Source organism: Antedon mediterranea, chromosome 3 (assembly GCF_964355755.1).
Source record: "Antedon mediterranea chromosome 3, ecAntMedi1.1, whole genome shotgun sequence".
Taxonomy (NCBI): Eukaryota; Metazoa; Echinodermata; class Crinoidea; order Comatulida; family Antedonidae; genus Antedon; species Antedon mediterranea.
Window position 1 is genome coordinate 23,174,566 of NC_092672.1, and position 62,045 is coordinate 23,236,610.

Below are 62,045 nucleotides of genomic sequence, written 5' to 3' on the forward strand. Positions count from 1 at the left end.
AGTAGATGGTCTTGGAATTTGCTCAGATACATATCTGGCATGAAACATGATGCGGGTATCTGCCTCTAAATGATCACAGGCAAGCTCCTGTACCAAATTTCGATGCATTTTTCCGTCAAAAACTTGATATCTGTAGCAATTCTTTCCAATAGCAAAGTAGAATATGTGATTATTCAGTACTTTAGCATAACTGTCATGTTGCCATTCATCTTTTAGAAATTCCAGTAAAGCATTCTTGAAATTGGATGACAGTAGAGAGTTCATGAAGTCAGTGGGTCGCTTTTGTTCGCCACCTTTAATGATAAATGCTCCTTCATTATCCCCACGTGAGGCCCTTTCCAGATCTTTAATACTTGGACTGATATCATATCGATCGCATATCAGATGTATTACAGGACATTTGAATGTACATGCTTTTTCCATAATCACTCTAGCTATTCCAGCGAATGAGAAAGGCAATGTTGGAAGTGTTCTAAAGAAGAACATGGCATCAATAAGGTATACATCAGCGCTCACCTGACCAATATATGGTTCAGATATTTTCTCCAATTTATCTATTAAGGCTGATTTCTTGGTTTTGTTCATTTTACCATCATAATGACACAGTGAAATTGGAACTGCTAGTAACGGATATTCAAGGAGAATTTGAAGATCAATATTTTGCTTTGTTGCCAAAAACAACAACCGTCCAAACAGATCTCTTGTACATCGTACTTCCTTAACTTTCAGATCTTTTGTTTTAACTTTCATTTTAACACTGTCATAGGCAAAGTTTTTGACTTTGTTTCGTTTGATAGGTTTCTGAAACCTTTCAGGACTTGTCTTACATTCACTGATGAAACTGTCACTCCGTTCATTGCCTATTTTGTAAAATTTCAACATATCATTTGCTACAGTCGACGATGACGCTCTTCCAGTTTCAACACTGTACAGATTGTTGTTGTTGCAACTCGGATCAAACGGGTTTAAGGTTACTTTAAAGCATTCTACAATCTTGTTTAGATCCGAATTGTCCCTTTTAATACGGTTAGTATTCAATTCTTGTGATACTTCATCTCTGTTTTTTAAACCAGCATACTCCATCAGACTACCAACTATGTTGGCACGAATCGGTCTTGTTAACATCCATCTTCGTCGTGTTGCCTCATTATTTGTAAAAGCTGCAATTCCAGTATGTCTGGAAGCAGCATCTTTGTTGACTGTTTGCTCTAGTGTTAAGTCAACTGGACTTCTGGAAAAGTGTTTTGAAGTTCGTCTAATAGAAATCGCCCCATTTTCCAGCATTTGTCTGACTTCCTCTGACATGTTGAGGAGGTTCATATGATAACGGACCATCCATTTAGCATAATTAGGTCTATGGACAGCAAAAAAGACTGGATATATTATTCCTAGAGCATAAACAAACAATGAAACATCATTGGTTCTGATGGCTCTATCAAACATAAGATAATTCTTAACAAGATCAACGTATCCTATCCAGTATTGGGCAGTGGCACCATGTCTTCCGTTTCTGGAATCCTCAGTATACTGCTCATATTTGTTCAGAATTCTGGTAAATTCTTGTGACTGTTCAATGTTTTCTAATGTATCAGTATTATCTTGTAGCTTTGCCAATTGTCTAGTTATTTTGTCGTGGATTTCGACATCCTCACTTTGAATGACAAACTGTCTTATGTGTAAAATCTCAACAGCAGCAGCAAACATTGGATGTATTCTCTTACATCTGTTAAAACATTTCCCAGACAAAAAACCGTTCAGTGAACCTTCTGCTAGAACCTCACATGTAGACAGAATATGAGGACCACCGGATCCATCAAGGTAGTAGCCTAAACAAGCAAAGTAGGTCATTTCAATATGAAATGGTCCAAAGCACACAAATAAGTTATCAAATCTAGGAGCTTCAGTTGCTTGTATCTGCAGGGCTGGCTTAGCAATGGCAAGGTCATAATGTACTACTATAATGTCTTGATTGCATTCTTTCGCAACCTGTTGAGATCGTTTCATAGTCTCCTTGACAACATCTAACCGAGTTGGTGGTAATGGTATGTTTTCCATGTAGTGGATCATTTGTGCTGGTAGATTATCTTCAGTAGTTAGGGAATTCCATCCTCGCCACATTGGTGTGTCTCTCAGAAATGCACATGACAATATCCAAATTGTGTCTCTTCTACCACATGCCTTGACATTCCTTGGAGTATCCATTGATGTGTTGCTATATGAGAACTGTTTTACACTTGGTTTTACTCGCATTGGCTCAATATGTAGAGTTATTTCATCCAACTTCCTTTTCTTACTATGACCTGATGCTTGATCCAGTTTTCTTTTAGTTGAAGTTTTCTCTACAATAGTTGCACATTTATTTTGGTAGCAAATACCAACAGTGTCATGTAATGTCCCTTTTCCTGAGAGTGTCTGAACCAGTTCATCGTAATTATCCCAAGCTATGCCCGTTGCTGCCGTGTTGGTCAGTATAGCACCATCTGGTGTAGTACGTTGTGTATCAATAACCTGATTTGCAAAGTCTGTTTCCATTTTTTCTGCGACATGATATCCAATTGAATGGCCAAAACGATTTAATATCTCAATAATCTTCCTACTACCAGTCATGCTTTTAATTCCAATCCCCATATACACTTGCTTCCAAGGTTTTACTACTCCTTTTGTTACAATATATATTACGTCATCACATGACGATTTCACACGTCGACTGATATCCTCAGAAACCTCCTTCTGCTTACCAGAGTAAAGTATTTCAAAGAATGTTTTAAGGATTTGTGGTGTCTCCACCTGATTATCACTAACACTGTCTATGGTTTCATTTGTAGACATATTTTTTAGGTTCATAACTGCAGCACGAAGCTGAAGTGCAGTCCCTATGAGATGAAATTCATCCTTGGAGGAATCAAAGAATATTGCTCTTTGTAGTGCCACATCTCTACTTATTCCCGATTTATAAACAACCAATCCTCTCGTTTTTTTAATTTCTTCGACGAGAATCTCCTGTCCAAACATAGATCCAACCTTATCCTTAAACCTAAAGGTGGAGCTATAAGGCATTTCCGCCATACTAATAGATTTAAAAAAACGTTTGTACTTTTCCCGTATTGATGTCAAGAACTCTGGTTGCTCAGAGTCCAGCACTAACGTCTGTATGTATTTCTTGATGTACTCTAATGCTTCTTGTGTCTTTTCTGAATCCATTTTCTTTCCTTCTTCGTTTTTAACTTTATTTGCCTGATTTATATATTGTCTTCTGCATGTGTTATGATATTTTACTTCCTTTGAATGGAATCCAATGTTTCCTATTTTGGCTTGCATAACAGAGTCACCTAATATAACGGCAGCTTCTTTGATATTCTGCTCTGCTGTATCTAATTCACAGCTGGTAAGTCGGGTTTCTTTTCTTTTTTCTGTCTTTCTTTCATGGTCACAAAATATACATACATTTCCAAAAACACCTGTTGGTTTAGAAGAATGATGGGATACATTTTTACGAAGGGTTTTTTCATGCCTTGTATTATCTGTCGAACTAGGTGTTTTACATTTTGATTTTGGTAAAGCGGTAAATGATTTATAGCACTTTATGTGGTAGCCATCTTTTTCGGTGTAAATGTCTGGAAGCTTTTTGCAGATTTCGATATATTTTGATAAATGGGCTTTTGGCTTTGACATGCGTTCAATTGACGCCTCTTTAATTTTCTTCCATGCACTATTATTCAATTTATGTACACCTTCAGACGTCGATGGGCCTGCATCTTCGGTTCTGGTACCAATGTGTATTACACATCGCAAATCGTCCATTGTTGATCGTCATACCTTTAATTGCAACAACAGATTCTAATTAAATGCTATTAACTAAAATATGCTGCCAATGAGAGTTACCCCTTACTATAAGATCACTTATGCTACACTAGATGAGTATGCCTATCATTGTGGAACATTTATAGTTAGCTAGGCCTTCATAGGCAGGCTTAGCTTGCCTTAGGACTAGGAGACCTATCCCTAGGCCTAGCCTAGTAACTTGAAAGTAACTACTCCGTATAGCTGTATTAATAATATTAAAGGTATTCTAAAATTGCATGGTAAGTACCTATGGATAAAGTATGTTTATAATGAATATATAAAGCAAACAAAATGTAAACTTACACTTCAATTCAATTTACAGAAGTTTAATGAACTACAAATACATGACATGCATGACAGAATAAAAACTTTCAACCAGTAAAAAAACTTACAAGGTCAAAGGGTTATTCCATTATTTTGTAATGAGTATAGATCAATATTTACATTTCTATTAATTTTTTAATCTTATAGTAGATTAATGATAAAAGTTTCTATTACAATGAATATAAATATCACCATTGGCTTTCAATTAATGCAAAATTTATCGTTGTACGACAAGTAGTTCACGAGATAGCATTTTTTTGCAATTTTTATCAAAAAATGAGTGAAAATTGTTATTTTACGTATACACGGTCACAATGTAACACAAATTTTAAAAAAAATTTTGACATTCACTCCTATATGACTGGAGCAGTTTTTAAAAGTTGCTCGAAAAATATTGAAGAATATATTATTTAGCTATTGATATTAAAAAAAAATAAAAATATCAAATTTTACCCAAAAAATGAAAAAAAATTGTTTATTTTACAAATATTTTGTAAAATAATTACTGAAATGACTTTTAATGAAAATCAATGTTTAGTATAATTCATCAGCTTTAATTTGAGCCTAATTTCAAAGAAATTGATGTACGTTAACACGTCCTGTGCCATAAAATAAAAATATTGGTAAAATGTGGGTCAAAAAGTATGTCATTGACCTCTGACCCCAAGACCCAGCACTCACAACACTTAAGAATCGGGTTTTCAGATGTACCAAAGTATGTCACACACAAAAATCATATTAAGACCAATGGTAAAATATGTGCACTATATTGATCCATCTCTCAGACTAACAGATAAAATGTTATTTTAAAGCTTTAAGGCCACATTTATATTTGTACCTAATACATTCTTATTCAAAATACTCAAGTTTAAGATATAAACTAATTGTATATAGTGTAATAAATTGACCTTTGACCTAGACTCGAAAGGCAAAGTTAAATTAGTTATTCTGAATTTTAAGAATAATGTTTGTATGTGTTTCTTTCATTCTTTACAAAAACTTGGTGGTTAAAGAGAAAATTAGGAAATAGTTTTCAAATGGCAGCCATTTTGAATTTATGGAAAACAAGTAATTACTAATACACAACCCAGGGTATAGATACTAATATCTATATAGGCCTATATTAACACAAGTAATTACTAATACACAACCCAGGGTATAGATACTAATATCTATATAGGCCTATATTAAAACAAGTAATTACTAATACACAACCCAAGGTATAGATACTAATATCTATATAGGCCTATATTAAAACAAGTAATTACTAATACACAACCCAGGGTATAGATACTAATATCTATATAGGCCTATATTAAAACAAGTAATTACTAATACACAACCCAGGGTATAGATACTAATATCTATATAGGCCTATATTAAAACAAGTAATTACTAATACACAACCCAGGGTATAGATACTAATATCTATATAGGCCTATATTAAAACAAGTAATTACTAATACACAACCCAGGGTATAGATACTAATATCTATATAGGCCTATATTAAAACAAGTAATTACTAATACACAACCCAGGGTATAGATACTAATATCTATATAGGCCTATATTAAAACAAGTAATTACTAATACACAACCCAGGGTATAGATACTAATATCTATATAGGCCTATATTAAAACAAGTAATTACTAATACACAACCCAGGGTATAGATACTAATATCTATATAGGCCTATATTAAAACAAGTAATTACTAATACACAACCCAGGGTATAGATACTAATATCTATATAGGCCTATATTAAAACAAGTAATTACTAATACACAACCCAGGGTATAGATACTAATATCTATATAGGCCTATATTAAAACAAGTAATTACTAATACACAACCCAGGGTATAGATACTAATATCTATATAGGCCTATATTAAAACAAGTAATTACTAATACACAACCCAGGGTATAGATACTAATATCTATATAGGCCTATATTAAAACAAGTAATTACTAATACACAACCCAGGGTATAGATACTAATATCTATATAGGCCTATATTAACACAAGTAATTACTAATACACAACCCAGGGTATAGATACTAATATCTATATAGGCCTATATTAAAACAAGTAATTACTAATACACAACCCAGGGTATAGATACTAATATCTATATAGGCCTATATTAAAACAAGTAATTACTAATACACAACCCAGGGTATAGATACTAATATCTATATAGGCCTATATTAACACAAGTAATTACTAATACACAACCCAGGGTATAGATACTAATATCTATATAGGCCTATATTAACACAAGTAATTACTAATACACAACCCAGGGTATAGATACTAATATCTATATAGGCCTATATTAAAACAAGTAATTACTAATACACAACCCAGGGTATAGATACTAATATCTATATAGGCCTATATTAACACAAGTAATTACTAATACACAACCCAGGGTATAGATACTAATATCTATATAGGCCTATATTAACACAAGTAATTACTAATACACAACCCAGGGTATAGATACTAATATCTATATAGGCCTATATTAACACAAGTAATTACTAATACACAACCCAGGGTATAGATACTAATATCTATATAGGCCTATATTAAAACAAGTAATTACTAATACACAACCCAGGGTATAGATACTAATATCTATATAGGCCTATATTAACACAAGTAATTACTAATACACAACCCAGGGTATAGATACTAATATCTATATAGGCCTATATTAAAACAAGTAATTACTAATACACAACCCAAGGTATAGATACTAATATCTATATAGGCCTATATTAACACAAGTAATTACTAATACACAACCCAGGGTATAGATACTAATATCTATATAGGCCTATATTAACACAAGTAATTACTAATACACAACCCAGGGTATAGATACTAATATCTATATAGGCCTATATTAACACAAGTAATTACTAATACACAACCCAGGGTATAGATACTAATATCTATATAGGCCTATATTAAAACAAGTAATTACTAATACACAACCCAGGGTATAGATACTAATATCTATATAGGCCTATATTGAAACAAGTAATTACTAATACACAACCCAGGGTATAGATACTAATATCTATATAGGCCTATATTAACACAAGTAATTACTAATACACAACCCAAGGTATAGATACTAATATCTATATAGGCCTATATTAACACAAGTAATTACTAATACACAACCCAGGGTATAGATACTAATATCTATATAGGCCTATATTAACACAAGTAATTACTAATACACAACCCAGGGTATAGATACTAATATCTATATAGGCCTATATTAAAACAAGTAATTACTAATACACAACCCAGGGTATAGATACTAATATCTATATAGGCCTATATTAAAACAAGTAATTACTACTACACAACCCAGGGTAGATACTAATATCTATATAGGCCTATATTAACACAAGTAATTACTAATACACAACCCAGGGTATAGATACTAATATCTATATAGGCCTATATTAAAACAAGTAATTACTAATACACAACCCAAGGTATAGATACTAATATCTATATAGGCCTATATTAAAACAAGTAATTACTAATACACAACCCAAGGTATAGATACTAATATCTATATAGGCCTATATTAACACAAGTAATTACTAATACACAACCCAAGGTATAGATACTAATATCTATATAGGCCTATATTAAAACAAGTAATTACTAATACACAACCCAGGGTATAGATACTAATATCTATATAGGCCTATATTAACACAAGTAATTACTAATACACAACCCAAGGTATAGATACTAATATCTATATAGGCCTATATTAAAACAAGTAATTACTAATACACAACCCAGGGTATAGATACTAATATCTATATAGGCCTATATTAAAACAAGTAATTACTAATACACAACCCAAGGTATAGATACTAATATCTATATAGGCCTATATTAAAACAAGTAATTACTAATACACAACCCAGGGTATAGATACTAATATCTATATAGGCCTATATTAAAACAAGTAATTACTAATACACAACCCAGGGTATAGATACTAATATCTATATAGGCCTATATTAAAACAAGTAATTACTAATACACAACCCAGGCTAGATACTAATATCTATATAGGCCTATATTAAAACAAGTAATTACTAATACACAACCCAGGCTAGATACTAATATCTATATAGGCCTATATTAACACAAGTAATTACTAATACACAACCCAGGGTATAGATACTAATATCTATATAGGCCTATATTAAAACAAGTAATTACTAATACACAACCCAAGGTATAGATACTAATATCTATATAGGCCTATATTAAAACAAGTAATTACTAATACACAACCCAAGGTATAGATACTAATATCTATATAGGCCTATATTAACACAAGTAATTACTAATACACAACCCAAGGTATAGATACTAATATCTATATAGGCCTATATTAAAACAAGTAATTACTAATACACAACCCAGGGTATAGATACTAATATCTATATAGGCCTATATTAAAACAAGTAATTACTAATACACAACACAAGGTATAGATACTAATATCTATATAGGCCTATATTAAAACAAGTAATTACTAATACACAACCCAAGGTATAGATACTAATATCTATATAGGCCTATATTAAAACAAGTAATTACTAATACACTACCCAGGGTATAGATACTAATATCTATATAGGCCTATATTAACACAAGTAATTACTAATACACAACCCAGGGTATAGATACTAATATCTATATAGGCCTATATTAACACAAGTAATTACTAATACACAACCCAGGGTAGATACTAATATCTATATAGGCCTATATTAACACAAGTAATTACTAATACACAACCCAGGGTATAGATACTAATATCTATATAGGCCTATATTAAAACAAGTAATTACTAATACACAACCCAAGGTATAGATACTAATATCTATATAGGACTATATTAAAACAAGTAATTACTAATACACAACCCAGGGTATAGATACTAATATCTATATAGGCCTATATTAAAACAAGTAATTACTAATACACAACCCAGGGTATAGATACTAATATCTATATAGGCCTATATTAACACAAGTAATTACTAATACACAACCCAGGGTATAGATACTAATATCTATATAGGCCTATATTAACACAAGTAATTACTAATACACAACCCAGGGTATAGATACTAATATCTATATAGGCCTATATTAACACAAGTAATTACTAATACACAACCCAGGGTATAGATACTAATATCTATATAGGCCTATATTAACACAAGTAATTACTAATACACAACCCAGGGTATAGATACTAATATCTATATAGGCCTATATTAACACAAGTAATTACTAATACACAACCCAGGGTATAGATACTAATATCTATATAGGCCTATATTAAAACAAGTAATTACTAATACACAACCCAGGGTATAGATACTAATATCTATATAGGCCTATATTAACACAAGTAATTACTAATACACAACCCAGGGTATAGATACTAATATCTATATAGGCCTATATTAACACAAGTAATTACTAATACACAACCCAGGGTATAGATACTAATATCTATATAGGCCTATATTAAAACAAGTAATTACTAATACACAACCCAGGGTATAGATACTAATATCTATATAGGCCTATATTAACACAAGTAATTACTAATACACAACCCAGGGTATAGATACTAATATCTATATAGGCCTATATTAAAACAAGTAATTACTAATACACAACCCAGGGTATAGATACTAATATCTATATAGGCCTATATTAAAACAAGTAATTACTAATACACAACCCAGGGTATAGATACTAATATCTATATAGGCCTATATTAACACAAGTAATTACTAATACACAACCCAGGGTATAGTATACAAATAATGAATGTTTATGAGTGCAATGGTACAAATAATGGCACGAGGTGAATGATGAAATGTTATATCAACGAGGCAAAGCCGAGTTGATATAACCTTTCATCATTCACCAAGTGCCATTATTTGTACCATTACACGAATACAAAACATTCATTATTTGTTTTATATAACATCTAAATAACAAACAAAAATGTTTCAAAAAGTACTATTTAACGATCGTTGAATAGTGCGTACTATTGCACGCCATGTGACCCACATTCGTCCAATCAAATGACAGGAATTTATATAGGTGTTATATAAATACTAATATCTATATAGGCCTATATTAAAACAAGTAATTACTAATACACAACCCAGGGTATAGATACTAATATCTATATAGGCCTATATTAACACAAGTAATTACTAATACACAACCCAGGGTATAGATACTAATATCTATATAGGCCTATATTAAAACAAGTAATTACTAATACACAACCCAAGGTATAGATACTAATATCTATATAGGCCTATATTAACACAAGTAATTACTAATACACAACCCAGGGTATAGATACTAATATCTATATAGGCCTATATTAACACAAGTAATTACTAATACACAACCCAGGGTATAGATACTAATATCTATATAGGCCTATATTAACACAAGTAATTACTAATACACAACCCAAGGTATAGATACTAATATCTATATAGGCCTATATTAAAACAAGTAATTACTAATACACAACCCAGGGTATAGATACTAATATCTATATAGGCCTATATTAAAACAAGTAATTACTAATACACAACCCAGGGTATAGATACTAATATCTATATAGGCCTATATTAAAACAAGTAATTACTAATACACAACCCAGGGTATAGATACTAATATCTATATAGGCCTATATTAACACAAGTAATTACTAATACACAACCCAGGGTATAGATACTAATATCTATATAGGCCTATATTAACACAAGTAATTACTAATACACAACCCAGGGTATAGATACTAATATCTATATAGGCCTATATTAAAACAAGTAATTACTAATACACAACCCAGGGTATAGATACTAATATCTATATAGGCCTATATTAACACAAGTAATTACTAATACACAACCCAGGGTATAGATACTAATATCTATATAGCCCTATATTAAAACAAGTAATTACTAATAAACAACCCAGGGTATAGATACTAATAGGCCTATCTATATAGGCATATATTAAAACAAGTAATTACTAATACACAACCCAAGGTATAGATACTAATATCTATATAGGCCTATATTAAAACAAGTAATTACTAATACACAACCCAGGGTATAGATACTAATATCTATATAGGCCTATATTAAAACAAGTAATTACTAATACACAACCCAGGGTATAGATACTAATATCTATATAGGCCTATATTAACACAAGTAATTACTAATACACAACCCAGGGTATAGATACTAATATCTATATAGGCCTATATTAACACAAGTAATTACTAATACACAACCCAGGGTATAGATACTAATATCTATATAGGCCTATATTAAAACAAGTAATTACTAATACACAACCCAGGGTATAGATACTAATATCTATATAGGCCTATATTAAAACAAGTAATTACTAATACACAACCCAGGGTATAGATACTAATATCTATATAGGCCTATATTAACACAAGTAATTACTAATACACAACCCAGGGTATAGATACTAATATCTATATAGGCCTATATTAAAACAAGTAATTACTAATACACAACCCAGGGTATAGATACTAATATCTATATAGGCCTATATTAAAACAAGTAATTACTAATACACAACCCAGGGTATAGATACTAATATCTATATAGGCCTATATTAACACAAGTAATTACTAATACACAACCCAGGGTATAGATACTAATATCTATATAGGCCTATATTAAAACAAGTAATTACTAATACACAACCCAAGGTATAGATACTAATATCTATATAGGCCTATATTAACACAAGTAATTACTAATACACAACCCAGGGTATAGATACTAATATCTATATAGGCCTATATTAACACAAGTAATTACTAATACACAACCCAGGGTATAGATACTAATATCTATATAGGCCTATATTAACACAAGTAATTACTAATACACAACCCAGGGTATAGATACTAATATCTATATAGGCCTATATTAAAACAAGTAATTACTAATACACAACCCAGGGTATAGATACTAATATCTATATAGGCCTATATAAAAACAAGTAATTACTAATACACAACCCAGGGTATAGATACTAATATCTATATAGGCCTATATTAAAACAAGTAATTACTAATACACAACCCAGGGTATAGATACTAATATCTATATAGCCCTATATTAAAACAAGTAATTACTAATACACAACCCAGGGTATAGATACTAATATCTATATAGGCCTATATTAAAACAAGTAATTACTAATACACAACCCAGGGTATAGATACTAATATCTATATAGGCCTATATTAAAACAAGTAATTACTAATACACAACCCAGGGTATAGATACTAATATCTATATAGGCCTATATAAAAACAAGTAATTACTAATACACAACCCAGGGTATAGATACTAATATCTATATAGGCCTATATTAAAACAAGTAATTACTAATACACAACCCAGGGTATAGATACTAATATCTATATAGCCCTATATTAAAACAAGTAATTACTAATACACAACCCAGGGTATAGATACTAATATCTATATAGGCCTATATTAAAACAAGTAATTACTAATACACAACCCAGGGTATAGATACTAATATCTATATAGGCCTATATTAAAACAAGTAATTACTAATACACAACCCAGGGTATAGATACTAATATCTATATAGCCCTATATTAAAACAAGTAATTACTAATACACAACCCAGGGTATAGATACTAATATCTATATAGGCCTATATTAACACAAGTAATTACTAATACACAACCCAGGGTATAGATACTAATATCTATATAGGCCTATATTAAAACAAGTAATTACTAATACACAACCCAGGGTATAGATACTAATATCTATATAGGCCTATATTAAAACAAGTAATTACTAATACACAACCCAGGGTATAGATACTAATAATAATATCTATATAGCCCTATATTAAAACAAGTAATTATTAATACACAACCCAGGGTATAGATACTAATATCTATATAGCCCTATATTAAAACAAGTAATTACTAATACACAACCCAAGGTATAGATACTAATATCTATATAGGCCTATATTAAAACAAGTAATTACTAATACACAACCCAGGGTATAGATACTAATATCTATATAGGCCTATATTAAAACAAGTAATTACTAATACACAACCCAGGGTATAGATTCTAATATCTATATAGGCCTATATTAAAACAAGTAATTACTAATACACAACCCAGGGTATAGATACTAATATCTATATAGGCCTATATTAACACAAGTAATTACTAATACACAACCCAGGCTAGATACTAATATCTATATAGGCCTATATTAAAACAAGTAATTACTAATACACAACCCAGGGTATAGATACTAATATCTATATAGGCCTATATTAAAACAAGTAATTACTAATACACAACCCAGGGTATAGATACTAATATCTATATAGCCCTATATTAAAACAAGTAATTACTAATACACAACCCAAGGTATAGATACTAATATCTATATAGGCCTATATTAAAACAAGTAATTACTAATACACAACCCAGGGTATAGATACTAATATCTATATAGGCCTATATTAAAACAAGTAATTACTAATACACAACCCAGGGTATAGATACTAATATCTATATAGCCCTATATTAAAACAAGTAATTACTAATACACAACCCAAGGTATAGATACTAATATCTATATAGGCCTATATTAAAACAAGTAATTACTAATACACAACCCAGGGTATAGATACTAATATCTATATAGGCCTATATTAAAACAAGTAATTACTAATACACAACCCAGGGTATAGATTCTAATATCTATATAGGCCTATATTAAAACAAGTAATTACTAATACACAACCCAGGGTATAGATACTAATATCTATATAGGCCTATATTAACACAAGTAATTACTAATACACAACCCAGGGTATAGATACTAATATCTATATAGGCCTATATTAAAACAAATAATTACTAATACACAACCCAGGGTATAGATACTAATATCTATATAGGCCTATATTAAAACAAGTAATTACTAATACACAACCCAAGGTATAGATACTAATATCTATATAGGCCTATATTAAAACAAGTAATTACTAATACACAACCCAAGGTATAGATACTAATATCTATATAGGCCTATATTAACACAAGTAATTACTAATACACAACCCAGGGTCTAGATACTAATATCTATATAGGCCTATATTAAAACAAGTAATTACTAATACACAACCCAGGGTATAGATACTAATATCTATATAGGCCTATATTATGATTTACGTAAATTTTCATTCAATTTCATATTCATTGACATGAAACTTACTCATGCGTGAAAACCAAATCAAAGCTGAAAGAGCTCCACAAAGACCCTGAATTCTTACAGTGTAATGGATCTTAAGTATTATTGTACAACATTTGTATTATTGTTTGTATTGTGAATACAAATTGCTACGACAGCACACGCATGTAAAAATGGAATTTAGTCAATATTCATTATTCTTTCAACATATACAGTAGACAATTTGCGGCATTTGACACAACCTTGATACTGGTGGTAGTTCCTGGATTAACATACTTAATCCTGACATGAACTGTATTATAGCCTAACTGGACCATGATACAGCAAACCAAGTAACGCAATACCAAAAGCTATATCAACTGCAGGAGTTGTTGCAACTTGCACAAACTTGTTATTGATGGTAGTAGATCCTTGATTTACAGGCGCCTCTTCAACACGTCTACCATTCTGGTGCTCACTAACTTTTGGTTTATGTGTAGCACATTGTTCATCTGAGCTCTTCTTTTGAGATATTTCATTCCCATCTTTCTTTTGTTCAATGTTTACTATGCCTATTGTATTTCCCTCACTTCTACCACTATTACAGTTCAGGTTACCATTTTCATGAAATTGTATTCTAGAATCGGTAAACTTATCTCTCTTGTCGTGATCTTCAACTTCTTTACTGGTAAACTTATCTCTCTTGTCGTGATCTTCAACTTCTTTACTGGTAAACTTATCTCTCTTGTCTTGATCTTCAACTTCTTTGGTGCCATTGCTTGAACTAATCACTGACAGGTTACTGTCATGAGGTTCATTATCCAATGATACTGCTGACAGTATACCTTCTGTTAATATGCTATTGTTTTGTTGCGATTGTTCATCATTGCATTCTTGCACATCAGAATCAGCAAACTGGTAAAAATAAATGTTAAATTGTATTAAATTGTATCAAGAAAAAAAAATATTAGATTAAAAATCATAAACTGAATGTTTATGATGTGAATATGGAGAATATTTCACAAAAATTAACTGATTGACCATTTAATGAAGCGGAACCAAGCACAGGCAATCTCTCAGTAAATGAAATATACTTTATTCAACATTATTAGTTTTATAACACAGTACATATGATGATGTGTTAATTTAACATCATTAAAGTAAGTACATGTAAATGAGGATGTGTTAGTGATGAAGGAACATACTTCACATTGTAAAGTTTGTTGGTGCAGCGAAGATTGAAAATTGTGAGTTTTAAGTAAAAGGCCTACCTCGTCTGAATTCAATTCATTTAATTGTTCATCTAACTTGCGTTGGTGTAAACGAATTGAATATCCAATCATAGCATACTGTATGACACGTGCTGCCTCATGTCGTCTCTTTACATCTTCTCTCGCCTTCCAGCCTCTCAAACCTACAACATATCAATTCTAATTAGTGACTCAGCATCATAGCATACTGTATGACACGTGCTGCCTCATGTCGTCTCTTTACATCTTCTCCTGCCTTCCAGCCTCTCAAACCTACAACATATCAATTCTAATTAGTGACTCGGCATCATAGCATACTGTATGACACGTGCTGCCTCATGTCATCTCTTTACATCTTCTCTCACCTTCCAGCCTCTAAAACCTACAACACATCAATCCGTGACTTACAGTATATAAACACATTTAGTTTAATTTTAAAGTGGAGCTACACTCAGACTTTCTCAGCTTATATCATGTTTAAGTATGTTTAATTGAAAGTGATTGCATAAAAAAAACCAGGAAAATACGGAAATATTTTCCAAAAACTCATTTCTAAAAAATCGGTCAGGAAATAGTGTTTTTTAACACATTACAGTTTTTCAGTAACTTAGGGGTTATTAGTTTACAATACGTCGCAAAACGCGTTACACTTAGCGACTGACGCGTTTTAGTCGCCGGTCAACGCATTGACGAAATGTCTCCCCTTTGGTAAATTATGTGTCGAAAAATGGGGAATAAATTTTATACACACAATTAATACGATTTGTTTAGGCCTAAGTAATATTTCCGATAAGAATGTCAGTATAATTTACATGTAACCTCATGATTTTCACTGTACAACAACAGCATAATAATCTTATCAGATTGCTTTTAACTTTAAGCTAGGGCTAGGCCTAGCTAGCTCAGCCGTCTGCTCAGCCTAGCTAGCCTTGAATTTTTGTCTAGAGCCTAGAGGCCTATGTATTCATAGGCATGGTCGTTTAGCCCCATTTATCGTTCCTGGGTTTTCTCGCACATTAAGAATTGTGAAACACAAAATCCTATAGTATACAGAACAAGAGTAGTAAAGAGTAGTAAAGCGATGTGCAAGCTTAGACCTGACTGAAAAGCAACTATTCAGGCACCCTATCATGGCCCATGGGTAGGCCAAGGTCGGGTGCCAGCAAAACAAACTTCACTGCTGTCAGCCTACTAGCCTATCTAGAGGCCAAGCAGCATCGGTACATACCTACACTCTAGTAGGCCTAGGCCTAGCTTTATTGAATATATAGCCACGTCTTTCTCAAATCTCGTTAAATTTGACATTTTAGTAATAGTCTCATAATCACATTATTACACTGTGAAACATAATAGGGTCACATTCAGAATGTTTTAATATATACTTTTCGCCCGTCAAAAATAACATCGCGACAAAATAACAGATCGCCAGCTGCAGTAGTGTGATTGTGAAAAATGTCACGTGATCGTACTCCCTAGCAAAATAAAAAACCCAATTGGACCCGAACGGGGGAAAGTGTCTATTTACGCAAAATTGCGCAATGTATATGTGATAAAAATACCAGAAATAGAAAGATCTGGAAAAATTACATCAATATACATTTTTTTTTTGGTGAAGAAATGAATTTTTTAGGATTATTCAAATATACCCCCCTTTTGCATGTAAAATAATAGGAAATTACAAGGTATCCCCCCAAAACGCAAAAAGGCGTGATTTTCAAGAAAATCGTACTCGTTGAAAAAAAATTCAAAAAAATATGAAGTATAAGGGATGATATTTTTAAATAATAGTTGAAATATATGAAAAATAGTAATTTTCTGGGTGGAGCTCCACTTTAAAAATGTTAAAATGAATAAAAGTCAAGAATGTAATTGGTAACAGCATAATGCCTGCAAGATATTTGGCAAAACACTATTACAATCAATACCTGCTTGAATGATGACCACAGCTGCCTCTTGTTTACTTTTGGTTGCCAGGATCTTCCTCCACCATATCTGTATTACACCAGCACTTAAATTGAATTCCTTCAATCTTGCAACTTCAAGTTTATCCAACTAAATAAAAAATAACGGAATATAATAAATATACAATGATGCAGATTCTTACTTACTTTTTTACACTGACAAGCTAAAAACAAAGTACAGTATTATAATTTGGTGCTACAACTTTTTCATGTTATAAGATAGCAATTTTACTGATTTTCATTGACTTACACACATTAATGGGTAATAATTTTTAATAAAATGGTATTTTTAAATTGTGTCAAATTAATTGTTCTTTTCTTTTTTTATATTTATATACTTTTTTAAAAAACAAAAATGCCTCAATTTTACATAATTATTTAGTCAATTTTGGTGAATTTCATATCTTATACTACAAAAATATTCTTGTAGCACTACTTTAAAAAATAAATGTTTATTTCACGACACTCATTCAGCTCTACTGACAAGGTTTATATTATACAGATATTGCCTGCTTAGAGGTGAAATATAACAATTGACATCACAGAGGGAATGATATTTTTCTCGAGGAACTAAATAATAAGATTGCCTAGTTCACCTTACCTTGCCTAAGTAATAAGACTGCCTAGTTCACCTTACCTTGCCTAAGTAATAAGACTGCCTAGTTCACCTTACCTTGCCTAAGTAATAAGACTGCCTAGTTCACCTTACCTTGGCGAAAAATGACCGTATAAAGTCAAATAATTGCTAATGATTCCTTTGCCATAAAATATTCACTTAAACTAATTAAAATTTAATTTATTCTACTGCAAATATAAAATAATTAAATTATTATTAAACTACTTTTAAGTACCTGTCCCTCTCTTAGGAATATCTTTGTTTTTCCAAACAAAAAGCTTTTCATTTTATTTTCTTTGTCTGCTTCAGCTAAAACCAGATTCGTAATAACAGCACATTTACTTTTTGTATCCAAATCTTTTACATCTTCTGAGTTTGACCTTATTAATAATTCATACCTCTTAAGAAAATCACTGTACAACATTCTATAAGAAAATTGTCATTATCGTTGAGAATCAAGTATAACAAACAACACACTGGCAAGTATGTTAGTAGGTGTTCAACATGTACAGTATGTACAGGGATATATATAGTATATATTATAAACATCACAGGCACAGAATAAATTCTATACCGCCCAGTGATATACTGAAATTTAATTAATTAATTTGAAACGATAAAGATGAGGAAATCTGTGAGAATGAGAAAAAGTTGCCCCCACTGAGATTCAAACCCAGAACCTTCTGCTTGATATGCAGATATCCTAACCATTAGACCACTGGGGCTTTCATGGTATTGTTCAAACTAGATTGGATAGCAATATCACTCTCGGTGTGGTACGGTGGAACAGCACTAGTCCCTCAGTTGTACGCACGCGCACTAGAGATCAAATTGATACGCCCTCATCTTTTAGTATTAAGTCCTAGAGCAAGCTATTTGATTGGTAATAGTAAAAAATACAATAAAAATACAAATTACGACGCACGATTTTGGTTTTTGCTTAATTATTCAATATCGAAAATGTTTAGCCAGCGTATCAAAAACAAAAACAAATAGCTGTAAGCTGACCTGGTAGGGAAGCCAATGTACTGATCTGAATTGTTTCAAGTGAACTTAACTAACTAGGGTATCAACCAGTCATAGATGGGTGCATTGTTAGTATAAAAAGAACACAAAACAATAGCTGTAAGCTGACCTGGTAAGGAAGCCTGTTGCACTAATCTCAATTGTTTCAAGAACACCGCAAGCACGTAGTTGATTTATAACATGAGCGTTATCAAAGCTGTCTGGTTGACACTCAAGACTTGGTTTGATACAGCGGATGTAGTGAGGTGTTGTTTCATGTAAAGTAGCCATAAGACTGTCCAATGAATTCTAAGATATAAGATACAATTGTTAGATTGTTACCCCGAAGATTACATGTAAAAACTAAATGGTATCAACCAAAATAAGTATAAGTAAATACAAAATGGATTGAGGAAATATGTCTGATAATCAAAAAAAAAAATATCTTGCATATATTTATTATTATAAGTTACATTTTCAACAGAAGTTAAAAAAAAATTGGGAAGAAATAATTTGAGTGATCCTGCAGATGTTTATTTGATTTATTTCAGCATCATAAAAAACAATTTACAGATAAATTACAATTAATATAATATACAGGAAACAAAATATGAAACATCAACAATATACAAAAACAGGGATGCTGAGGATAACCCATAAAAGGCCTTGTTTCCCTGTTTCTCCTTTTTTCAAGAAAAAGCAAAAACAACAACAAAGCAAAAAAACCTATCTAAATTCTAAAGCAAGAGCTCAGTCTTGAAGCTATTTTTCCATACTAAATTCATCAAGAGTCTAAATTAAGTTTTGAATGAGTTTCAACTTTCAGGATTCTGTACCTTAAATTTTGATACCACTGTAGTAGTCTTTTTGCCTTTTGTTTTACTTGGACTCTGAAAAAAATTCATAAAATTAACCTATTTTAGGTTAACACGTTCACTGCCAAGGCATTTTCCGTAATTTCTGTCCCAGTGCCAAGTCCCGTTTACATATTAAATTACAGTTTGAAAGTGTAACATCTGGTCACAGACTATCATGATGTCATTCAAAATACGATGGCGGGAAAAACCGTTGAGACGTATAAATACGTCACTGGCAATGGTCCAACAATTTTATTGACTTTGCCAGGAACGTAAATATACGTCGGGGATTTTCCGCGCTAAAATCGGTCAAACCTATCATCGAGAGATAAAAACAGTAAACCACACTGAATCATTTCATCCTTTATTATTTTTATTTACTATTAGCGCAATTTATGACATGTTTGAGATGATTATATTGAGTGTGAGGGCGCCATCGTATCAACCATATTCAATGCATGAGGGAATAAACACAAACAAACATATGACATTTATTTTTAGATTATCGTTTACGTACATCATTCATAAACTGCCATGCGATAATTCCTGTTCCAATCACCACTGCCAGCGATTCTACATACAATACAAAAGTGCTACGATTTTGACGTAGTATTACGTCTTGGCAAGTAGCGACACGCAATTTTTGACGTATAAATACGCCGTGGCAGTGAACGTGTTAAACAGAACTATTAACATAACTGATGCAAAGGCATTATAAATATCACACATTTATTCTTTGTTTAAAAGTTTCATGATGTAACATTGATGAAGACAGAACTTTAAAAGCAATGGTATAGTGTTAGTACAGTGTTAGTATGGTGTTACTAGAGTGTTAGTATGGTGTTACTAGAGTTTAGTATGGTGTTACTACAGTGTTAGTATGGTGTTACTACATTGTTAGTATGGTGTTACTACATTGTTAGTATGGTGTTACTACATTGTTAGTATGGTGTTACTACATTGTTAGTATGGTGTTACTACATTGTTAGTATGGTGTTACTACATTGTTAGTATGGTGTTACTACATTGTTAGTATGGTGTTACTACATTGTTAGTATGGTGTTACTACATTGTTAGTATGGTGTTACTACATTGTTAGTATGGTGTTACTACAGTGTTAGTATGGTGTTACTACATTGTTAGTATGGTATTACTACATTGTTAGTATGGTGTTACTACATTGTTAGTATGGTGTTACTACAGTGTTAGTATGGTGTTACTACAGTGTTAGTATGGTGTTACTACATTGTTAGTATGGTGTTACTACATTGTTAGTATGGTGTTACTACAGTGTTAGTTTGATGTTACTATGGTGTTACTACATTGTTAGTATGGTGTTAGTATAGTGTTACTATGGTGTTTAAAAACAAATGATAAGATCAATCACCTGTAAACTGGTAACATTAGCATCAACTAATTGTTGCACAAACTTCTTGCTGCTAATTTTAAGCAAATCTACAAGTTCTGCTGGAATACCATCCTAAAAACATCAAATGATACACAATAGATTAATTAGTAAATGAACATTCACCTGTGTACACTGCACATCAAATCTAAACAAATAATAATCTAATATAATACATTCACATATTCTTGTCAAAGAACAGTGAAGATTTATAAATCGCAATGGAATGAATAAATTCTAGGTAATCTAGCATTTTTGTATTTGAGGATCATATAGAATGCGTTCACGGTTATACGCTTAACACGCTGCATTGTGTATTGTTCTCACGCAGATAGGCTCAAAACAGGCATATAGCAGTGCGTACTGCGTAGGGCATATCTGATTGGTCGATTGAAAGTCGCTATTTTGTTGGTTCCCTCTCCATAGAGAATCACCTTTTGAACTGCGATAACAGAGCATAATAATAGATAGAGCATTACCTATAGCTACAAACAGCCATTCATACATTTTACTGTGGTATTTATTTTCAGTTATAAGATTATGAGAAATGAGTTTAAACGAAGCAGATGCACTATTCCATAATTGTAATGCTTTGAGAAACTATTTATGAACTTCTAACCCCCTTTTTTTGTGAATATACTGTAAAACTGGCTTTCAGTTGTAAGTATATTACCTTATTCTTTTCAATTAGACCATCCACTTGGTACGTAACTTTCTCTGCATAGTGATGCACAACAAAAGCTGGTGATGTCACTGATATATGTGCACGAGATAAGCTTGCACTGCTGATGGTGTCATAAAGAAACTCACAAAATGAACTTGGATCTGAATGTCTGTTTAACTTGCATTGCTATAAACAAGATAAACTTGCAATTAGAAAGTAAATGACATAATAACATGATTGTGATCTTAGATGGACAGTCTAAGCACAACAACTTGTAGTTTCAATTCAATTTCAATTCATCGACATTTTTATTCCATAATCAAAATAAAAACATATACAAATACAATACAAATAATAAGATAATGGAATGGGATACAAAATAAGCACAAGTGCTTTAAGCATGTAACCCTAACAAAAAGATCAAACAATTAGTACAAACAAAAAGAACAAACCAAAATAACATAATGTGATTTACTTAACTTAAATATTTCTATTGTTATAATATTTCTTTAATCTCTGTTTAAACAAACTTAAAGTGGGGGATTGTTTTATATAGTCTGTTAAATTGTTCCAAATATGTGTTCCTTGGTAGGAAATACATTGCTGTCCGACTTTGGTGCGTTTTAGTTGTGGACAGTAGTTTGACCTGTTTCTAGTTGAGTAATTATGGAATGAGGCAGATGTACTAAATAAGTTATTAAATGATTCAGGTAATAGATTATGTTTATATTGATACATAAATATAGCAGTGTGTTTCGTATAAAGGTCAAAAATATTTAATGTTTGGGTTGAAATAAAAAGTGGATGAGAAGGATGCATAAAATGAACATGACAAATATTTCTAAGTGCTTTTTTCTGGAGAATATGTATACGGTTTAAGTTTGTAGCAGAAGTAGCACCCCATACTGTGATAGCATACGTTATTCTAGGTAATATAAGTGCATTGTATACCGTTAACAAGATTTTACTTGATAACATAGACTTCACTTTGTTTAAGACACCAATTATTCTAGAAATACTGTTTGCTACCTCATTTACATGATAATTAAACGATAAAGTTTCATCCAGAAATAAGCCTAGAAATTTAACTTCAGTAGCTTTTACTATACATTCATTTCCCATCCTCAATTCTAGTGAGGTAGTGTCAGCTGACTTATTTCTAGCCTTAAATATAACATATTTTGATTTGTTTACATTTAGCGTTAATTTGTTAGCAATAAACCAGTCCGAAAGTATAGATAACTCCTGGTTCATTGTATCAAAAGCTTGAGTAATATCATTGTGACTATAAAACACATTTGTGTCATCTGCATACATAATCATCAGTTTGCAACTGGTTGTGGTGTTACTGTACTTTTGCACCTAACTCACTGGGCATAAGGTCACTCACCATCACTGATGTGCAGCAGGTGAATATTAGGGTTAAGCTTGAGGTGCAAAAGTACATCAGCAGCAGGTTTTCTAGTGTAAACTAGGCTCAAAAGTCCATTATTTATCTTCTTACAAACTACAGTTTATTTCTTGATTTGGGCAATCAAGACAAACTATGGTTTTAAAGACAAACTATGCCTGTCGGGTAAAAACCACTTTTTTTTCAAAATGTAAAATTCAAAATAGGAAGGAGTTATTATTTTACGACATACTGTACTACGATTGAGAAAGGCGAATTCTTAATACAGCACTGGGACAACTCATCTTTTTGTTGTCATACATGCAGCATGGTTTCATGGTACAGCAGTTTATCTTTCAATAATAAGTACAAACTACAGAATACAGGTTGTCTTTTTCAACCATTATTTTTTGTCTTGCGAAAAACTATGACTTAGAAACTTATTGTTTGTATTTTAATCGAAAGACAAACTACGACACCCCAATATTCAACATCAAAACATGTTTTATTGTGAGTGGAATAGCAACACTTACTTGATTCATGAGAGCAAATATACTGATGTTGCCTTCAATAACATCAAAACATGTTTTATTGTCAGTGGAATAGGAACACTTACTTGATTCATGAGAGCAAATATACTGATGTTGCCTTCAATAACATCAAAACATGTTTTATTGTCAGTGGAATAGGAACACTTACTTGATTCATGAGAGCAAATATACTGATGTTGCCTTCAATAACATCAAAACATGTTTTATTGTCAGTGGAATAGGAACACTTACTTGATTCATGAGAGCAAATATACTGATGTTGCCTTCAATAACATCAAAACATGTTTTATTGTCAGTGGAATAGGAACACTTACTTGATTCATGAGAGCAAATATACTGATGTTGCCTTCAATAACATCAAAACATGTTTTATTGTCAGTGGAATAGCAACACTTACTTGATTCATGAGAGCAAATATACTGATGTTGCCTTCAATAACATCAAAACATGTTTTATTGTCAGTGGAATAGCAACACTTACTTGATTCATGAGAGCAAATATACTGATGTTGCCTTCAATAACATCAAGACATGTTTTATTGTCAGTGGAATAGCAACACTTACTTGATTCATGAGAGCAAATATACTGATGTTGCCTTCAATAACATCAAGACATGTTTTATTGTCAGTAAAGTCTTCAAATTGCCATGGAATTCCCTCAGATTGACAGTCATCCTAAAATAATATAAAGATGACTATTTAATCAGCAGTATGATTATGTTTATAAAGGTTCATCATTATCACTATTAGATAAAAAAAGTGAAAGATAATTCTCATAAACTTTAATTATTATTGTTATCTTATTATCATTTTATATTGTATTATAATTATACTAGTACTTTGATATTATTAATTGTTTACAAGATTCATTTGATATCAACTAAAAGAAGTGCCATATTATTTTTCTCCATTTTTTTTAATGAATAAAAGAACTGTTGTTATTATCACTCTTATATGGTGCTAATAAAACACTGTTGCACCAACTGTATATTAGCATACTCTATATATAGAAAATAAGTTTGTTGGAATACCTGTTCTGCTTTGAGGAAGTTGTGCACAAAATGTTGCTGAAGCTTCTCATTTGCATAATTTATGCATAATTGCTCCAAACTGTTAAATGAAAAACTTTCAAATCCGTAGACATCCAGTAGACCAATGTAAGACTGCCAACTCCTGGCCATGGTACTGTCATTGATGAATCCAACGAGCCAATCAAAAACTCTGAAACATTAAAACATAATTTAGTCAGTCTTCAAAGCTAGTTTTTTTGGTAAAACCAAAGCAGGGTTGAAAACGTTTGCATGAAAATATTTTCTCCTGTTACATACTAACTACATGACAAAGAAAGAAATTAGGCAGAAAGAAAAAAGTCAGACCATGACAGCAAGAGAGATTAGGCAGAATAAAAATGAAATTAAAGTGACTATGTATTAGAGTTTGCATGTAATGTATGTTTATTTAATTTTTGTGAATGTTTAAAGGTGTATGTACGATTTGTTGTGGACAATCCGCCTCGGTGCAGACCAGCATGCATATGGGGAAGCAAATACAAGTTATTGGATTTGTACAACATCTTCTGTGGGTTTGTTTTGAATGTATAACAGGTCAGTAAAAAGGCAAATACTGCACAAGATCATTTTCAAAAGAGTAAATAGGTTTCTTTCACTACAAACAAATATAGCTTTAATGTTTGTAAAATACCTGGCAAGCATAGAGTAACTTTGCAAGACAATCTCTCCTTGTATGACATTCATCTTTTAAGCAAGGTTTCATAAAGACACTCTTTCTACGCTTGTGAGATGCAGTGATTTGTCGGAATGCAAGACATCTAGTTAAGGCATCAACATCAAGACCAAGTAACTGTGCAGCAGCATTAACAGATGTGTCAACTCCTGATGAAGCAACATCAATAGTATTAGTACTATTAGTACAACAATATGATATAAAAAAATATATATATACACACCATCTAATAGGATTAATTTACTTTTGTCAATACTAAAGTTTTATATATATATAACTAAGTTTTTGGGCCTCCTCTCATCCACCGGCCTCATAAGCTTTGTAAAATATTACTTTACAATTAAAAAGTTTAGATGTTTGATTAATAATAGAGCCGAAGAATGGGAAGAGTGGAGAGCCTGCGATAATCTTCTGTAACATAGATTTGTATCACTCTATATTGTGCCTTGACGTGCACAACTGTATTTCCATAAGTTTATAAGAGGGTGTTTATATAGGTGAATTGATTATGTATAATTTTTCTATTTTTACTCTGTGTGATGTAATGTCTGCTTTTTTTTGTATTCCAATGTATTAAAGAAAGATTGAAAAAAATTAATAAATAAAAATATGATATATTGAATAATTAGTAAATTATAAAATCTCTGTTTGGCTGAAATATTTTATCAAAAGAAAGATTTTAAAATGACATAATTAATAACGATATTTTTTTACCAACCTACAATAATATTAAGCTATTCCTTATGTCTGTTTTTAGTTATTTCTCATATATTATATTATGATAGAAATAAAAACAAATTAAAAAATACTAAAAAGATATATAAACTGTTGATAGAATTTTTTGAATAATAAATAAATGCCAATTTAATATAGATTAAAAATTCTAATAAAACCAAAAAAGAATGAAAACTAAACTAGATTTGAACTCGTCACTTTGACGAGCTCGGGTTATCCGCGCAAACGCAACTTGCACATATTATGTTTAAACTATATGAACGCCAACAATTATTATGCCATCCTATGACATGAATTAAATATGTTTACAGTGCTGAATTGTACCTATTTTGTGTCATACAGCATATTACAGTATTTACAGAAAACAATGTATATGTTATATACAGTGTAACATACTGTAGACGAAATTACGAGACCCATCTTTTAAATCCAATTATAAACACAATGACGTCATCAAATTGACATACAGTATAAAGATAACTATTTTAGAAGATAATTATCTAAATAATTACTTTAAGACAAATTTGAAGAATTTTGGGCACGTAAAAGTGAGATGCGCTCTCATTTAAACGCGATGAACTTTTACGCAAGAGATGAAAATATGACTTTTTGAATTCAACTGGCCATATAATAACGTCATGACATCAGATAGACACAATATGTATATGAATTCAAATCTACAATTCAACAACTTTCATAATAAGTTTTAATCATATGGGTCACTTTTCATTACGATGAGCTATAACAGATTAAAATATACTAGGTAAAGATGCAATTAAGTAACTTATGTTATATTTTTGTATGATGACGCAATAAAAATTAAATTTGTTGTAACTCATGTGAAAAAGAATTGATTGCGAAAGAACTTATTAAAATCTAGGAGAAAATGGGGTACGCATTAGCGCGATGCGCTCTACTAAATTGGATTAACTAGAACAAAAGAGAAAAAAAATCTATTTTAAAAATTTGAGTGGCCATATGGTGACGTCAGAACATCCTGTAGGTACAAATTGTACATGAATTGATATCTACAACTCATTAGCTTCCATAATACATTTAAAAAAACGGGGGTAACCAGCCACTCTGAGGAGCTATAACGATTCAAAATAGGTATATTTTTGCACAAATTTGCATTAAATTACCTATTCTTCAGCACATGATTATTAAAGTTTAACGTGCACATGCGTCGTTATTTTGCAATTAAAGTTCATCAAAATGAATGAAATCTGATACAGAAGGTACAGTATGAAAAGCGAAGATCAATTTCAAAAACCATTTTCCTACTCTTTGTACGAGCTGTGCGCACAAGTGCGTGCGCAAAACGCAAAAAAATTTGAAAATTTTGAAATGCTTAAAATTGCCAGAAATGTATGCAAAATTAATTAGAAATTGCGCAATTTAAAATTTCAAATATGTGTACTCACTTAATATTTTGCATAGCTTGCCATTTTTATCATGTTAAACATTGTTCCATATTATTAAATACACTTTTGTAAAGTTTCATTGAAAAATAAATTTTTGTTCAGAATTTATTATCAACCATACAATTTCATAAAATCGCGCGTAACTTACGCTGTGCGACTGTAAAGTCATGTAACAAATTTTCTTGCACATATACAGCTACAGGTCAATCATATGACAAAGTTATACAATCTTATGTTGACCAGAATTAGAGATACGCTGCGAGCAAAATTTGTGTAAAGAAGAATTACATAGAAAAAAAAAAGATCCAGAATATAAAAAAAAGCAACCAATTAAAACTTAAAGGTCGCAACTACTTTAAATTAAACTATAAATACTGTATGCAATCTTAAAGGTCGCAACTACTTTAAGCTAAACTATAAATACTGTATGCAATCTTAAAGGTCGCAACTACTTTAAGCTAAACTATAAATACTGTATGAAAGGTCGCAACTACTTTAAGCTAAACTATAAATACTGTATGCAATCTTAAAGGTCGCAACTACTTTAAGCTAAACTATAAATACTGTATGCAATCTTAAAGGTTGCAACTACTTTAAGCTAAACTATAAATACTGTATGCAATCTTAAAGCTTGCAACTACTTTAAGCTAAACTATAAATACTGTATGCAATCTTTTTATTGGTATAATACAGAAAATAATTAAACAGCATAACCTTGATATCATTTACCTTGTTTTTCAGAATCAATTTCACATGGTCCAGTGACATCATCACTAATAAACTCTATATTTCCAAGATGAAGTATACCACTTAGAACCTACAAATAAACACATTTTCAAATTCAATTCAATAATTCAAAAAATAGAATTATAACATTACTATTAGATTTATGTATAAAAAACATCAAAGTCTATTATCACTTATTTATATACTGTACTACCATATGGTTTTCATTACCATAAATTTGTAAAAGTTGTTTTGAATCAATATACTATCATAATTGTAAAAACTAGGTAAAAGTTCACTGATGTTTACTGTCCACATGTGCTGGATTAGTTCAACCAAGGCATCTAAACACATTGCTTTGGTTCAGTTACTAATAATATCACCACTAAGTTTAACCATGTTTTACCAGTGAATTCACTCTTCCCTGGTAAAACATGTTTGTTAAGTAACCAGTTATAATTAAGTAAAAGTTTCTTACTTTAAATAATTCTTGTTGCTGTGACCTGCTAAGTCCAACATTAGACATCGCTTACTAACTAATGAAGTAAAAGTTTCTTACTTTAAATAATTCTTGTTGCTTTGACCTGCTAAGTCCAACATTAGACATCGCTTACTAACTAATGAAGTAAAAGTTTCTTACTTTAAATAATTCTTGTTGCTGTGACCTGCTAAGTCCAACATTAGAAATTTCTTACTAACTAATTAAGTAAAAGTTTCTTACTTTAAATAATTCTTGTTGCTGTGACCTGCTAAGTCCAACATTACACATTGCTTGCTTTGTAACTATAAAATCTTGTTTATCCTTTTGATTACATGCATCTTCTGAACGGTTTAGTTTCACATAGTTTAAGTTGTCTGAACTCAATACATTTGGTAGTAACCAGTTCCTCATTTCCCTTTCATTTGCGCCAAACAGCATCTATGATAATTTGAAAGAAGAAATGTTAATGATATTATTAAAAAGACTAATAATGAGAATAATATAAACTAATAATATATTTCATGCTTTGATAACATTAGTAGAGTGAGTGCTTTCTTGCGCTATATTACAAAATATTACAAAGTGACAATTTTGTTTCAAGATGTTTAATATCAGTACCAGAAAGATCCTTTTCACATCTGCCTACATTGATCTCCAGACTTATTACATGTTTTCATATTTACTCACGAACCTTGTGAAATCACGGGAAAAGTATTGTCATTGTATAGTTGACGGTGCTATCATTAGTACAATCTCAAGTTTGTGAGAAAAAAAAAGTCACGCTTCGATACTTTCAAACAGGTGTACGGTCAGTTAAATACCAGGACAAAGCACAAATGCGCAGAACAAACAAAAAAACAGGCCCCTGTGAATATCAGTAGAATTTTAACAACCTGATTAAAACCAAAGGGTATATGTTTGCTATTAGCCTACTCACTTTAGAAACATGGCAACAGAAATATGCAAATGTATCACAGTTTCCAGCAGTTAAGTTAAACAGTTGGTTATCCGGTTTAAAGGTACACAAAAATGAAACATAACTAATACTAACTTGGTAAAAGATGTGAAAATTCCTGGCACCATCACATTGATAAACAACTCTAGTTTTCTCAAGAAGATATGTCTGAATAGAAGCACCAACAACATGATTTCCACTGAAAACAAAATTGTAAAGTTAAAATAAGAATTCCTCTTGTGTGTAATTTCATTCTTCCCTGCTATGACACACAAAATGGCATATGTAGAAACTCAAAATGCATGGCCTGTATACAGTATGTTGGTTGAACATTGACAAATAAAAATAATGTATGAAACTTACCGACTGAATTGTAGCTGAATGTACTTTCCAAAGCGGCTACTATTGTGATTCCTGGTTGTGCTAGCATTGCCTACGAAAATGAAATAATAGTTGTCTAACAGAGATGGAGTTGTAGGGAGGTGTAGGGTACTGGGTGGCAAAAGATTAATATTACTGTATATATATATACTGGTGCAGGCCATCAAATATTGCCATCAATTGCAATTAATTCTACTAGTCTTAATGATACCAAATCTGCCAAAAATTTAATTTGAGCATAAAATCTCACCAAATTCATATTTAGAACATACTGTAAGTTGGCCACTGCTGATCAACAGTTTTAGCCTATATATTATATTAGGAGTTTAAAGGATTTTGGCACCATGACTGAAGGTTAAAGATTATGCAGGAATTACAAAATGTAAAATCAGTACACAAACTGCTTTAAATTATCATTTTAAATTTCATTTTACATAAAGCGTTAATCAATTTTAGGTTAGGTGTAGCTTTATTTATTTATTTTTAAATCAGTATGATATTTATTGACTTTTATATTTCAGTTTTCTCAGGGAAGAGTTAAATTACAATTTAATTTAACTCTTCCCTGGTTTTCTTGTAATTTTAATGGTACACTATCATTATGCTCATTTTTATTTGGTTCTCATCTCTTTATCGACTGTTCTTATTCTATTTTTTCTTTATCTGTTGATGATAATGATGATGAATATAGAAAATTTGATATATTGATATGATTTAAAAATTCTGATTTTGTATATTTAACAAAAATAAAGGTCCAACTTCTAGCGATCTTTATTAGGACCATAACAGTACATAGATGTTTTTACATTTGAGAATGACATGTGTATCTTACTGTACTTTATTAAAGATAAACATAATAATTACCAAATGCTTCAAGAATAGGATTTGAGTCTAATATTCTACGTTCAATGCAATCTGCTGGTGATGGTGTAAAACCACTATGAACAAAAAAGACAACAAGTTATCACAAATAAGTAACAAAACAGAGACAAATCTATAATTATGATGAAATAAAAACTGTAATTTTACATACATGAGATTGTTTAATGATATTAATGTGTTTATTTTTATTACCCAGGGTTACATACTGCCACCATTGTCAGATATTTTAGTAAACATCTTGCATTCCATGTCTGTAATAAAACAATAATAAATGACAGAGAATAACAAACGTTTTTGTATGCTCACAAAAAATATTGACTAAACTGCATTTGTGAAAATGGGTTGCCAACATTCCCTCTTTGCACGTCTGGCAAGCATTTATGTGACATTCAATAAATGCTGATTTTGTAACAGTGTCCTTTGAAACAGTAAAAACAAATTATAGCACTCTCTATTACTTGTCCATGCTTTTAGCCTCTCTATTTTTATTTAAGTTTGGGCCTCTCCATTATTTCAAAATAAACAAGAAATGGTTTTAAAGGTAAAAAATTGACTCTGATTGCATTGGTGAAAACAAACGTAAAACTGAAATTGTTGAATTACCTTTCCAGAACCACTTTCACCGCTGACAATTATTGACTGATTAATCTTGTCTAGTCTTCTAGTAAGATTACACAAAGCTGTTTCTGCAATTCCAAATACATGTGGTGGGTGTGCCTGAAAAAAAATAAAATAAAAAGATGTATATTCCCCAAAAAACATGAAAATGAGGATTAATAAAATCAAGCCATTTTGCTGTTTTAAAAAAGTTATTCATTTTAAAGAAATAAAAACAAACAAATATAGTGTTTTTACTTTAAAAAAAGACAAAATTAATGGTTAAACTTAACCAAATGTTAAAAAATTACAGTTTTTCAGGTAAATAATGTTTTTTTTCCAATTTTTGGTCAAAGTGAATAACTACAGTATTATGTGACATAAAATAGCATATTCAGCAAAACAATTATCTTTTCAGAGGAGCTCTGCATATATCTCTAAGTTCTCACTTCTAAGTGCAACTGAGGACATTTTAATATTTTTGCCCAATATTGAAGATAAAGTGAAGTCAAGATTTTAATAGTGATGTCACCAACATATAAATTTTCCTAAAAATCAATAGTATACTAGCGAATCATTGTTTACCTTTTGATCACTATGGTAACGATGAATCATATGAACATCAAAATGTCCAGTTTCTTTGAAAGGATTTAAAGTAACAAGGGTGTTGCCAGTCTGAGTGTGGTATCTACCAGCTAAGTAGCGCTCACGTAAACAGTTCAGCACTATGAACAGAAAAACTTAGGTTAAGAACAAGTGTGTTGCCAGTTTGAGTGTGGTATCTACCAGCTAAGTACCGCTCAAGTGTGTTGCCAGTCTGAGTGTGGTATCTACCAGCTAAGTACCGCTCACGTAAACAGTTCAGCACAACGAACAGAAATATTAGGTTAAGTAACAAGTGTGTTGTTCTATCTGTTAATTTAATATCTATCATCTTTCGCAACATTTTCCTGTGATATATATCTATACTCTCTTGTAATTTTTTGTTTAGTACCCAGAGTTCACTGTTATATAAGAAAATACTTGCTCTGTATGCGTCAAACAAACGGGATTTCACGTCTATAGACATCGTTTTGTGTTCTAGCGACGGCTTCAGCTTGTTATATGCCATAGCTGCTAGTGATTTTCTTCTTTCTCCATTATTGTTCGTTTTTCCTTTACCATATCTTCCTACACATTGTGGGTAATCATGATGGCTGTCCCCCGTTTTTGCATTCATATCTCCAGCTAATATTAGGATATCTCTGTTTTTTGCTTCATTTAATGCTTCTTGTACTTCGTCTACTATACTACTATGCATGACAGAGAGAATATCAACAGCATTTTCCTTTACCTTTTTAAAACGACATGCTGGTTTCTTTTTAACTTGGGGTGGAAAGCATCTAGGCCTAGATTTAGTAATAATCTGAAAAAAATAGCGAAATTCCAAATTTTTACAAACAAATTTTTATGAACATATAACCACTTGTGACCTAGCCTAGCTAGGAATTTAAATGGTTAGCAGAAAAGTGTAGTCGGTCTGATTTGATTTGAATTGATTAGAAAATCATCATAAAAAATACATACAAAAGAAAGTGATAACATAAATTACTGACATTACAAATAATACAATTATAAAAGATTTTGCAGGATAGCTCAAAAAGCTTAGGCCTAAATAAACATTCATCCCTTATAGTACCAGACAAATATTGACCAGAACCAGCAATCAGCAACGCTCCATACCGAACACCCGATTTTATCGGAACCAAAATAAAACGTTATCGATTTTACCATTATATCAAACATAAAACTACCGCATTGGGCCCTGCGCTAATATGATCGGGCCCAGCAAATGAGACGATAGAGACCAAACTGGTTCCTAACACATGAGACGATCGGGCCAACGCATGAGACGATTGGGACCACGTTTTCTGGGCCCAAGACGATCGGGCAGCAAATAAAAACAATTTACTGTGATAACCGGCCTAGACTTAGGTTAGGCCTAATATAGTAATAATACGATTTTGATCCAAGTCGGCCCTAACCGTCTCGGGCAAAGTCAAGTCGGCCCCAAGTCAAGTCGGCCCGTAGTCAACTCGGCCTCAAGTCATCTCGGCCAAAAAATAATCGGTCAACTCGGCCCCATTAAAGTATGGAACGCAAAAAGTGCAAATGAAGGGGATTGATAAAATAATATTTCTTCAAAATTTTTTAACTATGAATAATTCTGACTTATAATGAATATTAATATTTAGACAATAATATATTTAGCAAAAAAAATAGGAATGATTTCACCAACTTTCCTTTATTTACGTTTAATAAAATTTCAAATTGCACAATTGAAAACAATTCGTAGCTGCGCCTCCCTGCGCGTTTGGCAGCTTTTTCGATATCTACAACTGCTATGTGTTTTCGCTGACCGGGGGATTCCCCTTTTTTAAAAACGCAAAGCATGGACAAAAACGATGTACGATCATTTTTTCTATGGCCAAATGTGATGAAACGTAGGCCTCCGTCCGTAACACGCGGGTACTTCTATTCATATCGGCAATGAGTTCATTTTTTTATATGATATTATTTAATTATATTATATTTTTTATTTCTTCATTTTTTAGAGTGGATAGGCCTAAGCCTAGTAATAATCATAATAACATTAAGTACTTTTTGCGTTCCATATTTTATTGTGGCCGAGTTGACGTGAGGCCGAGTTGACTTGGGGCCGACTTGACGTGGGGCCAACTTGACTTTGGCCGAGACGGTTGGGGCCGACTTGACCTGCACCCAATAATACCCTACCCAGGCCTACCTACCTAGCCTAGCTAGGCCTAGAGGCTACTCTAGGGCCAGGCTATAGTAGTATATAGGGCGCTACTGCAGTTTCGCACCACACCGTTATATCTTTGATTTCTCACCAAAACTTTCCTTTTTCAAACTCACAACATAATATTATGCAACATGTTTATACGATTCGACCACTTACGAAGTAATTTTTTTTAAATAACAATACTTTTCAAACATTTTAAACCATACTGAACTCGCTGTCAACACACTGCGAAATGTTCGCCATCTTATTATATTTATCACTTAATTGCCAGAATGTATGCTTCATTTTCCCCAAAAAAATGTAGAAACTATAGAAGGCAGTGTTATAAAATACGATTACACAATATATATAGGCTTATTTAGTTTTGAAAGGCAAGAATGTTTTCAGCTGGTGAAATAGAGGTTAAATTAATATTTCATTATTAGTATTATTATTCATATTAAAAGGTCCTTATGTACGGACTCATATCGTCGCCGTTTTGATATGTACAGCTGGTTCGTTATAAAAACCACTCTTTGCAGTTTAAAAATAAAAACAGAAAATAAAACATACATTGATTTCTGCTCTGGCAATTTTCTGATTCTAAAATGGCCACAGTTCGATCAAAGTATTCGCGGAAAAAGAGCGGTTTTGAAAGGCATTTTTTATTGTGATAAAGGTAATATAACGGTGGCTAAATCATGGGAACATGTTACAGAATGGCCCAAAACTGTATGATGTGGGTGTGAGAAAAAAAATTAAGCGAGAAGTCGAAGATATAACAGTGTGGTGCGAAACTGCAGTGGCGCCGTATATAGGCCTAGCCTAGCCTAACTAGCTGGGGCCTAGGCCTAGCTAGATTTATTGCACCTGACCTGCATTATCCTACATAATTGCCTGTACCTAGCCTAGAATTAAATTCTAGTTACAAGTTGTACTTGGATATCAAACTGTCTCTATTTGGTCGTCTTGAGCCTCAAGAGAATAGCAACTATGTATGAGCTGTAATAAACAGTAAGTACAGTATAGAAATCATATATCGACTAGCATTAAAATTAAAAGTAGGAGTCTGTAGTACAGTGAAAAATTTCATTTCAAAATTTTAGCAAAATTGCTAATCAAACTGATTTAGTCGAGAAACATAGTTTTGTATTGTATTTTTTGCTACACAATTTTCGAAATGTGTAGCAATAAGGTTGTTTTGTATAGCTTTTTGCTATGCCACACTGGCGAAATTATTCCTTGTAGTAGATAAAAGAGACGTTCAAAACAGGTTAAACAAGAATATTTCTTACAAAAAACGCTGCTCGCTTATTGTTATTGCTAAGGTCAAGTCTGGGGCCCAGTGGGCAAAAATTGGTTGAATTAACGTTAATTCAACGTTATCTGCAAACGTTGAAATAACGTTGAAAAAGTGGTTGAAAATGAAAGTTTGCCTCAACGTAAATGTCAACGTTGAATCAACATAGAAATTATCAACGTTGAAACAACGTTAAAATAAGTAACGTTGAAATAACGTTGAAAAAATGGTTGAAAATGAAAGTTTGCCTCAACATAAATGTCAACGTTGAATCAACATAGAAATCATCAACGTTGAAACAACGTTAAAATAAGTAACGTTGAAATAACGTTGAAAAAATGGTTGAAAATGAAAGTTTGCCTCAACTTAAATGTCAACGTTGAATCAACATAGAAATTATCAACGTTGAAACAACGTTAAAATAGGTAACGTTGAAATAACGTTGAAAAAATGGTTGAAAATGAAAGTTTGCCTCAACGTAAATGTCAACGTTGAATCAACATAGAAATTATCAACGTTGAAACAACGTTAAAATAGGTAACGTTGAAATAACGTTGAAATAACGTTGAAAATGAAAGTTTGCCTCAACGTAAATGTCAACGTTGAATCAACATAGAAATTATCAACGTTGAAACAACGTTAAAATAAGTAACGTTGAAATAACGTTGAAAAAATGGTTGAAAATGAAAGTTTGCCTCAACAAAAATGTCAACGTTGATTCAACATAGATTATCAACGTTGAAACAACGTAAAAATGTCTATGTTGAAATTATCAATGTTGATTCAATGTTGAAATTATTAACGTTGAAACAACGTAATAATTAAGTTGAAATGAAAATTTGCATCAACGTAAATTTAAACATAGATTTAACGTTAAAATTTGATTTGTTGAATTACTATATCCAATTTGAATCAACGGTTTTAAAGTAGTTAGTAGTAAAGGTACTGTTACGTCGCAGAATCCATCAATAGAGACATTTTATAAATACTGTATACCTTACTAATCTTTAATTTCTATAAAAACATAAAATAACATTTAATCAGGTGTTATCAAATCATCAGGCAAAATCCAAGCAACAATCAAATAATGTACATCCTCACTGACAGTTCTCAGGTACCAATGTTAAGTATAAAAAATATACAAATAACCAGTTTGTAATATGTTTGCCAACTAACATGATTGAATAACTATAAATATTGGCTGATTACAGTAAAACACAATAAATACAACACACGTCACAGGTGCCTTGTGCTAATGTTGCAGAAGTCCAAATGATGGCAATAACACAATACTGTAATTGCATTGTTCCGATTAGTCAATAAACAGTTGCCTCGATTCCTGTGTTGACATTGTCCTATGCTTTCCAAAAGTGTGGCAATATTATTTTTCCAAACCTGAAACAAATTCAATCAAGTTATTGTAGTTTTAAACAAAAATAATACAGTAAAAAATTAATTGTTGAAAGATTTATTGTCCCCAAAAAATATGAACAATGAAGATTAATACAATCATACTTTGAATACCTTGCCATTTTGCAATTTTAACAATTTAGATATTCACTTGCCGTAGAAAATAAACAAAAACAATAAAGATTTCACTTAACAAAAATACAAAATAAACAGTACATTTAACCAAAAACCAATTGTTTGTTTAAATTGTCCCCCTTTTAAGGTACAAATGCATTTTTAAAAATCTAATTTTTGGTCAAAGTGAACAACTCTATAGTGACGGCATATTCAACAAAACATTTAAAAAAAAATTGTTCAGTTCAATTATATCTTTAACACATTGTTCAAAAATCATACTGTACATAAACAAAAATTCAATTCAGAACATCATTTCACACTTACACGTAACATATGCAATCAATTCAATTTATGTAAATAATATTGCAACACTGTATTAATATTTACGCCGTGGTTAGGATTCCGGCACCGAAACTCAACTGCCCAGCGTTAGGGAATCCGACACGCTATTGCGCATGCCCAGAGCAAGGTAATCGGCGATTTTTGTCTACAACAGACCAAAGCGTGGTTCCCACTAGCGACGCAACACAAGAACGTAACGCAACGCAAGTAAATTGACCAATCACAAGCGATGGCTTATTCGCTTGTGATTGCTAACTGTCTATAACTTCGCTTGTCATTGGTTAAAACGCTTGCGTTGCGTTTATGTCCTTGCGTTACGTTCTAGTGGGAACCAAGCTTTACAGCGATGGATCATTTTAATAGCTGCGCCACGGCGAACTAGCCGGCCTACATGCCTACTAATACTAGTAGGCCTACCAGCTAGATGTGACCATTGGGCCTATTTATTTCGTAATTAAATTTGCTTCATTCATATATAAACTTTATATATTTATGAATTATAATAATTGCATGACTAGTTTTATTTTTTATGATTTTTCAAGTACAAAATAAAAGATTTCATATAACGCATTTATACTGTACATATTAACATCATGCAATCGTATACAAGTTGATTTGTTGACAGCAGCCGCCGTGCGGATTTGAAAAAAAAAAAACAGAACTGTTCGGGAGAAGTCGATGTCGCAACGCTACGCTATTCATTTTCGTACATTTCTTGAAATACGCAAGCTGATTCTTATCAATATCATAATAATTATTTTAACGCGTGGCGTAATTATTAATTCATGTATGGCCTAGGCCAAGTTTCATCCATCGCTCTCTCCCCCGCGCGCCGACTAACTAGGCCACAGCAAAGATATCTTTGGCTACACAGTACATCCCTAGTTAACACTCCGACTCTCGGGTAATGTGGTGCGCGGTCTGTGGCACTAGTGCAAGCTATAATTACTTCGCTCTGGGCATGCGCAATAGCGTGTCGGATTCCCTAACGATGAGAAGTTGAGTTGCGGTGCCGGAATCCTAACGACGGCGTAATATTTATTCAATTCAATATTAAAGTTAAGAACTATAAATACCAACCTTTTGTATATAAAAATATTGATCATCCATTAGATTTTTCTCGTTTGATTCACATAGAAAAGATTATAGGCCTACATGTACTTCATTATTTTGTACTCTAGCTAGGCATAGGCCAGGGCCTTAGCTAGGCCTACAATCTGAAATAAAGAAAGCAAGTAAGTTTAACAAATAGCCGTCCTAGGCTAGCAGCATGTGTTTGTATATTAACACTAATAATAGCATTAGCAGCTACTGTAGACAGTCTACTCTAGCAGAAAGCTAGCTAGGCCAACTAATTATATATATTATTATAATGTTATATATGTATACTTTTGGATAAATAAAGAACGCCGTGGCTAAAGATACGGTACCGTATTCTAACTTCTGTTTACTAAAGGTACGGTAAAATTGCATTACGTCATAGCCAACCAATGGGGTGCTGGTACGTGTGTGACGTCATAGTATAAGGACTTTGGATTTTTTTTCATATCGCGTCTCTGTTGTTTTGTGTAGAGAATTCCTATCGGCGGCGCCAGGCTGCGTGGGTGTGTGTGCGCTGCAGATGAGGGTTTTATTTTTATTCCAAATGGCCTATTTATGCCTATATTTTTTATTAAACTTTGTTTACAATGGTGACCATAAACAACAAGCAAATGCAGACAATAAAGGGGCCCTCAAATACTATGATTTTGACAGTAGCCCCAGGCTAACGAGTCACAGAAATCAGCGCACACATGCAGCTGGCCCCAGCCTGGCATCGCTTTCCCTACACAAACAAACTCATATACTGTAATGAGGTTATAGTAGGCGTAGTAGGCCTAGCCTAGGCCTCTTTTGAAACGGTTTTCTACGAAAGCCCATTAATGCCATTTTAAGTATATGTTTTTCGAACGTAATCCGTTATAACGAATTAGTAATTCCTTTGAACGGATTAATAATCTGTTCAAACGAATTAGTAATCCATTCAAACGAATTGCAACATATACAACAAGTGCCATTTAAAGTATATGTTGTAATTCGTTTGAACGGATTACTAATCCGTTCAAACAAATTACTAATTTGTTTAAACGGATTACTAATTTGTTTAAACGGATTACTAATCCGTTCAAACGAATTACTAATTTGTTTAAACGGATTACTAATTCGTTCAAACGAATTACTAATTTGTTTAAACGGATTAGTAATCCGTTCAAACGAATTACTAATTCGTTCAAACGAATTAGTAATCCGTTTAAACGAATTAGTAATTTGTTTAAACAAATTAATAATTTGTTTAAACGGATTATTAATCTGTTTGAACAAATTAGTAATTCGTTTGAACGAATTAGTAATCCGTTTAAACAAATTATTAATTTGTTTAAACAAATTAATAATTTGTTCAAATGGATTACAATAATTCGTTTGAACAAATTAGTAATCCGTTTAAACAAATTACTAATCCGTTTGAACGGATTCCTAATTCGTTTTAACAGATTATTAATCTGTTTAAACAAATTAGTAATTCGTTTGAACAGATTAGTAATCCGTTCAAACGAATTACAACATATTCTTTAAATGGCACTTGTTGTATATGTTGCAATTGGTTTGAACGGATTACTAATTCGTTTGAACAGATTAATAATTTAATTTAATTTAAACGAATTAATCCGTCCAAACGGATTAGTAATTTGTTTAAACGGATTACTAATCTGTTTAAACGAATTAGTAATCCGTTTAAACAAATTATTAATTTGTTTAAACAAATTACTAATTTGTTTAAACGGATTACTAATTCGTTCAAACGAATTACTAATTCGTTCAAACAGATTAGTAATCCGTTTAAACAAATTAGTAACGAATTAGTAATTCGTTTGAACAAATTAGTAATCCGTTTAAACAAATTAGTAATTCGTTTGAACGGATTAGTAATCCGTTTAAACGAAATACAACATATACTTTAAATGGCACTTGTTGTATATGTTGCAATTCGTTTGAACGAATTACTAATTCGTTAGAACGGATTACGTTCGAAAAACATATACTTCAAATGGCATTAATGGGCTTTCGTAGTTTTCTGTATTCTAGAATTAAAATCAACATGTTTTGGCTTTTCAATAATAATAACAGACGTAGGCTACATTTAGTTTTTGTCACACACGACGGCGATAATAGCGATAAATAAAGCATAAAGAAAAAAAATGCGGTTGATCACTGTTTTCGCGATATGAAAAAAATCCACAAAGTCCTTATACGATGACGTCACGCACGTCCCAGCACCCCATTGGCTGGTTATGACGTAATGCAATTTTACCGTACCTTTAGTAAACAGAAGTTAGAATACGGTACCGTATCTTTAGCCACGGCGAATAAAGAAAGTATTGAACTAAAAGGCCTAGTAATACATACCATTTTATAACCATAATAAGTACAGTACTGTAGTTATCCTTGACAAGGCAAATGTTTGCCCTTGACATGCATAATACTAAATGCTTCCACTAGGCCTAGTGAGTGAATTCAGTTCATCAGTTTGGCAGCCTGCCTAGCCTCTAGGCCTAGCCTACCAGGCTATAATAGCCTACTAGCTATGCATGTGTGGCCTACTAGACTAGAGGCTAGCTATTGATAAGGGTAAAATAGTCAAGCTCAAAGCTTAAAAATTAGTAGATTACAAATAAAAAAGATTGTTTTCCTACCTCAAAACATACTTATTTGACAATTTCAATGATGAGCCTTTTTTTTCTACACACCACTACTACTGTAGGCCTAGCCTACGTCGAAGTAACTGAAATTACTGACACCAGTTTCAAAATTTTATCAAAACGAAACTAAACCAATGACAAGCTCGTATCTTATGAAATTTGATCTTGCATATCATGAATGAAGGGATCATTCAATTTTCAACACAACTTCTAGAACATTTTTGTATTATACAGAGACAATAATATTTGCCAATCTAAAATTCCTAAATAACCAATAATCATTTGTTTTACAATAAAGGATGATAAAATAAACCGCCAACTGAAATCTAATGTTAATTTAACGTTGAAACATCAATGGCAACGCACTTAGTATTAAAAAATTTAAGTATTAAATAGAATTTATCTTTAATTTAACGTTTAATTCACATTGAAAAACAAAAATAATAATTGTTTGAAAAAACAACATAATTTCAAGAGTTTTTCAACGTTGAAAACATGTCATTTGAAAATGGCAACTGGATTTCAACGTTAAAATAACGTTGGAATAACATTGAAAAACAAAAATAATAATTGTTTGAAAAAAATTATTAGTTAGAAATACAATGTTATTTCAACGTTGGATCAACATTGATAAATTAACGTCAATTACTAGTTAGAAAGACAATGTTATTTCAACGTTGGAGCAACATTGATAAATTAACGTAAATTTCTTGTTAAAAATACAATTGTTATTTCAACGTTGGATCAACATTGATAAATTAACGTAAATTACTAGTTAGAAATACAATGTTATTTCAACGTTGGATCAACATTGATAAATTAACGTAAATTTCTAGTTAAAAATACAATGTTATTGCAACGTTGGATCAACATTGATAAATTAATGTAAATTTCTTGTTAAAAATACAATGTTATTTCAACGTTGGATCAACATTGATAAATTAACGTAAATTTCTAGATATAAAGACAATGTTATTTCAACGTTGTATCAACATTGATAAATTAACGTAAATTACTAGTTAGAAAGACAATGTTATTTCAACGTTGGATCAACATTAATAAATTAACGTAAATTTCTAGTTAAAAATACAATGTTATTTCAACGTTGGATCAACATTGATAAATTAACGTAAATTACTAGTTAGAAATACAATGTTATTTCAACGTTGGATCAACATTGATAAATTAACGTAAATTACTAGTTAAAAATACAATGTTATTTCAACGTTGGATCAACATTGATAAATTAACGTAAATTTCTAGTTAAAAATACTATGTGATTTTAACGTTGGATCAACATTGATAAATTAACGTAAATTACTAGTTTAAAATACAATGTTATTTCAACGTTGGATCAACATTGATAAATTAACGTAAATTTCTAGTTAAAAATACTATGTGATTTTAACGTTGGATCAACATTGATAAATTAACGTAAATTACTAGTTAGAAAGACAATGTTATTTCAACGTTGGATCAACAATGATAAATTAACTTAAATTACTAGTTAAAAAGACAATGTTATTTCAACGTTGGATTAACATTAATAAATTAACGTAAATTTCTAGTTAAAAATACAATGTTATTTCAACGTTGGATCAACATTAATAAATTAACGTAAATTTCTAGTTAAAAATACATTGTTATTTCAACGTTGGATCAACATTGATAAATTAACGTAAATTACTAGTTAAAAATACAATGTTATTTCAACGTTGGATCAACATTGATAAATTAACGTAAATTACTAGTTAAAAATACAATGTTATTTCAACGTTGGATCAACATTGATAAATTAACTTAAATTTCGAGTTAAAAATACAATGTGATTTTAACGTTGGATCAACATTGATAAATTAAGGTAAATTACTAGTTAGAAAGACAATGTTATTTCAACGTTGGATCAACATTGATAAATTAACTTAAATTACTAGTTAGAAAGACAATGTTATTTCAACGTTGGATCAACATTGATAATAAAACGAAAATTTCTAGTTAGAAATACAATGTTATTTCAACGTTGGATCAACATTGATAAATTACCGTAAATTTCTAGTTAGAAAGACAATGTTATTTCAACGTTAAATCAACATTGATAAATTAACGTAAATTACTAGTTAGAAAGACAATGTTATTTGAACGTTGGATCAACATTGATAATAAAACGTAAATTTCTAGTTAGAAATACAATGTTATTTCAACGTTGGATCAACATTGATAAATTAACGTAAATTTCTAGTTAAAAATACAAGATTATTTCAACGTTGGATCAACATTGATAAATTAACGTAAATTTCTAGTTAAAAATACAATGTTATTTCAACGTTGGATCAACATTGACAAATTAACGTAAATTACTAGTTAGAAAGACAATGTTATTTCAACGTTAAATCAACATTGATAAATTAACGTAATTTACTAGTTAGAAGGACAATGTTATTTTAACGTTGGATCAACATTGATAAATTAACGTAAATTTCTAGTTAAAAATACAATGTTATTTCAACGTTGAATCAACATTTATAAATTAACGTAAAACATTTGTTTGAAAAACAATGTTATTTCAACGTTAAATCAACATTTATTAATTAACATAAATTACTAGTTAAAAAGAAAATGTTATTTCAACGTTGATTCAATGTTTATTACTAAACGTAAAAAAAATAGTTAGGGAAAAAATGTTATTTCAACGTTGATTCAACGTTTGAAATACGCTGACAACATGATTTCAACAAATCAACTATATTTCAACGTTGATTCAACGTTGAAATTATGTTCTGTGCCCACTGGGGGGTCACTTCATCACGCCTAGATACTTCAAGTATCCTATTACAAACAAAAACTTCAATGGACTGTTTTGATAATAATTCAATGATTATCTGACAGCGAATTATATCATGGGACTCATAAATACCAGAATGCTTTGGGATTTGTCGTTAGACTCTTTTCTCAGCCGTTTTTGGATTCAACAGGTGGTACCAATAAATTATAGTGGAGTTTCCATTTTAACAAAAATGTCAAAGTGTAGTACTATAAAGCTGCTTGATTTCATCTAATGAATGAGTCATCTCGTGTGACGTAGCGGGCTAGAGCAGCAGCGTGAAAAGAAAATCATAGTACGGTTATTATTGTACAGTATATTAATTAAACAAGCTGAACATTTTATATAGTGATTTAATACGCAAATAATGTTTCTACATTTTTTTTACTGCAGAGTTTACGTGAATTTCTGTCAGCATTGATCATGTTGTATTCCACCACCAGATTTGCATTTGTAAAGAACGCCTTTGTCTTAAAATTCCGTCTCCACCCTGCTTTGACGTGATTTCTTTGTTTAACATACCTAGGTCTATTGTTCCATTGTGGCAGTCCAGCAATCACATAGTGGTTTTCTAACGTTAGTGTTTGGTTAATGTTTAGGTTCACTAATAACCGTTATTTTATTACATTTCTATAACGTCAAAAGAAACATTCAGATAACGTTTTTAGGTTAGCATTTACAGGATACATAACGCTATAAAAACGGTACTTGAACTTTAAAACTATAAAAATTTGAAAAAAAAATCAATAAAAACATTATTAGATAATGCCTCATTTCTATCATTTTATTATACATAACCCTAACCCTTTATTTGTTAATACTGTACTAACTTAGTTATTTAGATAGATTTAGATACACATAGGCGCTAGGCCGGCAAAAGTTATTAAAATATGTTTCAGAACACCAGGTTTATTTCATTGGTACATTATATTTTATCAGTAAACCGTATATTAAATGCCTGGAATTTTTATCATTTTATTTTATTGATGATCCTCCTATCTGCAAAAAAATAAAAACATTATTAGATAGATATACATTGTTATATAATTATGTAAACATTTTGTATATTCTTAAGTTGTTGGAATTCAATCATGATTAAGTCAATTACAAGGCGGTAGACCGGGAACCAGTCAACTGACAGAAGAGGGCTCTCAATGTCATTTCTATTGACGTACCTGCACACAATATTCATAACCACACACCCCCACTTTAATAATGGAATAACCCTAAAAAAAACTCCGGAACCAAAACGGCAGTTGATCCGGCGCCGCCTAGTAATTGCATTAATTTAGTAACTTACTTTTTTGCCTACTGGAATGTAATTATTGCTTTTTTCCATCAAAATAGTTGTCATTTTGATAGGCGCGCCTCCTCTCACTTCCCCAAAACCAACAGTTCCTTTTTTTTTTTCAAAAACACCGCCGCGCGCCACCTATAATAAAGTATCTAATAAAAAAATTAAAGAAAACCGCTGTGTACCGCCCTCTCTGTTATGACTCGGTGACCTTAAAATAAACAACAGCTATTTAATTACACATGTTTTTTGCTATGATTTTTGCGATCAATCAATCAACAAGGTATGTTTGTAGCTGTTACTACACCCATAACATATTTTTACCTAAGTTTAAACTGCATGTGACGTATATAGATGATAAAATATTTGCTGATATTTGGAAACCGGTAAAACCTGTTGCTGCCAAATCTTCTTTGTACTAGGCCTAGACAGCAGAACCTGGTCTGGTCCTAGCTAGTTAAGTAGAACTAGTAGGCCTGTCTAAACTAACCCTACCCTAGACCTAGGCCTTTATTTTGGAAATTAGATTTTTTCCGCTGTAGCCATACTGAAAACTTTACATATATGAATTTATGATATAGGCCTTAGTCTAGGGTATGCAGTATTTTTATAATTTACATGCACAGGTCAAAATTAACAAATTATGCATTATGATGGTACAGTACGGTAGTACTGTAGTTTCCATAAGTGCTCCGTTTAAGCACTGAGTGAGTACATAATTATATGGTATGTAATTTAAATGTGAATGGGAAATAGAGAGAAACAAGCTTCAAATTGGAGCTACTGTATAGTACATATAATATTAATAATAAAATGTGAATTGCTTGTGTATTATTTTGTAGATTATTAAAAACAAAGGGTGTGAAAATGAAGAAGGATTCACAGACGTTCTGAGAGTCGTAAGTAATTGATGTTTTAATTTATGTAATTATGTTAAGTTATCTGGCTGATAATGGTACAAGTAGCAAAATACAGTTCATGTGTGTGTTGTAGCAGAATACGGTACCTGTATAGCAGAATATGGTACATGTGACAGTGTAGCAGAATACGGTACATGTGTATCAGAATACGGTACCTGTGTAGCAGAATACGGTACCTGTGTAGCAGAATAGTGTACATGTGTAGCAGAATACGGTACATGTGTAGCAGAATACGGTACATGTGTAGCAGAATACGGTACATGTGTAGCAGAATACGGTACCTGTGTATCAGAATACGGTACATGTGTAGCAGAATACGGTACCTGTGTATCAGAATACGGTACATGTGTAGCAGGATACGGTACCTGTCTAGCAGACAATTTTCCTTTTTTGTCAATAAACTCTTCTAGGAATAAAACAGAATTTGGCTCATGCAGACAATTTTCCTCATAGTGGGACATTCAAATGCAAAACTATATTTTCTTTATTTTATTTCATACCATTAAACACATGTTATCTCACTAACAATTCATTTCAGGTTAAAACAGAAGTAGAACGTAGAAAATCACTTGGCCGAGATTATTTAAAGAGAAAAGAGACAATTTTAAAATATTACACACCACTCAATCAAGAGATATACAAACTACAGGTATGGAATTAAGTAGTTAAAAAAATGAAATAAATATTTTACCTGTTAACTACACCTTGCTGATGGAATACAACTATGAATGCATGTCTGATTTTGTAAAGACCAACTATTACAACAAATGTTTAGCTTGACTACTACAACTGACAAGGACAACTTCCCCTTTAGTTATATGTTTAGTTATATGTTTAGTTAAATATCTTGACTAAAAATATTTGAAATAGTTGGAAAGTTTTACTTCTTTATGGTATTATATTTTCTCGTTGAGATTGTTATAGATTTCATTTCTGAGCCTAAAATTTCTGAAGTTGGTTGAACATAGCAAGCAGAAAAATGCATCAATGCAAAGTTTGATAAAACTCATGAGTACTGAAAAAGGTTTGTTGATAGTTGACCTATTGTAATCAAATTCTATAAAAAATTAGTAAAGGAGTCTAACTTAAATAACTGTACATTGTGAAGCTCATTCTGCCATGGAACAGTAATCGAAAAAGATAAAAATCAAAGCTATACACTAGTAGAGCAAGCTTTCCTATATGATTAAAACTATTTGACGAAAAGGCATATTTCAAACACATTAAAGGAAAAGTTAAGCACACAAAAAATGGCAAAATTACATGTTTTTGCATTGTTATTTTGTGAACAATGGATGTTCTATAACTCAAAATGGCATTCAAAAACTTGCATATTTACTGTAATTACGTTTTATGTTTCACATTTAACTGTTTTTTTTTTATGTAGGAGAGCGTATTTACTCTTTTCCAATATTTACTGAAGAGTTTTGTAATTCATTTAAAGAAGAAATAGAACATTTTGAAAACACAGATTTACCAAAAGGAAGACCAAATACAATGAACAATTATGGTGTAAGTGTGGCTACCGTAAATGCCCTGCTTTGCATAAACTAATCAAAAACCCCACCTCAAATATTAACTCCCCTACCCCATTAACATCATTTGGTATAAATGCCCCTCATAAACATTAGTAGGGTAGGAAGGAGGGGTTACCATGCACCCCCATGATGTATTTTTTTAATGTACATTTTTGTAATCCTGAATATATATAATTAACATTTTTTGATGTTCCCAAGACGAAATATTGTCCCATGGGGTCTTTTGGGGGCCATTTTGGTGGCCATCTTGGATTTATCAAAATCATAAATATAGACGGTACTTGACAAAGACTGATCATAGAGGTCTGATTTTGGTCTTAAATTGTTCAGAATATGCACATTTCTATGTACTATAATGAAAAGTTTTCGTTCAAAATGGCCATAAATGCCACTTTTGACCTTTGACCTTGTTTTTACATAAGGGTCATATCTTGGTAACCCCTGGTCATAAAGATTTTATTTTTATCTTAAATTGTTCAGAATATCCATATTTATATTAGCTTTAATGGAACATATTTTTGAAATTTGGCAGGAAATATCATTTTTGACCTTTGACATTATTGCATAACGATTTTCTCAATAATTAATAATAATAATTTTTGTATTTTGTGACAATTGTAACAAAAGGTGTGTACACACTATAACAAAAGGTATGTACACACTATAACAAAAGGTATGTACACACTATAACAAAAGGTATGTACACACTATAACAAAAGGTGTGTACACACTATAACAAAAGGTGTGTACACACTATAACAAAAGGTGTGTACACACTATAACAAAAGGTGTGTACACACTATAACAAAAGGTGTGTACACACTATAACAAAAGGTGTGTACACACTATAACAAAAGGTGTGTACACACTATAACAAAAGGTGTGTACACACTATAACAAAAGGTGTGTACACACTATAACAAAAGGTGTGTACACACTATAACAAAGGTGTGTACACACTATAACAAAAGGTGTGTACACACTATAACAAAAGGTGTGTACACACTATAACAAAAGGTGTGTACACACTATAACAGAATGGCATGTTTTTTTGTTTAGTAATGTATGAAATATTTATTTTAGATGCCCCACGGTACAGAGGGTTACTTGTAAATTTAAAAATTGGTGAACATATGAAAAATTGACATAATTCGTTTTTGCTTTAGCGTACATTCTAGGCTCCCCGACGAGGGGGTTAGATTGTAGTAATTTAAAGCAAAAAAATAGTAAAATTGGCTGCTAGTCAGTGGGTTTTTGCTTGAATGTAACCATTTATTTTGTCATTTTATAAGTGACCAATTTATTTATTTTTTTCATTTTTTTTTTCATCTTTCATGTTTTTTTGTGGGACAATACATCTTTAATGAAATTGTTGTTAATATAAAAGTTGCTTTCAAAAGACATCAGACCTCCCAACTCTCTCCCTAAAATACAATTTATTTTGGATTAACCAACAAAATATCCAAAGTTGTTAAAAACAAGGCCAACAGCCATTAAGTCGCGTGTTACAATGCATAGTGATACCGGACAGACAGACAAACAGACCGACAGACAGACGGACGGACCGACCGACATAGTGAACTATACTGACCGAAATTACTGAACATGTTTAAAAATGTTGAAATGTTTAAAAACATTTATATTTTTTTAATTTACACGTGCGTAGCCTGTCACTTTTGACGTGCTCGTATAACGTAATTTTGAGTTGAAAAGTAAGTCAAGAAAACAGAAATCGGGCAAAAAGAGTGCGCAATAACATTTAACGCGCAGTGCGCGCGCAAAAGGCTGCGCACTCATGGCAATTTTGTAAACGCTTAAAATTGCCTGAAACGTACTCTTATTTTATCGAAAATAAATTTTGAAAATTGTAGGCGCGCGTACGCATGCGTTACATGCGCTACGCACGTAATTGTATTGCCATATGATGATTTATGCCCTGAAATTTATGAGTACCAAATTTTATTTAATTGTGATTCATGGTTGTTAAGATATGATTACAAACGTGATTTCGTTAAATCGTGCGTAGACCGCGTAATTTTTTATTGCGCACCGTGAAATCATAACCACATCGATTCCTGGCCATAAGGAATATTCTGTGAAAAATTGATTTAGCTAGATTAAACTGATATCAAGATAAGGTCATAAAGCGATAAAACGCATAGTGATACCGGACCGACAGACAGACCGACAGACAGACAGACAGACCGACCGACCGACATAGTGAACTATAGAGTCGCTTCCACGCGACTAAAAATGTTACTACTCTAGAAATAAACTGAACGTAAGATATTCATGGATTGTTTAATAAGTGAAGTAATAAGTTTGCCATGTTTACTATTATAAATAATAAGTGTTCTTGGATTGGATGTATTTTTTTTGTAAGTAAATATTATAGCACCCCTCTATAGTGTGGACATGCTTTTATAAAATCTTCCAATATTTCTAAGTTGGGAAGTCCAAAACTTCCGTATAATGGTTATCTTCTAAATTATATTAATAATTAGAGCATAACAAAAAGTCTTAGTAGTTATAGCTCTATAGCGGTTAGCCTTATAGTCTATCCAGCTTAGTAGATATAGAGCTGTCGCCTATTTATCACCTACTAGTAGATAGATATTTGATAGATTTTTTATAGTCGTTAGTAGATTTTTGCCTCATTAGCATATTTCGCGATGACATTAGTAGGCGACACCTACTAAATACAACTATTATTAGACTACCAATAATCTATCTAGAATGGATTCTTAATTGGCTATTATTTGGCTTTTAAAAATCTACATTAATTTGCTATTTATGGGCTATTAAAAATCTACTAATTAAATGACTATTATTGGGCTATTAAAAATCTGTATAAATTGCCTATTATTTGGCAATTAAAAATCTACATAAAATGGCTATAATTTGTCTACTTAAAATCTACATTATTTGGCTATTAATATACTATTAAAAATCTACTAAATAATTGGCTATTATTCAGCTACTAAAAATCTACATTATTTGCCTATTATTGGGCTATTAAAAATCTACTTAAAAATGGCTATTATTTGTCTACTAAAAATCTACATTATTTGGCTATTATTGGGCTATTAAAAATCTACATAAAAATGGCTATTATTTGTCTACTAAAAATCTACATTATTTGACTATTATTGGGCTATTAAAAATCTACATAAAAATGGCTATTAATTGTCTACTAAAAATCTACATTATTTGGCTATTATTGGGCTATTAAAAATCTACATAAAAATGGCTATTATTTGTCTACTAAAAATCTACATTATTTGGATATTATTGGTCTATTAAAAATCTACTTAAAAATGGCTATTATTTGTCTACTAAAAATCTACATTATTTGGCTATTATTGGTCTATTAAAAATCTACTTAAAAATGGCTATTATTTGTCTACTAAAAATCTACATTATTTGGCTATTATTGGGCTATTAAAAATCTACACTATTTGGCTATTATTGGGCTGTTAAAAATCTACTTAAAAATGGCTATTATTTGTCTACTAAAAATCTACATTATTTGGCTATTATTGGGCTATTAAAAATCTACATTATTTGGCTATTATTGGGCTATTGAAAATCTACATTATTTGGCTATTATTGGACTATTAAAAATCTACATAAATTGGCGACTATTGGGATATTAAAAATCTACATTATTTGGCTATTCAAAATCTACATAAATTGGCTATTATTGGGCTATTAAATATCTACATTATTTGGCTATTAAAAATCTACTAAATAATTGGCTATTAAAAATCTACATATAACTATTATTGGGCTATTAACAATCTACATATAGATACTATTGGGCTATTAAAAATCTACATATAAATTGGCTATTAAAAATCTACATAAATTAACTACTGTTAATTTAGATACTTAAAATCTACAGAAATTAAAAATCTAATCTTTTCTGGCTAAAATACAGATACAGAACAATAATTCATCTTATTGGCAAATAACAAATGTATAATGATTAAAAAAATAACAAATTAATTTTTTCCCATATTTGTAAACCTTAATCTTGTCCATACATACAGTATGCGAGTCCGAAAACTTTAAGCACATATTTTAACTCAGTTGAACATGTAAAAGGAAGAATACCAAACAACAACAGTTACTTTTGTAACAATTTAGACTTATTAAGTGAAACAAGACATTAGTAACCAAATATACAGTATACATTTTATAAATTTATTTAACAAAAAATTAAGATAGTACATTATTTGTAAACCTTAATATCTTAACCATAACATTGCACATGTTTTAACTCAGCTGGACATGTAAAAGGAAGAATACCAAACAACAACAACAGTTACTTTTGTAACAATTTAGACTTATTAAGTGAAACAAGACATTAGTAACCAAATATACAGTATACATTTTATATATTTATTTAACAAAAAATTAAGATAGTACAGTATTTGTAAACCTTAATATCTTAACCATAACATTGCACATGTTTGAACTCAGTTGGACATGTGACAGGAAGTATACCGAGCAACAGAGCAACACTCATCACTTTTGTAACAATCTAGACTTATCAAATGAAACAAGACACAGTATCCAAATATACAGTATACATTTTATTTAAACTTCAAAATTCAAAACAATTCCTGAATGGAATTAGACCAGACAATAAGAAATGCACCAAATATTGTCACTATTGACATGAAAAATTAATTACGCAAAAGCACACTTCACCATAAATTAATCATCTTTGCACTTGACCATCAAATTTGTACTAGTATAGGTTAAAGATCGTCTCTCTGAAAAAATAATTGTTTAAACATTTTTTTGTTGAATATGCCATTTGAATTTTGCTATACAAGGGCTACCTACCAGTAACCTATTAACAGACTATAAACAAACTGATAATAGCCAGTAACTATTAATAAACTATTTATTTTATATACTTAGGCCTACTAAGAATTATTACAAATAGATACAGTAGATATAGCTAGATGACCTAGGCCTCTAGGCCTAGATACTGCATTAGAAATCTATTATTAATATCACAGTTGTAATATCTATCAACTGCATACTTACAATGGGTGTCACGAAACCTAAGACCACGAAAGCTAAGACCCCCTAAGACCTAAGATCACGAAAGCTAAGACCCAACACCTAGATTACAAATATTTATCTTTCGCACCTGCCTTGTATTTTAACTCCCAACATTTATTCTGAATACCACACCTTAGAATTGGCACTTTCATGAAAAAGAATCACATAAAAAGTAACAAATACATTTTTAAATTGATGATTTTACAGACGTTTTTCTCGCACACAAAATGACTAGCCTACAGTACAGTAGGCCTACCCCATGGGCCATGTTCAATGTTTTTGTTTCTATGGAACGTCAAAAGAGCAAAAATTATATAGAGGGCTGAAAACTCTGTGGAGTCCATCTACAGTGTGGATGGAACAATGTAAAATTAAAATTGTAATGATAATAGTATACTCATGCAAGTACGAAGAAATAAATACTGGCAAATAAATTTTAATTTAAAAATCATGATAAGTTTTTTTGTTTCGTTTTCTTTCTGTTTTTATACTTGTACTATTATTGTTGCTCTTTTGGCGCTCCATAGAAACAAACACATTGAGCATGGGGAGCTCGAGGAGTTACATTACAGTATACAAAGAAACACATCTGTAAAATCATCAATTTAAAGGATTTATTTATTTGTTATTATGTGTTTCTCCTTCTGAAAGTACTTATAAGTCCTAATTTTAAAGTGTGGTGTTCAGGATAAAGTTAGTCAACAAATTTGGAGTCAAAATACAAGAAAGGCAGGTGCGTAAGAAAAACATCCTCTGAACCAACACAATGGAGTAAATATATACCAACAAACAACCCGTCAAGTTTGTTTGTTGTAAAGTAAAAATATACATTTACTCAACGGGCGAAAATAATGTGAGTTTATCTAGTAGTAGTATTAAATTATATTTATGGTAATAAATGAAACCTACTGTGTTTAAAATTATGTATAATAATAACCTATTAATAGACTAGGCTTAACAAACTGATAATAGGCCTAGGCAGCCCAGTATAACTATTTAGTATTAATATTATAAACTAAAAAATCTATTTTATAATTGAACCCTGGGAAGTAGGCCTACAACTTGTGGCTTATTACTATGTTTTCATTTATGTACACACCTATAATTATATTATACTGTATAATGCCATTGTTGAATAAATAAATGTTTTTTGAACAACAAACAGGCAATGTAGGGCCTAGGCTAACTAGTAGTAGGCCTATAAGCCTAGGCTATAAAGTATATTAGGCCTAGCTAGGCTAGGCTATTATAATTATAACTTGAATGAAAAATGCCTAGTGCAATTTAAAAAAGACTAGGCCTAGGCTAGGGCCTACCTAGCTTAGTAGCCTAGCCTAGGCCTAATAACTAATATAGGCCTGGCTAGGTTATAAAGCCTACTAGAGGCCTACTAGCCTAGCTTCTAGCCTATCAAAAAGGAACACTTTAACTTTAACAAATAAAATGTAAAGATATGGATTGATTCACTTACCACTAAACTGACATTGTGTATAAATAAACATTCTTGGTCTGATCGAAAAGGCCTACAACAAGCGAATGCTCCTTTTTTCTCTGATCATCTGCATCGTGCCTGCTGCTGCTGCAAAAAAGAAGCGGGAATTTGGGTGTAACAATTGTTATACACACGCACTAATATATAGACAACGGCTATCTATAATCTATTAACAAACTACATTTTACATTTTACATTTAACTTATATTCCATACCTACTAAATATCTATTATATATAGATAGATGGAGACTACTACAAGTCTATTAGAAATCTATGAGTAACACAGTTTTGTATTATCTATCAACTGTCTACTTATAATAGATAGACAACAGCTATCTATAACCTATTAACAAACTACATTTAACATATATTCCATACCTACTAAATATCTATTATATATAGATAGATGGAGACTACTACAAGTCTATTAGAAATCTATGAGTAACACAGTTTTGTATTATCTATCAACTGTCTATTTATAATAGATAGACAACAGCTATCTATAACCTATTAACAAACTACATTTAACTTTCCTTCCATACCTACTAAATATCTATTATATATAGTAGATGGAGGCTACTACAAATCTATTAGAAATCTATGAGTAACACAGTTTTGTATTATCTATCAACTGTCTATTTATAATAGATAGACAACAGCTATCTATAACCTATTAACAAACTACATTTAACATATATTCCATACCTACTAAATATCTATTATATATAGATAGATGGAGACTACTACAAGTCTATTAGAAATCTATGAGTAACACAGTTTTGTATTATCTATCAACTGTCTATTTATAATAGATAGACAACAGATATCTATAACCTATTAACAAACTACATTTAACTTATATTCCATACCTACTAAATATCTATTATAATATATAGATAGATGGAGACTACTACAAGTCTATTAGAAATCTATGAGTAATACAGTTTTGTATTATCTATCAACTGTCTACTTATAATAGATAGACAACAGATATCTATAACCTATTAACAAACTACATTTAACTTATATTCCATACCTACTAAATATCTATTATATATAGATAGATGGAGACTACTACAAGTCTATTAGAAATCTATGAGTAACACAGTTTTGTATTATCTATCAACTGTCTATTTATAATAGATAGACAACAGATATCTATAACCTATTAACAAACTACATTTAACTTATATTCCATACCTACTAAATATCTATTATATTTAGATAGATGGAGACTACTACAAGTCTATTAGAAATCTATGAGTAACACAGTTTTGTATTATCTATCAACTGTCTATTTATAATAGATAGACAACAGATATCTATAACCTATTAACAAACTACATTTAACTTATATTCCATACCTACTAAATATCTATTATATATAGATAGATGGAGACTACTATAAGTCTATTATAAATCTATAGCCCCTTTCTCACAGATGTGCCTGCAATATACCGGTACAGTGCTGGCGTCGTGCCGGTATCGTTACCGGCATATAACCATTCTCATCGGACTATCGTGCCGGAAATATAACCGGTATATACCGGCTTTCTGTGAGAAAGGAGTCGGGCATATTCGGCCAATAAAAAGTCTCTGACAAAATAATTATTGAGGGCGTCCTTTAATGTTATTATTTTTGTCTAGCGATGATATGGCGGCGAATGTCAAGTTACAGATTATTATCTTCCTTTATAGCATATTTATGCAATACATGCTATGTACAGTATATTGTGCATATATTATACAGGTATAGCAATTAATTTGTCGTCATCGGCAATCTGTAAAACACCTTAGAAGGCTGTAGGCCTACAATTTACAAGGCGACGAAAGGTCAGGCACCAACAAACAAAGAGCTAAATGGCCTAGCCTAGCGGCCTATAGATTATGCTACAAATTTCTTCTTGTCCCCTTATTTTAAGCAGCTCTCTTATCTCATTATCCCTCCAGTTCGACATTATTATTGTTAATTGAATTGAATAGGCGCCAAAGTGATACACTTGACCGCGCAATGTGTCTAGGCCTCGACGGGGAACCCCGGAATATAACGGCGATACGTTCTCACAGAATGCCCGTCTGGCATTGCGGGGAATATCCCTAGAATATTACTAGGTCTAAAGCAGGTCATGTCGATGCCGGCATGGTGCCGGCATGATGCCAAGACGACCCGTTCTCACAGAAAACCATACCGGCATGGTAATGGTATATTCCCGCAATATTCCTGGCACACAACTCTGTGAGAAAGGGGCTTATGAGTAACACAGTTTTGTATTATCTATCAACTGTCTACTTATAATAGATAGACAACAGCTATCTATAATCTATTAACAAACTACATTTAACTTGTATTCCATACCTACTAAATATCTATTATATATAGATAGATGGAGGCTACTGTAAGTCTATTAGAAATCTATGAGTAATACAGTTTTGTATTATCTATCAACTGTCTACTTATAATAGATAGACAACAGCTATATATAACCTATTAACAAACTACCGTTAACTTATATTCCATACCTACTAAATATCTATTATATATAGATAGATGGAGGCTACTGTAAGTCTATTAGAAATCTATGAGTAATACAGTTTTGTATTATCTATCAACTGTCTACTTATAATAGATAGACAACAGCTATCTATAATCTATTAACAAACTACATTTAACTTGTATTCCATACCTACTAAATATCTATTATATATAGATAGATGGAGGCTACTGTAAGTCTATTAGAAATCTATGAGTAATACAGTTTTGTATTATCTATCAACTGTCTACTTATAATAGATAGACAACAGCTATCTATAACCTATTAACAAACTACATTTAACTTTTTTTTCATACCTACTAAATATCTATTATATATAGATAGATGGAGACTACTACAAGTCTATTATAAATCTATGAGTAACACAGTTTTGTATTATCTATCAACTGTCTACTTATAATAGATAGACAACCGCTATCTATAACCTATTAACAAACTATATTTAACTTTTTTTTCATACCTACTAAATATCTATTATATATAGATAGATGGAGACTATTCCCTGTCTACATAAAAACTCTTAAGGTGAAAAATATCATTAAAAACTACTAACAATGATGTAGCTTAAAGACCTACTTTAAATAGTGCTACATCAACTATGATACAACTACCTACTGTGTACTTTTAATAGGTAGTACCTATATGTCACCTATCTATTTTATGTAGTCAGAAAGTAGTCAAAGAAATTATGATAAAATCCTTAGTAGCCAAGAGAAAAAAACTACTAACGGCCTATTAAGCCTACTAAGGATAGAGCTATTTCTATTAAAGACTATCTAAATATACTTAGTTATTTCGTTATGGGCAGACTATATTTGGGTGGCATGGTCTGAGTCCTTGGTATCTAGGGCCTATATATGTGTACCACACTATTTTTCAATTCAATTTGAATCAGCTTTTATTATTTCACAACAAAAAAAAAGCTATGCTTTTAGTATTAAAAACTAGATGAATATATACGAAATATAACACAATTCAGCCTATTTTTTTTCTTAGAAATTAATACTTAAATTATGTAATTAATGGATAATTTATTACAGTTGTTTTTAACCATTATTTTATATGATTTTACTGATTCGCACTTTACTGTCATTATTTTTACTTCTTTGTACAGTGTATAACTGTATATTGCTATATTTGATCAAATTTGGATATGTTGTAGAATAGACGTCACTGAATCCAAAAAGTATTTGCTCCATTTTCATACGCAAGTGAGGGGGGGGTGGGGGGGGGGCTAGGGATGCTTTTCATCCATTTTTGTTCTAAAATTGTTAAAATATTTCTTTCATTTATTTATTTATTTCAATTTACAAATATATAAATATAAAGTGGAGGAGCCTAAAAGAAAGCAAAGCTTGTGGTGAATAGGCTCCTCAAAACAAAAAATAAAATATAAATAATTACAACACAATTAGAAACTCCAAAAAGAAACAACAATTTAACTAATATCTTTTCTCTAACACATAAGTTTAACATGTTTAAAACGAAAAAACAAGTAAAAAATAGATTATATAGATTATTTAAGAAATATCCAAATATGTAAATAATAAAAGAATTTACAAAGAATCAACAACCAATAATAGTTTAAATTTACGTTTAAATAAAGCACAGTTATGAGATTTTTAAAGAAATAAAGGGAGAGAATTCCAGAGTTTAGGTCCAGTGTATACACCGGGTGTTCATTTTAAGACTAGTTCGAGTAAGTGGCAGATGATACTGATCTTTTTGTCTTGTTTGGTGAGTGTGGTATTGTTTATTTTGTGTGAATTTACTGGATATTATGGGTAGTGTTCAGGTTAATTGAAACATGATGACACCAACATTAGATCTATAGAGGTCCTCAATTTTTAATATTTTATTTTTTTGAAAGAGATCTTGGGTGTGAGCACGAAAAGTTTCCCCTGAGATAATTCTGACACTCGTTTCTGGATTAATAACATTTTAGTAATTATTGATTTTGAAGCATTTCCCCAAGCAATAACACCATAATTTAAGTATGATAAAATAAGAGTAGAATATAAAATATTTAATACTTTTTGAGGAAATATTGATTTCAATTTATACATCATGCCAACATTTTTTGATAATAATTTGCAAAGGTAATTAACATGGGCTTTCCAGTCAAGTCTGTCGTCAATATACCAAGAAATTTTGTGTTGGTTATTTGATTAATAGGAACATTATTGAAAATAATATCTTTTGGTAACATACTATATTTATTACTAAACAACATAACATTGGTTTTTAGCATATTTAGTGATAGCATGTTTGTTTATGACATTAAAAGATGTTATTGAGATAGAAATTCAATCATAAAAGTACCAATAAATGTTCAAATAATATTTCACATCATTTTTGTAACTGAACAAGTCAAAATGGCCACCATTATGCCCAAAATGGCCCTTTTATCTAAAATGGCCACATATATCAATCAAATATTTAGGAAGCTATTTTCTAAGATATCACTCCTTAAAAATGACCAAAACTTCAAAATTAACTATACAATTTGTAAAAAATCACACTTTTTGCAGCTTCCTCAATAAAAACCTATTTAAGATTGCAATACTAAATGTCATATGCTGTTTACCAACCATCTCAAGAAGTCATACAGAAAATATAAACATGGTATGTGAATTATTTATGACTAGATGGTATGCGAATGAAGTAAACGTACCATCTAGGGGTCCCCACAGATGGTTCTCGAATACAATAGAACCCACCGGGGACATTTTTGGGACACTAAACAAATACGGAAGTGTCCCTTTAATTGGAGTATTCGGAAATAAAGACAAAATAACGAATACTGGACAATTAATTGATGTGGATTCAAGAAATTGAGGAGAAATGAAAATTGGGATTGGGCGGCACGGGGTGGTGGTGATGGAACCGCAGTAATAAAGTTGATTGTATTTATACAGTATGAGAACCACACTAAATAAATACAGTAAGATATTTGGCGATCGCAAACGGTAGCTCTTATTTAGTAGTAAACTGTAGTGTACCTCTTATTAAGCTATGGATTATGAGACAGTTTGCTAAATATTTAGGACTAATCATCGATTGCGGTGTTAAAATTCCTTGAAACATTTGTGTGAAAAAAATGGGATCGAATTCCTGTCATGGGTACTGATTTGTTGGGCCGTGATTTATGACGCCTATCTATCTAGACTTATTGTTTTCGAATAAATGTACGTACCTATCAGATACACTTGTCTTGTGTCGTATAACAAATAAATACTGTAATAGTTACTGAAGTTAGTATTACAACCTCGTCAATAAAAAAACAAATATGTACTGTATATGTTTATTCACCTATTTATGAAAACGCATACTATAAAGTTTCCTTTGTAAAATGATGTAATCAAGCTGTTTACACGAGTAATTAGAAACCAAATTGTAGTTGGAGAAAAGAAACTACGAAACATGTTTATGTTATGTTGTGTGCCGTTATGTTTTCACCATTGACAGCCATTGGAGTAGAGCTGTATCATAGAGGTTGGTGTTTGCCTTCCAATCCCAAGGTCCGGGGTTCAATCCTGATTTAGTGCCATATGGTTATAACTCACACTCTTTCAACTGCACTCCCTAAGCCTCAAATGAGACTTAGTTTAACTGCATGATGCCTATTATCTCTATGATAATCATTTGATTTCAGAACTTGATGTTGTATGAGTAGGCCTAATAAAGTTTATTTTGTATTCTTGTTTATGTAACCATGTACACATCAGTAGGCCTAATTAAATATCTGGTTGGATTGTTACCGAAAACGTGAACTATAGCCGCAAAAAAAAAAGACCTAGTTTAGTTCTTATAAGCTATACACTGCCGGTTTGATGAATCTATCGGTCGTGGATCTAAATTTGTTTTAATTGTCAATAACTAATTATATAACTCAATTTAATTAGTAAACAGGGTTACATCAGGTGGTTAAAATCAGTACCGAAAGTATGAACCAACTTTATATACCATCGAGTAAACATTCTAGAAGTAACATTGATTTACCAAATTTTGCCCTCAAATACAGAATACGCAGATTTTAAATTATGTGTTTACAATCCACTTGACTACCCAAATAAATATAATAACATTTGGTCAAGTATTAATTTGTAAAGTTATTACTACATAAAAATTGGTCCAGACCTAAAAAAAGGCTATAATTGCAGAGCTATTGCTCAAAATTGACTGGAACTTTCAAAATGTAGACCCTGAACGAAATTCATTTTCTAGGCCTTTTTTCAGCTACTGCTTATGGCCTAAAAATTAAGTTTGAGAAGGAATTGCATTATATATCTAGCATTCGTGTGTTCTGCCATTGTCAGAAATATTTTAAAATGTTTTTCAAAAATGTTACTTGCTAATTTATATTTATCATGGGTTAATTGAATTGGTGTAATTTTGAATTCATTATGGATTTTAAGATCATCAAAGAATAAGTGGTATTTAAGATCTAGAGAGCTAGTAGAAAACAATTCA

General features: G+C 31.4%; 2 protein-coding genes across 2 annotated transcripts; one reads left to right on the top strand and one right to left on the bottom strand.

The window, feature by feature from the left end:
- Positions 1-17,652: 17,652 nt before the first annotated feature.
- On the bottom strand, positions 17,653-32,405 carry LOC140044167 (unconventional myosin-XIX-like). The gene is made up of 17 exons (XM_072088645.1): positions 32,194-32,405; positions 31,783-31,841; positions 31,573-31,646; positions 30,691-30,760; positions 30,277-30,526; positions 29,613-29,810; positions 28,895-28,982; positions 25,972-26,155; positions 25,295-25,487; positions 24,828-24,938; positions 22,333-22,509; positions 21,623-21,734; positions 20,982-21,031; positions 20,234-20,287; positions 19,528-19,706; positions 18,628-18,817; positions 17,653-17,867 (listed from the first exon to the last, which is right to left on the bottom strand). The coding sequence occupies exons 1-17, from the start codon at positions 32,350-32,352 to the stop codon at positions 17,673-17,675; spliced, it is 2,343 nt and encodes a 780-aa protein (XP_071944746.1). The 5' UTR covers positions 32,353-32,405; the 3' UTR covers positions 17,653-17,672.
- Positions 32,406-46,244: 13,839 nt separating this feature from the next.
- LOC140044168 (2-oxoglutarate and iron-dependent oxygenase domain-containing protein 2-like) lies at positions 46,245-48,521 on the top strand. The gene is made up of 4 exons (XM_072088646.1): positions 46,245-46,376; positions 47,449-47,559; positions 47,835-47,934; positions 48,298-48,521. Exons 1-4 carry the CDS (start codon positions 46,245-46,247, stop codon positions 48,462-48,464), a joined length of 510 nt encoding a protein of 169 aa, XP_071944747.1. The 3' UTR covers positions 48,465-48,521.
- Positions 48,522-62,045: the final 13,524 nt, after the last annotated feature.

Bases quoted from the DNA above. Each gene is read 5' to 3' on its own strand.
- LOC140044167 (XM_072088645.1), bottom strand. From the start codon at position 32,352: ATGTTTTTTGGGGAATATACATCTTTTTATTTTATTTTTTTTCAGGCA. The intron at 26,156-28,894 runs GTAAATGATATC...TTGCTTCATCAG, and splicing joins AATTGATTCTGAAAAACAAG to GAGTTGACACATCTGTTAAT. The intron at 21,032-21,622 runs GTTTTTAAACAC...TTGCTTTTAAAG, and splicing joins GGTGATTGATCTTATCATTT to TTCTGTCTTCATCAATGTTA.
- LOC140044168 (XM_072088646.1), top strand. From the start codon at position 46,245: ATGATTTTTGCGATCAATCAATCAACAAGGTATGTTTGTAGCTGTTAC. The intron at 47,560-47,834 runs GTATGGAATTAA...AGATTGTTATAG, and splicing joins AAGAGATATACAAACTACAG to ATTTCATTTCTGAGCCTAAA. The intron at 47,935-48,297 runs GTTTGTTGATAG...TTTTTTATGTAG, and splicing joins ACTCATGAGTACTGAAAAAG to GAGAGCGTATTTACTCTTTT.